Raw genomic sequence first — 72,089 nt, forward strand, 5'->3', positions numbered from 1 at the left:
TTCTTCTGTCCTGTTTGGCCATTCCCTGTTCCCTCCATGCCCGAGTGAGTTCTGTCCATGTACTCCAGCTTCTACTCATGGTCCAAAGACATCCATGGCAGGTTAGCTGGTGATTCTAAACTGGCCATATGTGTGAATGGTTATCTGTACCTCTGTGTTAGCCCTTTGACAGCTAGGATAGGCTCTAGCCCCACTGCAGCTGTGAAATGGAAAAAGAGAGTTTCAAGATAAATCTGAACAAGGCGCAGAACAACCCATTCTCACACTAGAATGGGTTGTTTTGCTACCATTACATTAGGTATTAATCACATTATATATTTCTCTTGATTCTTATTACTCCAGTCTGTGCTCCTTTGTGTAGGCTTCATAAATCAAACTTGTTATGAAAGACCTGAATGATGTGCATTTGTCATGCTTTTGGAGGCATTTCTCATCAGTTTTCAAAGGCAAAAATATGAAATTTACACTGCAGGAGAAGATCCCTGAGAAAAACCTTGTTAGTCTCAGCCTGGAAACAAGAGCTTTGTACTTAGGTAATGCTTACTGTAATTGGCAACATTGCCGCAGAAGGTACGTAAAAGATGCCACGGAGATAATGGAACTCTTTTCAGTGTTGCTCGTAGCAAGGGCAGGTTGGAGGATTCAAGCAGGTGAAATCTGCACTTCTCCTGCTAATTCACATCCTAATGTTAATGTTTGCATCAGTACCCAAAATACATTTTCAAGAATGACTACTGATTTCAGTTCCTTAACTAATCTTGGTTGATACCAGTTTTCTCTGCTGCATGGTAGATCAACACAAGAATAAAGCCAGATTTTATGTACCAGGCTTATTTTATACATATCAGCAAATGTTTAAGATGGAGTCGTCAGATGTGCCTATCTCATCTGCCTTAATCACAGGGTGATGGTGCAAAACTGTCCAGAGAGCTTGAGTTTTGTTGGTGTTGGGAAAGGTAAAAAAAAAAAAAAAACTGAATAAATGCATAAAATGTGCATAAATGTAGAAATACACCTGAGTCAATTATGTAGCAGATTAATTTTTGAAGTCAGCTGATTTGCAAAATAAAGCGCTACGTATTTTATATTATATATCGACACATTGGCCACTTTGTTTGATAGTTGTTGGACCAACTCACTGCATTTAGACATTGAATTGGGAAGAAAATATAACTGAGTGTCTTTCAACATGACATGGCTATTGGTGCCACACAGGCTGGTCGTCAACTGGGATTTTCTCATACAACAACCTAATGACCAAAAAAGAAAAATATATGAGTGAGCTGCAGTTCTTTGCGGGATTTTTTTTTTGTGTTGATGCCAGAGGTCCGAGGAGAATGGTCACAGATGAAATGATGAGTGTTGATTTGTACTGCAATATTTGGATTGTATGCTGAGAATCTGGTTTTAGTCATTTGGTTCAGTTATTCTTCCCACATTTATTTGTATGAACTTTGTGTTTCTTTTTTCACTTGTGTTTATTTAAATGATCTGTGTTTTCAAAGATTCCAAAGTGGGTGAATATTCAATATGCTTCATTACATTTTCTGCCCACTGTTGAGTGCTTTAATTATATAAGATATTTCAGCTGACATCAGAAAAACGTAACCCTGTAAATTCGAAGTGTTTAATATCGAGCATTTTGCTCATGTGTTCTCCAGTTTGTGGTCTTTTACCACATGTTTGGGTAGGCAGGCTATAATCTGAAAACAAACAACTCTTCTTATAATGATGTATAGAATTGCTTTGGAAGTTCAAAGTTAAATAGAAAATGTTTAAAAATGACATATTTATCTGAATGTCATGAATGTCTTTCTAGTGGTTTATTATTGAAAAACTGTCATTATTGGCAACTTCTTGAGAAACTCAAGAAGACAGAATGTATTGTGTTTAGTTTCATATGTAAAGCTTAGTTGAGTATGTTCCACAGTAAGAATTGTGTGGGAGGTGTGAAGGTTTAAAAATAAGCTGTGTTTTCTGAATAAACGGCTAAATTGAAACTGTTAGAACCTCTATAAAAATGAGTCGTTCATCTGCTAATATAAAGTTAAACTGGAAGATTGAATTCTATTTTTCAAAATTGTTTAATGTTGTGGGGTTTTCTTGGTTTTCTTTTATTAAACAGGTACTGGTATGCCATCTGGACCATCTGCCTTTCCAGTATTCATTTCCTTCATAGCCACCTTTATTTCCCTCCTTACTAATTAGCTGCACTTCATTATTCACAAGTTTCCTTCCATTCATGCTCCTTTCTCTCATTGTCTTCATTCATCGGCTGCTCAAACTACTCCTTTCATCTTCTCAGCACATTAACTCATTAGTAGATTTTTGTCTCTGTCCCTAATCATTCTAACCTGCTGCACATTCTTTCCATTTTGGTCTCTCTCCCTGGCCAACAAGCTGTTTTCTCCTTCTTTAGTGTCCAGCCTCACACACAACTCAATATGAGCCTCTTCCTTTGCTACTTCCATCTATGGTCTATGCCTCCCAGTATTCCTGTAGACTTTCTTCATCTCCTTGACCATCCCACTTTTTTATTTATTATCATATTCCTGTCCTATATTCCTATTCCACCAAACACCTTCTTGGCAGTTTCCCTCACTTGAGTTGTTTTCACCTACCACCCAGAGTTTTGCATTTTCTTCTTAACACCATACCTATCAAACACCTTGTCACCTACACGTCTACTGAAATTCACTCCAATCACCAGTCTATCTTCCTGGGGACAATCTCTACCACTTCACCCAACTTACACCAGAATTCCTCCTTTTCTTCTGGCATCCAGCCTTTATTATCTCCCTTCAACAATCAGCATCAAACCTTCGGTTACCAGCTACAAACTCATTACCCTGTGTAACCTTCACCTCAACAACACAATTAACATACTCTTTCTTTAAGGTTACTCCTACTGCATTTTGCTTTTTCTGCTTCCTACCATTGTAGAACAATTTGAATCCGATTCCAGTGCTCCTGGCTTGGCTTGCCTTCCACCTGGTCAACTGCACACACAATATACCTCTACCTTTCTTCTCTCCATCATATTAGCCAGCTCTCTTGTTTTACCAGGCATAGTGACTACATTTAAAGTTCCCACTCTCACAGCTACACTCCTGCGTTTTCTTCTCTCATGCTGCCTCCAAATAGCCCTTTGACTGCTAATGATGGAATTACAATGATATTGGTACAGTCAATTTCTTATATTGTAACATTATTAACTGAATGATAACAAAGTTTGTTTGTTTGTTTGTTTGTTTTTTTGGCGGGGGGTAATTAAGATTTACTGGAAAAAAAAACATTTTAAAGGAGAAAAATACTCCACTCTTTGATTTATTTTTTCATTTAGTTTTTATTTCATTTTCAGTTCTGGACATGACAGCATGACCGCATGTACAATACAACACTGAACGAAGAGGTTTCTAGAGCAATTTCAACACATAAACACACTTTGCAAACTTTCCAAGCTATTAATTCCCATTCCCAGTCCCTCCTCTCCTGCTTCCCGTTGAACATGTTTCTGTTGAGGGGACCTATTACTCTAATTACCAATCTTTTTTTTGTTATCCTCATGCAAAGATATAGCTTTGCATTGTCCAAGCTAGATTGTGGGGCATTTTTTCTCATGTTTTTTTATGCTCCCTTCTTTCCCAGTTTCCTCTGATTGGCCAGATTTCAGAAGCCTGCAAAGGGGCATCCAGTGCCTTGTAAACATCCTTCTTGTTCCTTTTGGGGGTCAGCTGCCAATTTTTTAATATAAATTATTCATTTTCTCTTCAGTTTACAGCTTGAGCATTCTGCTTTCAGTGATTAATTTTATGTATGTTTGCCTAAGTATTTGATCCTTTGCTATACATGAACAACAACCATTAATACATTACACATATGACATAAAGTAAGGCAAAGAATAACAGGTCCCCTTTCATTCTTAGCAGGTAGGTAAACTTCTGCATTGAACAACTATCTCCAACCATCTCATACCTTTGTTTCCCTGAAGGATCAGCTTTACATTATAGCATTCTTGCTAGCTATTAGCAAGGTTTTCACCAAACATTTGTGCTTTCTCTCTGTTTCACCTTCTCAACAGCTGGTTATATATTACACATGTAACGCTTTAGTTTAGTTAAACATGAGAATGGTTGACCTCTAAGGTGCCGCAAAGCCTCTAAAACTGCTGCTGAGTCGCTACAGTAGTTGCTTTTGATTTGGTGAGTTTAAGAAGAAACTAGCTAGATATTCCCAACTAAACTGTTGCACTTTGTGCTGCAGAGATTTCAGGCAGATTCACATTTTCTGATATGCACTTACCACCAGCCCTCAAACAAGCAGAATAAGTGGATGAACAGTCCTCACCTCTTTCATTAAAGCTCTCACATTTGTAAGTATATGAAGAGATATGGATTTTTGGGCCATTTATTGTACACTTTGAGGTTTTTAATTACATAGAAAGATTTGTGTTCCTTTCTCCTTTCTGTAGTATAAGAAAGTGTAGTGGGGGGAAACATTTACCCAGTTTACCCAAAACAGCACAATAATTAATTAACCTCCTAGGACCTGGCGTCCACATATGTGGACATCACATTTTTTGTTGTCTAGACCAAAATATAAAATTTTGCTCTACAAGGGCCTGATATCCACTTACGAGTACGTTAGACTGCCACTGTTCTATCGGAATTTAAAGGGAACGTCCTCGTATGTGGATCTCATTTTTCTCAGAAACAAAAATCAGGCAAAGAAAAAAATCATGTAATTCTTTGTTTTTACATTCATCAGGTCCCAATGAGCCCAAATAGCAAAGAGAAAATATAAATTCATGCCATGAAAAAGTTCGGGTCTTAGGAGGTTAATGATCAATTATGTCATCCAAAAAACAATATTATACTTCATTTCCATTAAAACTTTTACTTGTGGCCAAATATGGTGGTACTCATTCAAAAGCCATAATATCAAGTGGGAAAAATATAAATAAATAGGCTAGTGATAAATTAGAATTAATATTAATGATAAGATCAATGATTAATGAATATAAAAATAAAATAATAGTAATAATAACACTGGCACCAGAAAGAGATGCCCTGAATGACTGAAGATGAACAAAAATGGAACCGAAATCCTTCCATTCGCTGTAGGTTAGCGGGTCTTCATTATTTAGCAGTCTCCATCAAAACGTTAACCTTAAGTAAACTTAAAGACAGAATAATATGTACACAGAATTTATATTTTCAACATAGTTTTCCCAATAAAATGTCCGTCCCAGCTAGCGAACAAACAAAGCCACACAAAGAGCACAGGCACTTGATGTTCTTTTCAGGATGCAACAAAGCAGATGCTGCCAGTTAAACTGGAGGATGTCACCAAAAAAGAAACAGTATTTTCTCCACTTCACATTCTGCAACCATGCACGAAGAATTTAAAGAAGACCTTTGAAAAAGACCTCTAAGCAAGGGCATGGATATTACTCAGCACATGACTCACACCACAATAAGATGAAGAGTGACAAACAGAAGATTAAAAATAAAAAAAAAACAGGGAAAAAATAAAACAGATGGCACATACACTGTAACCACAGCCACTGATTCGACCACCCGGCCCTCCTCGAGGCTTAGCAGGTGCCGGTGGTGCTTACAGTGGTGTAGCTGAACTTGGACATTGAGGTCGCCATCGATGCGCCCATGGAGGTGGCGTTGATGCCGTCTTCCCCACCTTCCCTCCCGCTGCACCAACAGCATTTGCGGCACAGACGGTTGCGACCGCAGCAGGCAAAAGTGGACAGCAGAGCCTTGCGAAAACGTGTGTTCATGAAGCAGTAAATGATGGGGTTGACACAGGCCGACGTGTAGGACAGGAGGTGGATGAAAGAGATGGGTGCTCCCGAGAGGGCTTTGGTGACAGACTTCATGTCAAAGGCTTTCCAGGTATTAACTGTGAACAAGGGCATCCAGCAGATGAAGAAGAGTGCTACGATCACCATCAGCATGCGGATGACGCGCCTCTTAGCCTGCAGCTTAGCCTCGGAGGTGTTGCTGCGGGCGCGCTCAGTCTTGACCTGCACGGTGCTAGATGAGGCAGAGAGGGTGGGAAGCTCCACAGAAGAGGAGGGCTTTTTGGATACCTGGATGTAGCAGCCATCATCATCGTCATTCGGCCCTGTCAAAGGTCTGTCTACACCATTTTTCTGGCCTGTAGAAGTACAGGGGGAAAGCGTAAGTTTGAGTCACCTGAAATCACGTGTCATTAACAGAAACAGGTGACACATGATTACAATACATCTTGGCTTCCTCCAGCTGACACAGCTGCAGACAGTTAGAAACACCCCACCTTCCCTCACTAACAACTGAAGTGGATAAATTTTATAACACTGAACAAACCCTTTAGGAGGAATTTCAGGGGTCAATAAATCTCCCGTTTCGACAACATTTAAGTATTAAACAGTTATCATAAATGCTATCCTGGCCAGCACACGGTTAGCTGTTTAGCTATTAGCAATTACCCGGTAGCCACATTAGTTACCTGTTATCATAAACATAGCGGCTAGCAGACTGTAGTTAGATAGAAGATGAATTATTAATGCAGGCTGTATGAGTATGAGGCTGTATGAGTCACGGGTTAGTTATTGAGCCCTGACAAAATGGATTACAAACGAATGGAAAACCAGAGCATTCTCATTCCCAACGTGTCACATACCAACGTAACACATGGTCCAGGCATGTATTCCAGCCCTAACCCAAACTTAGGTTAACCCTAACCTTAACCGTATCAGATAGTGTTTTCCAAAGTGATTCATGATAAGAAGGTAAAATAAATGTACACGTGTGGATTCATTCCAAATGGTTCTCATGTTTTTGAAAGCGTAACATACCGACATTTTGACACATAGCGTCAGTATGTCCACAGTTTGGAGAACTAATTTCACTATTTGTTTATTAGTAGATTCTAAAATATATTCTACCTCATGATCTTTAATGAAATAATCTAATAATTTGTAAAATGAATAAAATTGTGGCTAGGATAGGCTCCACCCCTCTCTGCAACCCTGAATTGAATAAGTGGAAGAAAATGGATGGATGGATGAAATAACATTTCTAAACTTAATCTTAAATACTTATTTTGTTAAATCTTACCCTCAAACACTCTATGTATAACCCATGTGAACAAGAACTAGTCAACGGCGGGGATGAAGAACTCCCTTTTAACAGGAAGAGACGTCAGGCAGACACCAGGCTTTCCTCTGATCGTAATCATGGATTAGCAGGTGTGTTTGGGTTTACTTCACATGCAGTGTTGGGTTTAACGTTTCCAAAGTTAAGCATTAATGACATTAGATTTCTCAGTAGTGTAACAATGTAACAAATTGCTTGGAGCACTTTAACCTTCATTTCTGTTTGTTCACACTTCTACAGTGGAAACAATGTGGCAATGGCTTTGAAAGGTTCATTCACTTTCACCTTTTTAGAACACCTGAATGAAACACATTTAAACAAAATGACTGTGGTGCCAACCAAAATGTAAAACCTGATTTGCAACGCACTGTCTGCTAGTGTCTGAAAATTACATAATTATCCTGTAGCTTAAAATAACCCTAACCCAACTCTACACGATTCAACTCCATGTGGAATTCCATGCAAGGATAGAAGTTTATTTCGCTACGATCTATTTTCTAATTTTATTTCAGTAATAAATTACCATCACTACTGAATTCTGTTTCACATGTTCCCCACCTTGATGAATCACACTCAAGACTTGACTCCATGGAAACTGGTGCTGCTGATACACACAGTTATAGCAGCAGTTATAATTGACCTAAAGTGACCGTATTTCAGCTATAACAGATATATTTTTTTCTGTTTCTGTTTAAATGGAAAATATCAGCTGCAAGACAACAGCCCGAGTGGGTCCAAGGACAGTGGGGTATATTTTTGGATGGAACAGGTGCAGAACCTCCAGGTAGCAACAAAATATGTCATTCTCTGCTTGAGGCAGTTTACACAAATGTCCCTTTGTATGTGTGTAGAAATATTTATTTGCTGCTGTTGCCTGGAAATGACAGTGTGCTATCTAAGTGCATAACAATAAAAGTTAAATAGGCACATGTTTATTTTCACAATAGCATATGTCTTATATTTACTAGCCATTTATAGTCGGGGAACATTTACTGGCCCTTCTGATTGTTTCCTGCCTTCCACCTGTAATTTACGGCAGCCCCATTTGGGTCTGGAGAAAGTGATTTTTCATCTTCACTACAAGTTAAATCAATGCAAACAACAATCCTTTCACAATTGGATTAAATGTATAATGGATCTCACCAGTTGCCTCCTTGCTCTGGCCCAGCTCAAACTGAATGCCCCGGTAGAGCTCTCTGGAGATCAGACCATAGGCTATACTCATCACCACTCCCGGGATAAAGAACAGAATGAGCAGCAGCAGCACGTACCTGAAAACAGTCAGAATGGAATAAGAGGGGTGAAAAATCACAGATTTGCAACTAAATCAGTCCTCAAAGCTGAAGAAATCAAGCTGAAAAATTTGCTTGTGAGCGTAACAGTTTTTCTCTTTGCCTCTGTATTGCCATGCACATCCAGGAGATGGGCTAAAGGCCCTACAGATGCTCCTCCCAACAGTTATCTTTACCCCCTTTGCTTCTTAGCAAAATGTACTGCAGCATCTCAGGTCAGTTCTGCAGCTCCTCTCTGCAGACCATGAGCCCCCTCAGCACCGTGCAGTGTAACCCGCCTTTACACTCTGTTTTTTTTTAGCTGTTTACCTCTGGTGAAACTCTTGATGCTGCAGCATTTGTATATATCACCAGTACTGTTTTGTTTGTTTGTTTTTTGCCGCAGCCTAAATGGAAGACCAGAACAACAGTATGAAGTTTTAACTTACTTACTGTACATGAAGACCAACTGGCATAATAATTACTACAAATTCTTTCCTTAAGCACCTTTTTAAGATGCATGACACGACAGGGCTTTGCACCATGCTTTTTTCCAGTGTCAATATCCCAACATATGTAGATTAGAAGATCATAGTGTTGAAAGTACTGTTTTTGTTTTGTCATCAATCAGTACAAGTTTGAGGATCTTAAGACATGTCTGAAAAACACTGGAAAAATACAATCCTTAGTTTGATAAGTTGGCGCTGAAGAGTTCTGTCCATACAGGACTATGTCACCTGCATAAAAATGTATTTTATATGTTTAGTTTTGCTTTACTTAGAAAAATGTTTGCTTTGCTTACAAAAAGACGATGATCACAGCTCACCCAGCAAAAACTTGTTCAAAAGACAAATTTCTCAGTTTCTCAACATTTTCTACAGGTAAAAGGCAAACATATAAAATATTACAAGTTATAAAACTATCCATCCATTCTTATGGCCATGGGTGGTGTCGAAAACATTGCCAACCACTATACTGTCAGGTATAAAATATAGTACATTTGAGTTAAATCTTTTAAGGTCTTTTTTTGTAGCTCCAGCACTGTGAAAGGATATTTGCTTGCTTCTTTATTTCTTAGTTTTTTGCACATTAGCCACACTAAAATATAAATCATTTCCAAAGCATCTCAATCGGATTTGACTCCGACTTTGACAAGGCCACTCCAAAACCTTCATTTTGTTTTTCAAACCATTCACACCATTGCTGGTGTATTTCAGATCATTGACCCACTGCATAAGTGGGTGCACAAGTGCACTTGAGCTTCAGGGCATCAACTGATGGCTCGGTATTCTCCTTCAGGAGAATCATTTATATCATTGTCTGATAGAGAGCACAAATCATGGTTCCATCGATTATAACTAATTTGTATCAAGTCCTGAAGTAAGAAAGCAGCCCCGGCCCACTAGCACACTGCCACCACCATGTCTGACTGTTGATGTGAGTTTTATGCCAAATGATGCAAACGTCCCAAAAAGCCCATTTTTGGTTCTGCTCAATTTTTGTCTCACCAGTCCAAAGAGTATCCCAGATGTTTTTTTCCCCTCAAAGATGTGATTGAGTTCTTTTCAGTCAGCAGTGTTTTTCTCCTTAGAACCCTCCCATGGACGCCATTTTTGCTCAGATTCTTCTTTATTATTGAATCATGACCCTAACTAAGGCAAGTGAGGCATGTAGTTCTTTGGATGTTGTTCTGAGTTCTTTTTTGACCTCCTGGATAAGTCATCAGTGTGGAGTTGGAGTAATTTTGGTAGGGCGATGACTCCTGGGAAGGTCAACACTGTTTGAATTGTTTTCACTTTTTGGATTAAAGCTCTGACTGTGGTTCACAGGGCTTAGAAATGGCTCAACAAACCCTTAGAGATGTCTTTCCCTTTCCTCACTGATAGATATCAGTGGCATGCTTTTCAGTTGTTTCTTTAGATTATGACATGATGTGTTGCTTTTTGACATTTTTAGCCTATTTCACTTTGTCAGACAGGTCCTGTTTAAATAGAAATCGGACCTGGGTGAGGCTAGTGAAACTGAATTCAGGTTTCAAAAAAATAGTGGTTAATAGCAGTTAATTTATGACTTAAATAGGAAGTTAATTACTTTACCACCTAGGATCAGTTTGGTTTGGATAGGTTTTTTTTCCTTAATAAATGAAATCATAATTTAAAAACTGAATTTTGTATTTACTCAGGCTATGTTTGTCTAGAATAAAAATTTCTTTGATGATCTGAAACATTTAAATGTGACAAAAGGCTGCAACTACTTTTTCACACTGTTTCAACTGCTATATTTAAACAACAACAAATACATAAATCGGGGTTAAATTGAGCACAGTGCCACAGTGGTTTGCCTCACAGCAACAAGAGTTCAATTCCACTCTCAGGCCGGGGCTTCCTCCCACAGTCCAAAAACATGCAGTTAGTGGGGATAAGTTTATTGGAAACTCCAAATTGCCCATAGGTGTGAATGTGAGTGCGAATGGTTGTCTGTGTGTTAGCCCTGGATAACACCCTGGATAACACCCTGGATAACACCGCTCATCCATTCTCTGCCCTGGCGGCAGAGAATGGATGAGCCTGTTCTGAGAGGTAAAGATGAGATCCAACCTGTAGATACTATAAGGATAAAAGGTAGAATTTGCTGAGTAAATCTAATCAGCACCAAACTGCCTAGTACAGTATGTACAAAGCACAACACAAAGCACAGCACAAAATGAGTTTAGGCCTACTTCAATTTGTTCTGCAAGACATTTCACAAAAACATAATTCAGCAGCACAGCATGCATAGATTCAATATCTGACTTAAAAACTTTAAAACGAATTAGAACAATGGATTTGGTGAGCAGTCCTAACTTTTGAAAATAACCTCTCATCTTCCTTTCCTGTGCGCAACACTAAGAGTGGGAAACTCAACATTCGCTAGCAGGCACGCTGTGCAACAAACTGCACCGACACAGTTTGTGTGTTTGGTCATGTTTGTCAAGCTGTTTGAAAAGTTCCAGTGGAAAGGACTTGGCACCTAAAAAAAAAATGCATTTATGCTTGCTTCTCTTCAGTAGCTCTTATCTGGATGCTGAGTATCATACCATGACTGAAACGTTTTTTCTTACATCTGCACCATAAACGCATCACTGGGAAGAGAAGGCCAAATGAATGCATTGAAGATGTAAGCAGCCTGTGGGCTAACAATATTTTCTTATTACTGTGCAAGTGTTTCCATACCGCCGCGGGAAGCAACAAGAGTCTGCAGCACAAGTAAGAATGGGTTCATTTGACAGTCATTCGCATTATTAACCTGTCTACAAGTTTCTATTCCTCACTAATCGAAGGGGCAGAGTGCCATTCTGGATCATTTCAGCCCAGTTTAACACTTTTTTATAATTGCAATGGGATTAAAAAGTCCCAAACATACTTATGTCTCAATCGTGTCTAATACTCAGTACCCCAGAACTGCTAAACACAAACTAGCTGGAAAGCTGTCTTAAGTGAAGGGTAAAGTGACCTTAAACAGCTTGAATCAGACCGTTGATGAGTCGAATGACAATTAGATAAATAAGCTACTAATGCTGTCCAGGTAGAAGCGTGTAGTTGTAAATGAGCATTTAGTACACATCAGCTGTTTGCTGCAGTTAGATAACTTGGTCATTTGAGGTTAATAGCAAGAATCTCCACTCAAACCACTGAATAACGCCAATGATTTTAATTGTGTTCCACTTTAAACCAATGTGTGAGAGTTAATTATTAGAACTTTCTGTGTGGCTCTTATGCTGCTGATAAAAAGGCTGTAAACTATTAAACCCAGAGTGTCCGGTTTGTACGTAAATGTGCACGTAACATTTACAAATACAGTTAAAAGATTATCTAATTATTGGGGATGTTTTCAACTGATTTAGACTGGGTATACGAATGTTTTCTAATCACAGACAAAGAATACCAATCCCAGCTTTCTGCAGTGCTTAGATTGGTGGCACATCAAAGAAAATGTTATGAACTGAGTGTAGAGCAAAAAAAGGAAAAAGCAGAGCAAAATGTTGACAGAGGAATTTCTGAGTAGTGCAAAAAGATTCAAAGGGCTTAGAGCCTCTGTCAGCTCTGTCACAGTATCTGACTGCGGAAACACCTCCACACATATTCTGTGGAAGTCCTTCGACGCTCTGGAGCTTTGTTTGAAAGCTGCTGAGTTTTCCCACCTGGGACTGGAAAACCAGAGACTGTATTAGTGAATCGAATGAACGGATGTGTGTATTAGAGAGAGAGGAGAAGGTGGCGTGTACAAGTAAAGCAAAACAAGAGCACGCACAAGCAAGGTAATAAAACTGGACCGACGCTGCGTAGATGCAGCCAGATATCCCGTTTGATTGGTAGTAATGAGAGTATGCTCTTCTTAACTGCCGGTGTCTGCGGTGCACATCAGTCAGCACATAAAAGCGACAGCACACAGGAAGAGGCCATGTTTCATTCATTGTCTGATATTCTAATGTCTGCTTGGGCAACTCTCTGAACTCAGCACTTCTCATTAAAAATAAATAAATAAATAAAGGCGTCTATCAGCTTGCAGTTTAATACTGTGGAAAATCTGTTAGACAAAAGCCGTATGGAAGTGACCACGCGGGAGTGTGGAAACAGCATTTAAAAACAGCAGAAGTGGATCTGCGCTTGTTTTGCCTCAAAGGGAAAACCCAGATGGGTAGAGCTGAAGCAGAGGGAAAAAAACATGTTGAATATTCATAGCTACCTCTTTTCCCACATCACCTGAAAGCAACATGATTATCAAGCAGGAAAGATGTGTTTGGCTCGCATTAATCATCAAAGAAAATGATGGTGCATATGTCATACATTTCTTTTGCACTTTTAATTTCCAGTCCTGTTCAGTCAGAGCTGGAAAGCACTAACTCAGCTAATAGTGCACCTGCTGGAGGGTCGCCACAAAGCAGGAGGCTCTTTTTTTAATGTAAAAGGCTTTATTATTCAGACCAGAAAGTAAATGAGCAAAGCATAGCAGTGTTCAGAAAATAAAACACTGATTGGATTAAGTCAGACTACAGGTGTCACTCGCCTCTGTCAGGGCGCCCCAGAGCAGCTGTGGCTACAATGTAGCTTGCCATCACCAGTGTGTGAATGTGTGTGTGAATGTGTGTGTGAATGTGTGTGTGATTGGGTGAATGACTGAATGTAGTGTAAAGCGCTTTGGGGTCCTTAGGGACTAAGTAAAGTGCTATACAAATGCAGGCCATTTACTGTTTACAGGTGTTCACGGCGCCAAAAACTTGAAGGTTATCAGAAACTAACACGTGTGACAGCAGCATGCAGTCAAGTCAAAAGTTCTCCAACTAAACTAAACAACCGACTCTATAAAGGCAGATTCTAACCTACATGTTTCAGGGTTCAACTCGCTTGCTTTTCATTTGCTCTGCGTGGCGTTTTTCTGTCACCATTTTGGTGTTTTGAAACCAAAACCTCTGATGTTATAATGACAATAACCGAGGCAATTCAATATTAATAGAAACCAGTTTCCTAAAATGTAACTGCAGGTCACCCTGGTGACCCGTGTGCCCCATCTCTTGCCTAATGACAGCTGGGAAAGGTTTCAAGCAGTTGAGGAATTGGTTGGATGGTTTGATGGATGGAGGTCATAATAACAGCTTGCATTAATGACTCGTTCAGTTGGATTCCAGGGAAGGCAATTAGAGGCAATTTTTTAAAAAACAAAACAGATAAATTGTTATTTGGGCCAATCCTAGACCCTGGCAGTAAATCCTAAAACAGATTTACAATGAAACAAAGAGCCCTTTTGAAATGTTTAAATGTTGAATTTACAATGCAGCACGCAGTCATTGATGATCAAAGATTTTCAAGCTAATTGAATATTTGTGAATGATACCAAATATAGTTTAAAAGCAATTATTTTCCCTCAAACGCATTCTCGCCCATGTAGGCCAACGTGATCAGAGCTGACGCTTTAGCCTGACCTTACCCCAGAATGCTGAAGTCCTGAAGTCCCAGATTTTTACTCATAACATGGCGTATGGATTTTCTTCACCATCAGTTACAGTGAAATATGCTGTGTTAGGCAAAAGACACCTGCTGCAGACAGATTATCTACAGGCACAGCACCGATGATGAGGCTGATGATGATTACTATTTTGAGTGCATGAATCCTTTCAAGTAAGCACACAATATTTAGTCATATAGCACTTCACAGACAAGAGTCAAAGAGTGCTTTACAGTTTGCTGTGTTTTAAAGGTTGGAGTCACTAAAAATGTCTGGTATCATTATCATCTTGAGGGTTGTTTTTGGCAGTTTTCCCTTTGGGAATATTCTTCAAAAATACTTAACATATCTCATGGCTCTTTATTTTTGCCCATTTATATACTATAATCGAACCCACAGAGGCTGATGCTCCAGAATACTTAACAAGCCAAATTTATTGCTTTTTAATTAGCACAACAGTTTTCAGTTGTGCAATCATGATTAATTTGGTCTTTCACATGATCAAATAGCATTAGGGAACCCCATGTGTCACTGAAAAAAAGGAGTGATGGGTGTTTCTAGGCCTACACAGATTAAACCATTCAGTCATTAAACCATTAATGATTTTATAATGATTGATTACATCTGTCTGTTTTCTTAGCCACTCACTCAATCCAGGGTTGTTGGGGGTGGCTGGAGCGTGTCCCAGCTGTCTCTGGGCAAGACCCAGGGTCTGTCCCAGTCAGGTTGCTAGTCCATCACAGGGCCAACACATACACAAAGAAACCATTACAGCTAATGTAGCAGTTACATGGATGTCTTTGGATTGTGGGAGGAAGCACGTGGAGAAAACCCATGCAAGCGTAGGGAGAGCATAGACGCTCCACACAGAAAGGCCCGGCCAGCTGGCAGATTCAAACCCTTGCTGTGAGGCAACAGTGCGAACAACTGTTCCACTGTGTCATAATCATTATTTTCCATTCACAACATTTTTGGTCAATTCAATTTTAAATTAGAGAAAAAAATATGCTTTTCTTTCAAAAATGAGGACATCTGAGAATGATCCCAAGCTTTCCAGCAGTAGTTTATGTTAACACAGATCAAAAGGGGGCTCTTCAAAACTCTTCAAATGGCTACAAAGGATATTTGTTCAGCTTTATTTATATCTCAGATTTTAGTGGGACAATAAGGTCGAGAACTTAATACATCTTCAAATTGTCTCTAAGGTTGTGGATTTTAGCTGTGTGGTTATGGATCTGAAAACTACTAAAACAATAAAAAGCAGAATTAACAAATTAAATTGCAAGAGTCAACTTTAAATAAAATTGTAAAATCCAGCTATGCTTTGCTTTATTAAGTCTGAGATAGACGCAGAGATTGTACATAAAAAGAAATCCACCATAGTTTCACTGAGTAGGAAGTGAAGTCCTGTGGCGAAGCCTCCAGCAGAATTTATGGTACCACATTAGTCTATGTAGTGTTTGGCTCCCAGAGTGATGCCTGTGTGCAGAGCTTAACCTGCCATTGATAATGCTTTGCGTTGGTAGAATGCTAACTGGTTGAAGAAGTGCTTGAACAGGAAAAGGAATGACAGCGCACATCTTCGTGAGGAAGAAGTGCAAAATGATAATAAAGATCAACATATTACACTGGCTATAGTGAAGAGCTGTCATTAATATTAACACAGTTTCACGATAGAGAAAATCTGTTCTTTCGTGACTTTTATTCTGGCTGTGGCAAGAGCTAAATTGAAAGGCCAACAACAGAACAACAACAGTTTTTGAACAGTTGCATTGAATGTTAGATAAAGCACTTAGGCATAGAAAAGAGTGCCTTTATGAAAAACATGCTTTGAGTGCTCTAGTAGAGTAGAAAAGTAATGTAATGTGAGAACCAGTCCATTTACCAATCACCTAAGTCACCTACAGATAGCTATTAAAAGGAATGCAGATGTGCAACACTAACATAGGCTTCTGTTTTACACCCAAATCTTGCACTCGTTTATCTACTGAAAATCAGAGCTCTGATTTGAATAGTTGATCAGCTGTAATTTAGATACGATTTAGATGTATTTTAGGCCTAAATGAAGGTCCGACGCTGATAATGAAAAATCAATAGAGTCAAAGACACTCCATTCATAATGTTAGACCCATACAGTTTCCTTTTTAATGCAAAATGTTATCTGCTCAGATCAAAACGTGGAGTGAATAATGAATAAGATTAGTCACCGTTTCAGAGTACTTTTTGCAACTTTGTCAGTGAACATGATGTGTAAGTGCAAATATATACTTTGCTTGACTTTGACTTTTAACCACTTTATGGCTCTTTTTGCTTTGCTGCCGTTCGCTAATGATTTCTGATCTCAGCCTAAAAATGGCTGCTTCGGTGATTAGGTGTCCATTTCATCTAGCGAAAGGTAGATTGTGTCATCTCTTAGCAAGCTTTAACCCCTGTCAATGAATTAAAACTTGAAATGCGCTTGTACTCTGTGACATGGAAACTTTTGACATCTGAGTCTTGATTGTCTTCTCCTTCCTCCTCCACCTCCTCACTGAGCAGACTAATTAACTGCTCTCCCACTGCCTCGTCTTTCTCAATGAAGCTTAAGAGCTTGATAGACAGTCAGAGAAAAGAGAATTCGTCAGTGTTCCACCACAAAAGGCTGTCAAAAAGAGAGAAAAAGAGATGTACAAGTTTTGGCCATGTTCATCTTCTTCTTCGCTTTAATTGCACCATCCTACAGAACCCAAAGTTTTCACAGACAGATCTATAAAAATCCCTGAGTAGTATATCCCAAGAGGATTTAACGTGTCTTATATGAGGTGGTATCCATCTATTTGGGGGAGCTTTTGAACAAGAAAGCTGATTTTACTGGCCTTTAGAGAGCTATAGATGAATAGATGAATTTCCTAACGTGGAGCAATCCAGACTGTAGCGGCAATAATCGGTTCTCTCTTGACCTTCTCATAAGATTTGCTCTTCCCTCTTTCTCAGCAAAGAGTAGGGAAAGAAGAAATTATTGCATTAATTTAAAAAGACAGTGAAATGATCACACTGAGGGTAGACACATTATCTGCAGAATATTTGTGTATTAATGTAGTCTTTTCCTTTTTTTCCTAGTGCCTCCATTTATTGGTATAACCCTTGCTAAGCTACAAAAGTGATCCCTCTCATATTGGCTCTCAACAGGAACTGCCTGCTCACTATTTTTGTCTCATAAAACTTTCACCTACTGATTTCATTCATTTTTCAAACACCCACTCCATAGCCACCTAAGCAACTTCAGCCCGGGGCTCATTTCTAAAATGACAAGAATTTAAGAGCCTTCTCTCCATTGTTAATTTTTCATCCCTCTCACATTTCTTTCTGGCCAAAGAGAAAATCCACCAAACGCTTGGACACAGCAGCATTTATAACTGTGAAACTGATCAACAAATTATTTTCATTTTAAGCACCCTCACATTCTGTGAATCTGTTCACAGGGTTAAAGTAGATTTGTACAAAGTTATTCAATTCAATTCAATTCAATTTTATTTATATAGCGCCAAATCACAACAAAAGTCGCCTCAAGGCGCTTCATAGATACAGAGAAAAACCCAACAATCATATGACCCCCTATGAGCAAGCACTTTGGCGACAGTGGGAAGGAAAAACTCCCTTTTAACAGGAAGAAACCTCCGGCAGAACCAGGCTCAGGGAGAGGCGGGGCCATCTGCTGCGACCGGTTGGGGTGAGAGAAGGAAGACAGGATAAAAGACATTATTGTGTCCAGTTTGACTTCATGTTTAAAATTTTATTTTTTGTTTTTATCTTTAATCAATAATGCTAAAGTACTGTCAGATTTGCAAACAAGCTAAAAAAACAACAACAATCCAGTTAGCAACCTTGAGGGACTCAATTGTAAAAAAGTTCAAAAAATGTAACACTGTACTTTATTGGCACCATCGAAATTTACTGTGCACAACTCTGGCTTTGCTCATAGGAGAAGAATTGTTTGAAGATAGAAAACAGGAGTTTATAATAGAAATGAGTCTTGAGTGTTAAAAAGAATTGTTATAATAGCAAACAAGCTAACAAAGCAGCTTGTTCTATTCACACTATATGAAAGATGAATTTTTCTTCCTGGTCTGAAAAGCGAAGCCAGTACAGAAATACAAAACTCCAGTCTCAAAGCTTCAGAACAGAATTTCACAAACCAGTGGGTGATGACATGTTTAATGTCTGTTAGCTGCCTTGCTAATAGACAGTTAACAAGCTAGCTTGAAAGCATGGCCATGATTTTCTCTGTTTCTTTTTTTTTTGTAATGTCATTGTTATGAATTCCACAGTAGTTATAACTTTAGATGTAAGTAACACACCGATGGTAAAAGCTATTTATATGAAAATATAAACACATACTACAAAGTAGTTTAGATGCTAGCTTACAAACAAAATGCAAGCAGGGAATACAAGAGTCGTTACATTTTATGGAAGTCGTTCTGAAGTAATAAATGAGAGTGAGGTCCAGTGCAATGTCTGCTAAGCACAACTAGCATATCAGAAAATATAATACGGTTCTGCCCAAATAGCAAAATCACATTAAATGAATGTTATTTTTTCATCCAAATCATCATTATGGTCAAGATTGAAATCTCAATGCTAAATATCAAATCTAAGTTAAAATATTGATGAAACCTGACAGTGTAATAGTAATGCCATAGGAAAAATATTGATTCAAAGTTGTCCTGTTATAATTAGCTACTGAAAAGACTTTGATCTATAGTTGACCAGATTATACTGACAGGAGGTGGATTTGTAGTTGACAGAAAAATTGTATTGAAATGTCATCAATTTATAGTCGAAAACTTGTTTATTTAAGTTTATATCTTGATGTAAGGAAATCCCAAAAAGTTGATTCTGTTTATCTGAACACAGGGTTTTCAGTAAAAGAAACTTTTAGTTACTTCTTCTTGGTCACAAATTACATAATTCCACTTAATGTAAGTCAGAATCCAAGAATTTCCACACTTTTGGAAGCAAAGCCGTGGAAACTGTATTCCATTTCCATTGCATTCACATTTTACTCACTTATCCTTGTCAAGGTTGTGAAGACATCACACCAAATAATTGTAATGCATGTGAAGTCTTGCTTTTCACAGACGCTGGCAAGAGTTTATGTATTGAGAATGGTAGATATTATTGCTTTAAAATAGCTGGCAGTCATCATTTCCAAACTAGTCATCCAGCCCACACAGATATTTTTTTCTTTACATAAAGATATGTCTGATAAATGGATTACAGACCATGATTTTTTTCACCTATCTTTTATATGTCTTTCTCTGGCAGCAAATAGTTTAACATAACATGTTAATAAGCACTTACCAGGCCTGCTCAGATTGTGGATTGGGCCAGTCCAAGCGGCACATGCGGCCCACAGTACCATTATGCCTTGGGAAAGACTTGAGAGTACTAAACACCGGATAGGGCACCATGATTAACAATGACACCACCCAGGTAGCAGCGATGACGCGATAGGCGTGAGATCGGGTCTGCCATGCACGGGATTTCAGTGGGTTACAGATGGCACTGTATCTTTCGATAGCAATGGCCACCAGGCTGAAGGTGGAGATGCTGACGGAGACTCCTGGAAGAGAAAATAAATGAGACTAAGAAAACATTTGCAAAGCCAGTCGACTCACTTCTTGTACACAAAGAGACACATTGTTGCAAAATTTACATTCTACATTCGTACTCCTCAATAGATAAATCATTTGGTTATCCTTCAGTTTGGACTCTCCACAAGGTTCTCCGGGTGCCACCCTGAGATACTGAAAAATATCTGAACTGAACTAAAAACATAAAGTGAACAAGAAGGCAGACATATTTGTTCATTCATTTGACTGAAAACATGCTTTGCTCCTGACTTGTAAGTGGCACACCTGGCAAAATCGCTCTACATCATGTTAAAATTGCATTTAACATTTTGTATTGTTATGCTTAATTGGATCCCCTGTGTCCACAAGAGGAAAACATGAGAAAGAGAATATTACCTGAATTATTTTTATGACATAACCCATCCCCTTGGAATATCTCACAAAATGTGCCATCACTATTCCCAGTATAACAAATATCAACCTGTTGACAAGAAACATGTCCACGTACTAATGGCACATTTTGGAAATAGAGCAGTACTAAGCACATACATTTAAGTCTAATATTTGCTCATCTTTTGTTAACACTAATAAACAAATTATTTGTTTAAACATGTCAAAAGCAGCCGTGAGTATTTACAGAGGAGAAAAGTATGTGAAAGAACACACCCTTGCAATACAAGAGCCTCCCAGTTCAAAGTCAAATAAATGTCAGGCTGCTCCATCAACAGTAGCAATGTGGCTCAGTTTTCTATGGACCAAAACTGACTGATGGCAACAGTTCAGCCACAGATCCAACAGGATACTTTTCAATGCTGTAACTAAGTGGCAAACATCGCCCAGATTAGGTTTAAATGTCTCTGCTATCTGGATAACAGTCATACTAGAAAGCCAATTTAACTTGTGGGCTTTAAGCACACTTTTAGAAATGTGAATGCACTACGCACTTTAGACGTGAAGCATACAGAGCATAATTTATGTGATAACAGTGTTAACAGTGATGCCATCTTCACTGCCTGGAGAGGCAATGACATCGCTACCCAGACTGCATTCCAATGTAAGCAAGAATTGTAGCTTAGGAATGAAAGGACCTTTACAAGTCTAACAGGTTTTTGGTATGAGTTTTAAATAGCTGGTGTTAAAATCCAAGTTACGGTCACATTTTGTTTTAGACACATGGGAAACAGCAAAAAAGGCTAAAGGATGTTACATTTCAATTAAGTCTCGTAAGTTCCAATTAAGTTCCTTTTGTCTCCACTTTGTTTAATTATGGCTTGCACCATTTGGTTGCTCTACTTCTCTTTTAGATTTCTTCAGGTTTTTTGTCTTTCCAAGAGTGAGAATCAGCTAAACTCAAACTTTACCACGAAGCCTAACCCAGGTCACCAGAGACCTGGTGGATATTTAGAGTTTACAATTCATTTCAACTTTATTTATACAATGCCAAATCACAACAACAGTTGCCTCAAGGCGCTTTATATTGTAAGGTAGACCCTATGACACAACAAAGAAAGGGAGGCGACCCCCACGTGGGGGTGGGAGGGAGGCCTCCCATACTCATCAGGTGCTGGGAGCTGATGAGTTTGTTGTTGTGTGTATGTGTGGCTGGCGGCTGAAAAGCTGCAACTGGGAAAAAAAGTGTGTCAAAAGTGTGAACTATGTGGTCGGGTCCATCCTTACTCCCACAGACACAAACCAAGGCCAAGTTGAATTTGCATGTATTTATATCCATAATCAGCTGAGGGGGAATGAAGTAACTTGTTGAGTGTCTGTGCTCGAAGTGTGAGTCCAGATGAGACAAAAAGCACACGCACATACCTGTGTGTCACAAGCAGGAATAAATTCCCTGCGCTGAACCTCTGTTGCTACGAGAGGCAGCAACCTCAATCCTCCATTTCTCTGTCACGCAGCATATTAATCCCCATTCATTGTTCCTCCAGGACGGAAGAACATATCCTGCCTAAACCAGGGCTTTACGTTATCACTCATGGGAGGAAGTCATTCTGCATTCTCCTGTGAGCACGGTGCAACTCAATTTACAGGAACAATACTAAGCTTTTGAGTGGTGGTCAGAAACGGTTTCCCTTCATCCTTTGGTGCAGGCTTTTCCTGCAAACCTGTGATTAAAAAAACAAAACTGTGTTCCTTTCTATTGTGATAAGCTTTTCTATCTTATCAAAGGTAAAAGATTAAGGATTTAAGTATATATTGAGTGAAAAACGCAAGGATTGAAACACCCAGAGAAAAAAAAGGGGGGAACAGCAAGGATAGTTGGTGTTGGATTTGATGTGGATCTGATGGGAGCAGGGAGGAGCTGTATCTTATTCCTGCGCCACCAGAACAAAGGAGCTGACTGGCAAAGATATTCAACAACAAAGAGAACATCAGCTGCACAAAAAGACGTCTGAATGCCTTTTCTATTCCATGAGCTGTAGAAAAAACAGTATTTCAGCTCTTTGCAAGACGGGTAACTTTTTGATTGCTGCTTCACTTGCATGAAACCTGAAGGGATAACAAAGCTGCCCCTTGATAAATCAGGCAATCATTAGTCCAACCAAATCAGTAAACCCAGTGCAGTAAAAAAGTATTTTCCCCTTCCTGATTTCCTAGTTTCTTGGTATATTTGTCAGATCATCAAACAAATTTAACTCTAGACAAAGATATTCTGAAAATGCATTTTTTAAATATTATGAAGGGTAGGGTCTTTACCTAACAGTATAAAGCACCTTGAGTTGACTGTTGCTGTGTGAAAAAGTACTTGCCTCCTAAACCTAATAGCTAGTTTTGCCACCCTTCACCGCAATAACTGCAACATGAGTCCTTCACATCGTTGTGGAGGAATTTTGGCCCACTCTTCTTTGCAGAAGTCAAGCATTAAAGGCCCGTTGAAGACCATGGAGAAGCATAAGTCCGGTCTTTGACTTGGCCTTGGACAGAAACCTTCCAAACCATCCAGCTTTTGTCTCGTCAATCCACAGAACAATTTCCCGAAAGTTGTAGGGATCATTAAGGTTTTGTCTTTTTTCTTGTGTTCTTTTAAGTCAGCAGTGGTTTTCTCCTTAGAACCCTCCCATGGATGCCCAGTCTGCCCAGTTTCCTTCTTATTGTTGAATCATGAACACTGAGCTTAATTACAGTCAGAATCAAAATACTTCATTAATCCATGAGGAATCAATTATTAAGAAATCAGGATGGGGTAAATACCTTTAACAGAATTGGATATACTGACTCGGTTGGAGCGAGGTGCCAGAAGGAGCACCTCACCGCGGGACAGAAGAGCTGAACTACTTCAGGGCCAAAGGTATAAGATAAAGCGGATATTTGAAAGAATACTCATCATGCAAAGCTCCTCTAGCAAAATGTAATCTTCCTTTTAATACTTGAACTTGATTTTTTATGACCCTCGAAAACTATATGAATAGTGAAATTATTATCATAAATATGCAATGATTATTTGAATACTTTGGCTTAGCACGAGTGGGGGCATTCAGACTATAAGGTACTCCTCTCCCGTGGGGTGTGCGAAAATACTGCAATGTAAGAAATGTGCGTTGCTTTGTAAAAACTTCAGTGCAGCTTGTTGATTTGGCCCATCGCTAATACTGTCAGACTCACATTATAACTGTAGAACATCTTCCTGCATCCTTAATTTTGTGTATGTCATGGTTTTTGTAACAAACTACACTTTTAGTTAGAAGTCCTGTTTTTTCTCATTTTGTTTCTTTGATGGTTTTTCCCCTACTCTTTTATCTGTTTTATCTGTTGACTTTACTTGGTTCACCCTTTTAGTCTTGTTAGTTCTTGGTTAGTTCTTCTTGTGTTTTTTTTTTTACGTTTGCCTTCCTCTTTTGTTCTTTTTCCCACCCTCATCAGTGTTTGAGTGAGTTCACCTGTTTTTATTGCCTCTTTCTGTCTATGGTGTGTATTTGGTGTGTCTCAGTTTCCTCAGTCTTGGTCTGTTTCCCATTCCTTTTGTCTCCACTTTGTGTAATTCTGGCTTGCACCTTTTGGTTGCTCTACTTCTCTTTTAGATTTCTTCAGGTTTTTTGTCTTTCCAAGCACGTCTGTGTAAGACCTTCTGTTTAAATACACAATCTTTGAAATTACTGGCAGCCTGTTGCCCTTTTGTCTGCTTTTGGGTGAGTCAGTGAGCTCATTCAACAGGGCCAGGAGCATTACAAAAAGAGTTGCTAACAGGCAATTTGATCCCAATTGTAATGGTGCCAGTTTACCAAAATATGTAGAAACTGCATATGCTGCACAATGTGCAAACATAATGTATGTTTACAGGGTACCCTGTCTTGTGTCCATGGATTTTTCTTCTATTAATCAAGAAGAGCAGTTACCAGAGTGCTAAATATGCCATTACACTTTTTGTCAAAGAGACTCTAACTGTGCCAGCCTGTTTCCATGAAACAATCCTGACTGCCATCATTGTTGTCCACTGTCCACTGCATGTCTACGCAGAAGGAGGTGGGTGGCACAGTCAGCACATGCAAATCTTAACACAGAGCACAGACACTGTAAGTCTCTCACGCCCACATGTCTCTTTCAAGTGCTAAGCACAGACATGGAGAGAGATCAAATCGGACACAGGGGTTTTCTTTTGTTATTGCTTGAAGTCGGCGATGCTCAGCCACGGCACCGGCTTACACTGATTGCAGAGAAAGGAAACATGGAAAGGGATATTATTATTATTATGTTATATTCATTCTTTCACTGCAAGGCAAAGAAGAGGTATAATCAAATAAACAATGAAATGATGGAGAAAAGCAAGTGTTATTTACATAGCACATTCAATGGTGCATTAGAAAGCAAACAAACAGCAGGATTAAAAGAAAGGGCAGTAAAAATCATTTGAAGTCAAATGTATTAAGTTTGTATTATGTTGTGTGTGTTTGTGGATGTAAGTTATAAATGAACACATGGTTGGAGACCAAGCCAACAAACATGGAAGATGCAGGTTTTAGGAATGAATGACTGCAGCAGTGACACTTTCATATATAGCCTGTAAACTGCATGAGGACTTCTGAGGACATATTAATAAAGATAAGTAGGTTTATAGTCATTACTGAGGCCTGTAGAGTCACACGTTCACATGAGTGATGTTTTTAAACCCTACACTTATAGTAACTGATGGCCGTGAGGCTCTGTAGATCCATACTGACAGGAAATGCACTTTCAGGTGATGTACAGCACTGATCCTTCAGTGATTTAAACTCATGACACTGTTACACAGACAGCACAAGGAAATTCAGACCAGACTAATGAGCTCTTAGTCGGAAAGTTTGGCCCTAATTCTTCAACCCTTTCAATAATTCAGAGAAAAAAATATCAGACCATCTGTTTTATTACAGCCACTAGAAGTCAACACTGAGATGAGATCAGCACCATCGATGGACCGATTTATGAAACCTCTAAAGAAAATTAAACTCCAACCAATACTGAAGGGGTTCCCCCACACAGGCTGCCCAGGTATAATACTGGCCTCTGAGGTGTATTTTTCACTTAGCATTTTTCAGGTTTTTGACAGGACAAAGCTACCTACAGTGGCCCCCTCTTTCTTATTTTTAAAGTTCAGTCCCTCCTAACCAGGTAGCACTGCTTATATTGGTTTCGTAATAGCTGGCTTGTTAGCTAGGTTTTAGCTGTGCTCGATATCATTCAGCCAGAGACCCTACTCCAGAGAGGATCTGTGCTATGAGTTGTAGAACCTGCAGCAAATAGCAAAATGGGTAAGCCAAGCTCACGAAGGCTGACAAGTAAAGAAGGACTACCAGCTGCAGCCCAAAATAATGGAGTTACTTGGTGTTGATTATTAAATTCACTTCTGGGACCTTATGAAGTGGAGTCAACTTTGGATACCATGGAAACCATTAAGCAGGACCAAAACAAATGTCCCTCACATACCAAGGGTAAGAAAAAAACTGGTGGTCAGTGGTAGTTATTGTAAATCAAAGGACATTTACAGTGTTTTTTACTTTTTATTGTGTTATATCTTTAATACTAGGCACAAACACAAGATGAAATGTCTGTAAATTTGAAGTATCTAATTTGATTTGCCCTAATTTCCTTCGGGATTAATAAAGTATTCTGATTCTGATTCTGATTGATTATCTTTCTTATTGCTACTTTAAAGTATTTCATCATATTTTCAAGCTAAATTTTAAAGGTACATATGTGGTTATTCATTTATGTGCTTGGATGAGAAGTCTTAACATCAGTGTTGTTTTTAAGGCAGTATTTGGATCATTTTTCTCTAAACTTATTATCTTTATGTTTGTCAGAGCTGATTCACTGATGGAGGAATTTGTGGAGCCGAGTAACACCAGCAGCCAAACACTGACAGCGGCAGAGGTAAGGCACTTTAACGTGACACATTAGATAAGGAGGAGACATGGGCTGTGTCCCAATTCAGGGTCTGCACGCTTGAAGTGAGCATTTTAAGTGCAATTACGTCACCGCCACGCGACGACGGCTGTCCCAATTTGAAGTGTACTTCAAATGCATTCTCCAAATGCACCGTCAATTTCCCCAAATATCAAGCGTGGTCCGGTGCATGCTTCGTGGTCCCATATATCCCACAATTCATAGCGCGGCGGTGGGTGTGGATAATTTTGCCGCAAAATACGGCAGACGGCAGAAGGGAGCGGCCAAAGAGTAAACTGTCAAAAGTAAGTACTGAATATCATGTCACTTATTTATGTGCAAATGTTTACTAACGAAGAACATTAAAACATTCCTGTTGGCCACATGTCGGCAAAGTTATGTGACATTAGTGACATTTGTACTAACTTGGTTTTAAAGCCTTTACTTTAAAATATACGCCGTTCAATAGCTGAGCTTAATCAGAGAATGATCAAAGCTCATGTAGAAACAAACACACAAATGAACAAAAGATTTTCTCCTTCATTTCTGTCAAACAAAGCTGTATGAAACGTTTCCAGGTGTTAGTATCATGGTTGCTAGGCAACCTGGGCAGCACAACGGAGGCTAGACCGTCCCATTTCACAAGCCTCGCACTTCCGGCCTTAGCGGTCTTTATGTACGCGGCCCTTGTGGACCGTTGAGACTGCGTACTTTAAGGCTGCAGACCCTGAATTGGGATATAGCCATGGCATTCCAAGTGTAACCCACCTAAAATTGCCTCATGAAAATTAACTGCTGATCCCGAGGAATGCCAGTAGGTGGTGCTATGAGATTATGTAGTGCTTGTGAACTTGAGTAGCGAAGTAGCGAAGGAAAACAACGTTAAGGCTATGTATGCTCGTCGGAGCAAATCACTGGGAGTTTTTCCTTAGTCCTTGTTTAAAAAAAAAAAAAGTTATGTGTGAAGACACTAAGTTGGATTTTACTCTTCCGCCTGTTGGGAAATGTGGCATTGTTGATGCCGATGTACCTCTGTTTTTATGATTCCTGTTCATTTCCGGTGAGTTGACTAACTTCGCTAGCATAGCAAGCTAATCATTAGCTAAATGTAATGTAAATTTTATATGTTCCTTTTAAGTGCTGTATTATCCTTTTTTTTCACTTGTGAATAATCTAAACCAATTGATGGTTTTTTTCTTAAAGATAGGAAGTACGTTTTATTTCCTGTAAGGAGATGATAAATATGAGCAGTCTTTGGATAAATAGTACTGCGACCACATTTTGCACTTCCCTCATGCATTGATAAGGTGCATTCTCACAGTTCAGTAAGAGCTGGATTAATGCGACTGCTGTTCACAAAATATGAGATTTGGTCACAAATGCGACCTAATTTCTCAATGGTACCACTAAAAAAAAAATCCTAGGACCAGCTGTTTGAGTAAAAACAAAAAAAGTCTCCGCAACTCTGAAAGGCTACGTTCACACTGCAGGCGAAAGCGCATCAAATCTGACTTTTTTGACCCTATGCGACCCATATTCGATAATGGTATGATAGTGTGAACAGCACAAATCCGATATTTTCAAATCCGACCTGGGTCACTTTCGTATGTGGTACTGAATCCGATACATATCTGATGTTTTAGCAACTGCTGTTTGAACGGTCACGTCGCATTAAATCCGTCTTTTACGTCACTGACACAAAACAGACACCAATTATCAGCGCCGGACAAGACATCGTGAACGCTTCCTGGCCATCCAGTGAAAATGTTGGGAAGACAACATTGGAGAAACGTGAACATTTTATTTGTACTGTATAATCTGCAGATTCTGACAGAAATCTGCAACTATCCTTTGAAGCACGCTCCTCTCTAAAACAGCAATAAGGATCATTATTAGGCCATATGCAAATAACAAAATAACTTTATAACTTAAAGCAAAATTGGGAAACGTAAAGTCCGAAACAAGTCTTTATATTAAGGCCATCAGTCAAACAATACTGGTTGGTCTGGATCTAAACTGAACATTAAGACCTGCAGTGTGAACGTAGCCTAAGTATCTGTGTAGCCAACACCAGACAACATTATGCCCACATCGTGGCCTAAACCAATCATGAAGGTGCTGCTTAGAGATCGACAGACCACGTGAGTTTCGCACGTTGCATTGTAGGTACGAGTGGCAGCAAAACCAAAACACTGCATCAAGCACAAAGTACGAGGAAAAAATCAAAGGAGTGAAAGGGTTAGACCCATATGAACATACAGAATGGAGTAAAGACGTTAGCGTGCTGCCCAACTTTCAACACGCACATATTTATTATATGGTCCTAAGTGTGAATGCATACACTCAAAAAATGTTAAGTAACTTCAGACCCCTGCAACAAGCCCAGGTCCAGTTTACTTTGGTGATTTGGACTATTCCATTTCACAGCTGTTGTTAATTTTTTTTTCTTTACCTCCTGTACAGGCCAACGCAATCTATTTTATATATTATATTATATTTGGTCTTTGAATGGCTGCAATCCAGGCCATCCGTTGGCTCTTTGTTACTTCGGAAACATGACTTGAACAATTTCTCTTCCACAATGTAATCCGATAACAACCGATCTCTTTACCCGTCGGCTTCCCGTCACTGTCATGCAACCGGCTATTGCAGTTAATAATACAACAGCTTTTGGCGATTCTTTTTTTCTTTTTATTGCTGTGTAACTGCTTTCTTGTGAAAGCCTGCGTGCGCTACTACCACTTGCCACTCGTACCTACAATCCTTTGCGGTTTTGATGTCACATTTTCAATCTCTATATGAACACGCTGCTGAAGTGCCGCAGCACCGACTCCGTGCTGCTGCACTTTCATCCATTTGTGTGTCACGCGCGTGTCTCTGCACAGACGCACAGAAAGGGGAAATAACATAGGGAATTACCACAATATCCAGTAGCGCACGGCGACACCCGCACATTCTGCCAATGTGCTGCCAAAAGAATCCTAGGTCGCACCGGTGCTACCAGCCGGCTCGAGTAAAAAAAAAAGTCTCCGCAACTCTGTGTGATCAACAACAGACATATTATGCCCATATCGTGGTCTAAACCAATCAAAGATAGTCAAAGGCTGAACCTCTCAGATGCCCATGCCCAAGGTAAGATGTTCAGATATTGAGATGTTATTGAGATGTTGAGAGGTTCGAATCCTTTGAGGCATTATAAAATTTTGACTTTTTTAATTTTGACTTTTGACCGTATTTTTCTTTAAGGGGTGCTTAAAATCCTTTAATTTCCTCAAAAGTGTGCCTTATGCATGAGTTCTGGTTGTGCTAACTGACCACGAACTGATTTTATGTGGTACACGGCACTCAAAAATCTGTCAAAATGTTTTAGTACGACTTTGGTAAGCTACGAAGCCGCAATGCTGACAGCCCTAAATTTTGGGGGGAAATTAGTTTCGCCATGTATTGATTTCCTCTGTGAAAATTTTTACATATCGCCCAACCCAAGTGTGATACACAGTAATAAACTTGACTGAAATTTGCCAAACTCTCTCTTTATTGCTAACAGCTTTTACTCATTATGTTTACCTATCCCCCTTATGTGCAATATCACTAAGTGCAATTTTTCTGATGCAGCAAAGTATTTTATTCTATTTTATCTTGTTCTACTCTCAAATTTCCTACGTGTGGGACTAATAAAGGTTTATCTTATCTTATCTTATGTGAAGGTGAAAGGTCAACAGTGACATAAAAATGTTGCCAAAAGGGCCAGGGGAACAGTTAATTTAGCATTTCTGGGATTACAGGTACAGCCAGGATATATTTTTATTTACCTTTCACTAAAATTGCATAATTGACTCCAATTATGAGAAGGCAGTAGATTCAGTTGAAGAACAGCTGGATCTGCGCACGAAAGTTGACACCAAACAATATCTCTGTGAGCAGTGTGGGAAAATGTTCAAAACATTAAGTTTGAAGGTCCCTCAGCGTCTGCACACTGGATAAAAACCCTACTCTTGCGATAAGTGTGGCCAGAGCTTTGCTCAATTAGTTTGTTTTCAGGTACATCAGTTTGGGCACAGTGGGGAAAAAAACATTCCTATGTGAAGCGTGTGGACTTACCTTTACTCACTTAAGTCCTTTGAAAAGACATCAACACACCCACACAGGAGAAAAACCATTCCCCTGTGATGAGTGCGTAAAAAGGTTCACTCACTCAGGTAACTTGAAAAGACCAGTGTACTACCACGGGAGAAAAACCATACTGCTGTGATAACTGTGGAAAAAGCTTCATCTAATCAATTCATTTACAGAGACACAAGTGCATGCCACAGGTGTAGGAGGCGTCCTGCCCTACATCGGCATTTCCACAAATGTTTATCAAACTATTTCATAAAACCATTAACATAATTTGCAAGTGTTGTCATGGTCCGGGTGTGTGCCAGTGTCTCCCCCTCTGAGCCGGCATCTCCACCCCTGGGAGGGGCCTCTGTGTTCTGCTGATTGCTCGCACCGGTGGGTGATTAAGCCGGGGACTAAGGCCAGTGCACTCAACTTCTCTTCGCCAGATTCTCACCAAGTTGCCGGATGCAAATCCCCGCCGAAGAGCTCCCATCCGGACGCTGGACCTCCTGACAGTCCCACAGGTTGTTCACCCAGTTCACCTGCCTGCCTCCCTGCCTCAACGCCAGGAATTTCGGACCAGTCACCCAGACCACTCACCCCTCCACGCCACTACAGACCACCCGCGGCAAGTAAGCAGTACTTAGGAAGATTCAGAACAAACAGCTTGCCCGTATTCCTCCCGAACCATACCTGAACGTCTATACGCTATTTTCAGTGACTCTGACCCTTTCCCTGGACCCAGGTTGACTCTCCCTCCAGCCCAATCCTCGGAACAGCTGTTTTCCACTGACGAATGACCAGATTGCTCACTTATCCCAGGCTGAATAAACCCCTTAGGTTTAGTTGTTTTATTTAGCATTTGTTAAACTCACATTCCAGTTGTGAACACTTGTTGTGAAAATAAACGTTGTCACTGAAACTACTTACGTACTGTTCGGCGCCCAGCATTTGAGTCTTTTCTCTTTTGAGGCGGCCTCGGGTGTATTAAAATGTTGTCATTCTAATTTTATTTTCAAACGAAAGCCAATGACAGGGAGATATTTTCTTTCTTTTCTAAGTGCATGTCTCATGTGTCTTAGTTATTGCAAGTTTTCAGATGCACTGATCAAAGCTTCACTCTCTGCAACTTGGCAGAATTGTGAGGATTTTGTTTGACGAGAGGATTTTCTGCTGCAATTCTGGATGAGGTGTTGACAAATTAATTACTAGACAACTAACCGAACCAAATGTTTATATTTTCTCCCTGCACTGTCTCTGCTCTGCTCCAAATGAAGATGCTCTAATCCTTTTTTTTAATTATTATTAAACCTGACTCGAGTCAACACTCACAGCCTGATAACTGGCTTTTGAAGCTCTGAAGTTTGTTGTTGCAGATCTCTCAGCACACCTCAGCCTGGGAGAAAAGATTTGCATTCCTCAGGTGAAACCATGCCTGTTTATTCTAGTAACACCTAATTTTCTGCTGAAGGATGGCCTCAAGAAGTGCAAAGGTCTTAAAACTGTACCAGTGGAATTAGTGTGTTACAGGTGCCAGATATCCTAACAGCTGTTTCTGTTCAGAAGTTTACTGTAAGCCACGAACGTCCCAAACTCTAATGCATTAATGCAAAGTGCACCTCAGAGGAATTGCATCACACAGCCAGCAGCAAAAGCACAAACATGGATGCCTAAATATGATTGAAGATTGTGCTCGTACATGAAAGCATACTCTCTGAATATTACAACATCAATCTCATAACTGCCATGGAAACAGCACAGGGGCTATTATTCATATGATTACCGAGCTGGGGCAGATCGGTGGATGCTTAGATGAATGGGCAAGTAGAAGGATGAATGGTGTATTATATGTCTAGTGTGTGGCTGTGTCCCAATTAAGAGACTGCACGCTTGAAGTACGCATTTTGAGTGCGATTACGTCACCGCCACGCGACGACGGCTGTCCCAATTTGAAGTGTACTTCAAATGCACCGTCGATTTCCCCAAATATCGTGGTCCGGTGCACGCGTCGTGGTCCCATATATCCCACAATCCATAGCGTGGCGGTGGGTGTGGATAATTTTGCCGCAAAATACAGCAGATGGCAGAAGGGAGCGGCCAAAGAGTGAACTGTCAAAAGTAAGTAAAACATTACAGTTGGCCACATGTCGGCAAAGTTGTGTGACATTAGTAATGTTTGTACTTTCAGCGTTAATTTGTTTTTTATTGCCTCTTACTTCAATATATAGATAGTCGACCTTAATCCTACAGAGAATGTGATGATTTGATAGATAATTAAAGTCAGTCATATATCCACAAACACAACAAGCTGAAAGTCAGTGATGCTGCTCTGTTTGCAGTCCTGAATATCATGGCACAAGCAGGATTCACTGGACTGTTAATGTTAGCTATGTTATATTGCTGCCTCTGTTCGGTGGTGTCGAGCCAAACGGACTTTAACGTGTGTTTGAACGAGCTGACGGGTCACTCGTTAAGCTGAAAGAAAGATGCTTTAATCACAGCAGTCACACATGTGTCCACTGTACCATCTGGGAACTCTTCTTGTTTAGCACTCGTAATAACACAAACACTAAATCCTCCTTCTCTTGTGCTGTTTTGTAGCAGTGTATACACCTGAGACTGTCACCTGTCTGTCTGTCACCCAGCTGTATATAAACTCCGTCATGCTAGCTAGCACGCAGTACGAGTTATTGTAACTGACTATAAAAAGTCAGCACAATGAAAATAAACTCCACCTAAACTTGGTTTATATCTGACCCAGATAGACTGCAGGTCATAACTTCTTACCTGAAGTTCAGTTCACCTCACGCCTCGGGCCTCTCCTCCTCCTGCCTCCCCTTTCCCTCATCCACCTGCTGGCCTCTGTGGAAGCTCCACCATGGTCACCACCAGTTAACAGGTCAACACCAAAGAGTTATTTTTACACATCGGCCAGCATCTTGCCAATACACCACCTTTCATTGTTTATACAGTTACAGAAAAAACAAAACATTGGCTCATAAAAAGAAAAATCACCACCGGCCCGGAGCTGTGGCACGCGTGCCCAGGGTTGCCCACCCCTGGGCTAGATAGAAAATGTTGCTCATTGAAGTAATGGATCAGATGCTCGTGGGGAGTTTGACAGGAGATGTTAATGTTTGTATATGAACATTGTGAGGAGGACGTGAGATCATTTGGGAGAAGTTCAGGGTAGAGCTGCTAATCTTCCACATGGGAAAGGAGCCAGCTGAGGCGGCTGACTAGGATGCCTCCTGGAGACCACTCAGGTGAGGTTTTTCAAGGATGTCCAGCAGGGAGGAGACCCCAGGGTACACACAGGACATTCTGGAGATATATCTCTCGATTGCCCTGAAAACAGCTTGTTTATCCTAAATGATGGGTGATTGAGGAGAAGAAGGCATGGGCAGCTCTGCTTAAATGGTAATGGTAAATGGACTGGTTCTTATATAGCGCTTTTCTACTCTGTCCGAGCACTCAAAGCGCTTTATACAGCTAATTCATTCACCCAATCACACAAGCACTTCTAAACTTAAGTGCTAAGTAGCTAACATTCATACACATTCACACTCCGATGGATGCATCGGAGAGCAACATGGGGTTAGTATCTTGCCCAAGGATATTTGGCATGCAGACTGGAGCAGCCTGGGATTGAACCACCGACCTTCTGGTTAGTGGCTGATCCGCTCTGCCACCTGAGCTACAGCCACCCCATTGCTTAGATTGCTGCCACTGGGCCTCAGAGATGAATAGAAAATGAATGGATTCTAACCCTCAGTAAATTGAAAACCTTCTTCCCTAAATACAGGGACAGGGTCAGAGCACTTGCCATCTTCTTAGACATTGCAGGGTTCAGAATCTTGGTTTAAGAAATTATTCAATACAACCATAGGTCAAACACATGAACCAAAAAGGGCAGAAAAATCAAAGGTTTAAAACAAAAAACAAAACTAAACTAAAGCTCTCAATATGACAAGCAACTATAATAGGGGGATAGAGGAAATGCCAAAAAGAAAGTTGACTGTTAGTAGTTAGTAGTAATAGGACTCTTTAAGACATGAAATCATGAATAACACTTTGTTTTTCAAGACTGAGCTCAGGTCCTTCCTCTCCCTTTCTCTCAATATCTGTCCCCATTTTCTAACTTTCACTAGTTTCTGATCTCACTGCCTGATGAGACCAGGGCTATGACTGCTGGGATTTCAATTGTACTGCATAAAATATGAACTGGCCTGACAGAAGTTTGGTTTCTTGTCAGTCCAGTCATGTGTCTGTGGCAATAATCCAATCAGACCACAATTTAAATGGAGAGATTAGATGCTGAGTTGGGGTGTCGTAAAAGTTCCTTGAAAAATGAAAAATCATCCCTTCAAATACAATCATCTGATAAATTAATGTTATCTTTTATTAAATTCATATTATCCAATAAAAGACTTCCTTGAGTTTCCAAACATAAAACGAGAGGCAGAGCTTTCAGCTATCACACTCTTCTCCCGTGGAACCAGCTCTCAGTTCTAATTTTAAGATCAGTCTTTTGATAAAGATTAATTAGTTTAGATAGTTGGACTTGAAGCCGGTGGCCTTAAACTACTCTGTAGTTATGCTGCTACACTATGAATATTAAATCACCCATCCAAATCATTGAATCAGGTGTCCCCCTCATTTCCATGGCCACAGGTGTATAAAATAAAGTATCTAGGAATGCAAGCTGCTCCTACAAACAGTTGTGAAAGATTGCTCTCAGGAGCTCAGTGAATACTGTCATGAAACTGTCATGAGTCATAAAATTTCCTTGCCGTTAACTATTTCACAGTCCACTGTTAGTGGAATTATAACAAACTGGAAGAAATTGGGAAAGACTGCAACTCAGCCACAAAGTGCTAGGCCATGTAAATTCACAGAGCGGGGTCAGCAGAGGTCACCAACTTTCTACAGAGTCAATCACTACAGACCTTCAAACGTCATGTAGAGTTCAGATTAGCTCAAGAACAGTGGGTAGAGCGCTTCATGGAACGAGTTTCCATGGCTGACCAACTGGTACAAAGCATGCTGCCACTGGACTCTAGACCAGCGGTCCCCAACCTTTTTTGCACCACAGACCGGTTTATGCCCGACAATATTTTCATGGACCGGCCTTTAAGGTGTCACGGATAAATACAACAAAATAAAACTAGTACCGGTACCAAAAAAAAGAAAATTTATTCATAACACACGTGAAAAGACCAAGGAAAACCAAGGAAAACCAAGGAAAACCAAGGAAAACCAAGTAAACGATAACAAAATAACGCTGAAAACCGATAAAAACCCTGAAAACTATACATTTCACACCTGAGCCTCAACTCTCGCGGCCAGGTACCAAACGACTCACGGACCGGTACCGGTCCGAGGCCCGGGGTTTGGGGACTGCTGCTCTAGACTCTTGTCCAACATCAGTGTCTGACCTCATAAATTTGCTTCTAGAAGAATAGCCAGAAATTCCCATAAACATACATTTCCTTGTGGAAAGCCTTCCCAGAAGAGCTGAAGCTGTTATAGCTGCAAAGGGTGATGTGGCATCATGTTAAACTCAATGGATTAAGAATGGGATTTAACTCGAATTCACGTGAGTTTGAAGGCAGACAATACTTTTGGCGTGTATGAATAAGAGATGGTCTCTTGGTGTGCCAGCAGTTACTTTACTGCTGGAGGTCTCTTCCTGTTAAAAGGGAGGTTTTTTCCCCCACTGTCTCTAGTTTTGGATTGTTGCAGTTATGCTCTTATATTTTATGGTCTTCAACCTTTCAATAAAAAAAGCTTGTGCTGTACTGATCAGCAGCAGAAAGCTGAATTTGTATCAGGATGATCACTGTTTTTCAGTTCACCTGGTTCTAATGTTGTGTCTGATCGGTGCATTAGAATGAGCAGTATTATGAAGGATGGGTGTACAAACGTGTACACAATACATATTTTTTGACTAGGTATAGTGACATGTTAGCAACCATGTCCAATCCAGATCTAGAAAGACTAGTGGTAACTCTGTAGATCATTTGAGGTTATCTCACCAAGAGTGATTCCTTCATATTTTGCAAACACCGGCAGACAAAATGTATTACCCTGCTAGAAGAGTTCCCTCATCATCCTTTAAGACATCTTAATCATTTCATAGGGAGAAAATGAAATTATTTGACAGGTTTTTTTTTGCATAGATGCAGCAAAGAATGATCAACATCTGCAGAAGAAGACACCATGCTAATTCCTTTGGTCCAGTGCTTCATCATTTCACTCATTCATTATGAAACTACTTTGTAGCTTAACTAAAGCAAGCATAAAATTATAAAAAAAAAAGTGATCAAAAAACCCAAAAGTTTGTATTTTAAGTCCAACGCAGCTGCCCCTCCTGCTCTCTTCCTCCTTATCACAGCTGAGAGAGCCCAGTAATTGAAAAGGAGATTCGGCAAGCCTGTCCTCACAGATGGAGCGTTGCTTTTCTGAAACAATAATAGGATTGCGATCCTGACCGTTCAATATCGTTTCTCGACCATTCAAAAGCTCAAAGTGGAGCAAAGAGACAAAGTACTGCAGTCTATCTCAGTTTCGTGGCACTCTCTTTTGCTTTCAGTCTGACTCAGGCCTCACGTGGCACCTCAACTCTGGCCTGATGAGAGCCAGCTCATCGCTAAGTCACACTCCTGAAGATGTGTGACTGTTCGAGCACTTTCAGAGTGATGGTTAAAAGAAGCCCAGAGAAAAGCCTCTTTGCGAGACAGACCCTTGTTAAATATCAAGCAATTTTAGGCAGGAGGATCACAGTGTCTGATCAGCTGTGAGTCACAAAAGAAGGCCAGATTTCTCTTTTAGAAGAATAAAACACATAAAGCCCAATGACCAAATGGATCTCATATATTTAATTTAAAAAAAGAACATGATAATAATCACATTAATGTAAACTCTCCCTTATTCTGGTTGTGCTAGTTGTGTAAGATTTCTGAAATAATGAGCCCAATCCGTATGTAACCAGGTCATAAATTACATGTTGTTATAATTGCACAAAATGTGTTCTAGACCCCAAACCGTTCCTTTTATACCTGATTTTTAGGACCTCCAAGCCTGTAGTTATGTTCATTATCAGGGCCCCTCCTCATTCTTCTTCTTCGGTGCAACCTTATAAATACAGGGTACCCCTTTGGCCTCTCCCCTTTTCTACAATTCCCCTGTGGGAGAGGTTGGTGTCTTTTCTTTACCAGCACTGTAAAACACACATATAATTTATATTTAGCCACCCTGATGTTTCTGATTGTGTTTTTAGTTCAATTATTGTCATCACTGTGACTGTCTTTGCTAGATGCTGTAAATGTGTAGTACATGTCTGCCACATACGTGTTATAGGCACAGTCTATGCTAGCATGAATAGATCATTCTTGCTGGCTTGGAAGTTGTGGTGGGTTAAGCTAACCCTCTTCCCTAGTATTTGTATTTGGTTGTAGGACCTGGAGCGGGCAAGTTAATGACTTGGAGGTCTGTGTTTCTTTTACCATTCATTGTCAGATACAGAGCAGGAACACAACAGTTACTCGTACAAAAGTGGCCTTTTTACGTTTCTTATTCCATGCAAAAATAAATAAATCAATAACTTTTCATTTGCATAAAGTAGTTGAATTCATGAATTGTTTATACCACAGCTTTTCATGCTGTGTTATTAACCTAACTTTCTGTCACCATTTGAAACTTGATCAAAATTCTGTTGTGTGAACCAACAACCTGAAGTTCTCCTCTAAAAGAAGAAACAGACATAGAAATATGTATGCAGTATCCTCTCTTGTCCTCTCTTTCATACATCTTTCTTTCCTGGAAAATAAATCAAACCCTGCTTGAGCTACTTGATCACAATTTTATTGGTCTATATGAATGCATGGCAGGGATGAGAAGGAGAAAAAAAGAATATGTAGAGTATGCAGGTGAGACTGTGGGGTGACATTACTTTCTAATTTGTTAGACGAGTAAGTGCATGGGATTGCCCGGAAGGAATTCCAATATTATACAACACACTGGCTGATTTAATAACTCTTAATAAGGGTGTCAGATGCCGTTCATCCCCTGATTACCAGCTGTCACATTAACATCAGGCTCCTTTTCTGTAGTGCACGTGAATTGTAAATGAACTGGTGCTTTTATTTATTTATATATATATATATGTATAGCTTGAAGGTTTATCCTTCAAGGTTTATCCTTCAAGCTCGGGTCCTCTACCAGAGGCCTGGGAGCGTGAGGGTCCTGCGCAGTATCTTAGCTGTTCCCAGGACTGCGCTCTTCTGGACAGAGATCTCCGATGTTATTCCCGGAATCTTCTGGAGCCACTCGCCTAGCTTGGGAGTCACCGCACCTAGTGCTCCGATTACCACGGGGACCACCGTTACCTTCACCCTCCACATCCTCTCGAGCTCTTCTCTGAGCCCTTGGTATTTCTCCAGCTTCTTGTGTTCCTTCTTCCTGATATTGCTGTCATTCGGAACCGCTACATCGATCACTACGGCCGTCTTCTTCTGTTTGTCTACCACCACTATGTCCGGTTGGTTAGCCACCACCATTTTGTCCGTTTGTATCTGGAAGTCCCACAGGATCTTAGCTCGGTCATTCTCCACCACCCTTGGGGGCATTTCCCATTTTGACCTCGGGACTTCCAGGTTATACTCAGCACAGATGTTCCTGTACACTATGCCGGCCACTTGGTTATGGCGTTCCATGTATGCCTTGCCTGCTAGCATCTTGCACCCTGCTGTTATGTGCTGGATTGTCTCTGGGGCATCTTTACACAGCCTGCACCTGGGGTCTTGCCTGGTGTGATAGACCCCAGCCTCTATGGATCTTGTACTCAGAGCTTGTTCTTGTGCTGCCATGATTAGTGCCTCTGTGCTGTCTTTCAGTCCAGCTTTGTCCAGCCACTGGTAGGATTTCTGGATATCAGCCACCTCCTCTATCTGCCGGTGGTACATACCGTGCAGGGGCCTGTCCTTCCATGATGGTTCCTCGTCTCCCTCCTCTTTCTTGGGTTTCTGCTGCCTGAGGTATTCACTGAGCACGCTGTCAGTTGGGGCCATCTTCGTGATGTATTCTTGGATGTTCGTTGTCTCATCCTGGACTGTGGTGCTGACACTCACCAGTCCCCGGCCCCCTTCCTTCTGCTTAGCGTACAGCCTCAGGGTGCTGGACTTGGGGTGAAACCCTCCATGCATGGTAAGGAGCTTTCTTGTCTTTATGTCAGTGGCTTCTATCTCCTCCTTTGGCCAGCCTATTACCCCAGCAGGGTACCTGATCACGGGCAAGGCGTACGTGTTGATGGCCCGGATCTTGTTCTTACCGTTCAACTGACTCCTCAGGACTTGTCTGACCCTCTGCAGGTACTTGGTGGTTGCAGCTTTCCTAGCGGCCTCTTCATGGTTCCCATTCGCCTGCGGGATCCCCAGGTACTTGTAACTGTCCTCTATGTCTGCAATGTTGCCTTCTGGTAGTTCAATCCCCTCAGTTCTGACTATCTTCCTTCTCTTTGTTACCATCCGACTACACTTCTCCAGCCCGAACGACATTCCAATGTCATTGATGTATAGCCTGGTAGTGTGGATCAGTGAATCGATGTCTCGTTCACTCTTGGCATACAGCTTGATGTCATCCATGTACAGGAGGTGGCTAACAACTGCTCCGTTCCGTAGTCGGTATCCGTAGCCAGTCTTGTTAATGATCTCACTGAGGGGGTTCAGGCCTATGCAGAACAGCAGTGGGGACAGAGCATCTCCTTGGTAGATCCCGCACTTGATGGTGACTTGTGCTATGGGCTTGGAGTTGGCCTCTAGTGTTGTACGCCACATCCCCATTGAGCTCTTAGGGTCCCATTGATCTTGTACAATTCTAGGCATTCCAGTATCCAGCTGTGGGGCATTGAGTCATAGGCCTTCTTGTAATCAATCCAGGCAGTGCACAGGTTGGTCAGTCTGGTCTTGCAGTCTCGGCTGACTGTTCTGTCTACCAGTAGCTGGTGTTTTGCGCCTCTGGTATTCTTGCCAATTCCTTTCTGTGTCCCGCTCATGTATTGACCCATGTGCCTGTTCATCTTAGCCGATATGATGCCTGACAGGAGCTTCCATGTGGTACTGAGGCAGGTTATTGGTCGGTAGTTGGAGGGGACTGGTCCCTTCTTGGGGTCCTTGGGGATCAGGACCGTCCGACCTTCAGTTAGCCAATCCGGGTGTCCCTCGTTAACTAGCAGCTGGTTCATTTGTGCTGCCAGATGCTCGTGGAGTACAGTCAGCTTCTTTAGCCAGTAGGCGTGAAACATGTCGGGCCCTGGTGCTGTCCAACTCTTCATACTGGAGACCCTTTCTTGGATATCTGCCACTGTGATGGTTACTGGACCCTGTTCAGGGACGTCGCTATGGTCTGCCCTCAGATCCACTAGCCACTGAGCATTGCCATTATGGGTTGTGTCCTTCTCCCATATGCTCTTCCAGTATTGCTCCGTCTCCAGCCTTGGTGGTGCGGTTCTCTTATTATTGTTCCCTTGCCACTGAGAGTACACCTTTGCTGGTTTTGTGGAGAACAGCTGGTTTATTCTCCTGCCTTCTATCTCTCTGGTGTACCTCCTGAAGCGGCTGGCCAAGGCTGTGAGTCTTTGCTTGGCAGTTTCCAAGGCCTCAGGTATGGACAGCTTGCTGTATTTCTTATGCACCTTCTTTGTCGCACCTTTCTGCAACTCCGTTAGTTGGCTAACCTCCCTCCGTGTTACTTTGATCTTGCCCTCTAGCCTCCTTCTCCATGGAGGGTACTGCCCCTTGTGGCTGTTCAACTTGTAGCCAAGCATCTCACTGATCACTGCTGCCGTACTGTAGATCAGCTTGTTAGTGTCGGTAATCATGGTTGTAGGTATTGTCCGTAGTGCTGCATTAACATCATCTACCTTCTGAGGGTACTTCACGTAATCTTGATAACCGGCTTCGGGGGATCCAGGTTTCAAGCTTGGCCATGATCCTATATTTCAGGTCAGTTCCTCTCGCACTCAACGATCCTTCTCCTGTCGCACTTGGGCCTATGTACCCAATCTCGGGTGGGGGTGATATCTCCCCCCTGACCTGGCGTCCTGACTCCTCCTTGCCGTAGCATTTATGTTGTACCTCGTCAATCTCTAGCTGTGAGAGCAGTCCCTTCTTTTGAATGTTGGAACACTGAGCTACTAGTTGTTTCGCCGTCATTGTGGATGTTGGGTATCGAAGAATCCATAGGTCCCTCATCCTATTCATGTAGTCCCTTCCGCCGGGGTTACTTGCGTAGTAGCATTCCAACAACGCCCTGTTTTCGTCTCTTGGCCACCGATGCCTTCTTGTTCCAGTAGCCCACTTCTCGTCAGGGTGCCCTGGTTCCTCAACACCTGACGCGGACCTTGTTGATCCGGGCGACATCCGAGCCGGCATGCCTTCATATTTATTTGTCTCGCTCATGTCTGCGGTAGGCTCGCTTAGCATAGGGATAGGGGGTCTAGCCTTAGGACCCTTACTGGATACAGACGCCCCAGGCAGGAATCGAAATTGCGATCCTATATATACATATATATATATATATATATATATATATATATATATATATACATATACATATATATATATATATATATATATATATATATATATATATATATAAAACCATCACGGTGGGGAATAAACCACTGACCTTCCAAGTAGCACACAATGGCTGAAGCATCCAAAAAAATTGGCAGCAACTCTGGAGCACGAGCAATGAGTATAGAGCCAAGGCCCACCTGTATTCATATTTGCATAAAACAACTTCTTTGGTTCTTTTCCTCTGCTTTTGATTACACTCTGCTAGCATATGGCTTGCTTCCATCTTGTAAAACTCTTTTTCAAGTTACTCTCAGAGGGTTTGTTTGGTTTACAAGCTCCACTCTGCCGATAGATGATCATCACAGGCAAATAAATGTCACATCTCCCATTCAGCTAAATCCATTAAACAGGTAGCATTTATTGTAGTGACTACAGTGGGTTTTGTTTTTACTAATTTCTTTAGAGTGTGAGACTTCTGCACTGGAGTTTAGCTGCTGTTGTTTGCTGCACACAAGACAGTGATCCATTTTCCCTTCCTACAGCAATCCGCCTCAATGTCAATCATGGCTTTTGATGTGTTGTGCTCTTATGAGGCAGCTTTGCAGTTCAGTTATGCACCAGTTTATAAAAATAGTTGCTCAGAGCATGTTATACTGTAAGATAAAGACCCTAAAATAGTCCCTACAAACACACAGGTCAGATGATCCCTTCTTTGAAAAACAGCACAGGAAGTGGATCTCTTTAAATGCCTCATATACTAAAAGTGTACAGTTCAGCTCAGGTTTGGTATCAAAAGTCTCATGCTCACCCATTAAGTAGGTGACAATCTTGCACATGGTGGCTCCAAAGATGAAGTCCTCTAGCATGTTGGGGATGAGTGTAAAGGGCATACAGAAAATGGCCATCATCAGGTCGCTGACCGCCAGCGACAGCAGGAAGGAGTTGGTGACCGTCCGCATGCGCTTGTTCAGCATCAGGACCACGATGATCAGGAGGTTGCCGAAGACGCTGAGCAGGAAGATGAGCGAGTAGAGCAAAATACGCAAGGAGTCCATCTCTGATAGACACAAAGAGACACAGGGCATTTTCAGTTATAGGGAGGAATATTGTAAGCTTCTCTTAACAAAAGCTCAGTTTCCAGGAGGAGCTATTTTGTGCTACTTTAGTCCTGGGAGAGAAGAAATTGTACTTGTAACAGTAATAAACAAAAAATAAAAGCAAATAAAAGCAGCATAAGATGAACACAAACGTCTTTCATCAGGATCTATACACCCAAATTAATTCAAAAGCAGTTTTATTCATTTGCATGCAGATGCAAGTAATACTTTAATTATTCATGCAACCCTTGTATTAAATTAGATATGAATTAATAAAAATAAAACATCAAGATAAGAAAATTTAAAAGGAGATAGTTGCATCAATACATGAAGACAACAGCCTGGATCAGGTTGTTCCCCTGGGAAATAAGACTGAGCACATAAACAACACCAGACTCTATTACAAGGCAGAATAACTTGGCTTAATCAACATCTTAAATCGTGCTAATGTCAATATTCCTCTCCTCACCCTGTGAATGAAAGCATTAGTCGTAATCTTCAAGAAAAAGATGAAGACAATATCACAAGCACGGAGCCGACCGTGTCAGGTGGCTCACTTGGGAATGCAACCCAAACTGGAAAAACAAGATCAAAATTAAACAGTTCTCTTTTCATCAACAATAATATCCTTTCAGTTTGTAGGGGCAGGAGGAGGAGCAAGATTTGAGCAACAGCCAGATGTAATTCCAGGCCACAGTCATCAAAACGACTACAGTGAGACGCAAAAGCAACTAAAAAGAGATACAAATGACAAAAAAATCATAAAGAGACATAAATGACTACAAACTGATGCATAATGACTGAAAATAGACACAAAGTCACTGATTAGAAGGTAAATGACAACTGAACAATGCTAACAAAGTTACAAAAAAGGAAAAAAAAATATCAGTTGAGATTGTCATGACTACAAAAACAAAGATAATGACTACATGCTTATGAAAACAATGACACAAAGACCCAAAATGCATAGTGACTACAAAGGCTCAGATACAGATACAGGGTTAAGCAAAAACATAGACTGGTTTAATTATACAAATTGATCATACAGACATGTGGTGGCATGCACTGAGATCTTAAAAAAAAGAATATAATGAAACAGTCATCTACAGTGTGTTTCATAAGATTTCCTTCTTTCAGCGCTGCCATACAGCTAAGCATCAGTGGGTGCTGGATGGCCCAGCCAGAGGGTTTTTGGGATGCTCCCTTCACTAACACCAGCCTGCCACAGCGAGTCTGTTTGAGAATGAGAGTATCTGACAGGACAAGGTCGGGGCTGGCCATGTGCTGACTGAGTCCTCTGATTAAACAGAGACATGCGAGAAGTCCAGAGGTTTACAGCAGAGCCTGCGCACAGAATGTAGCACATCACCTTTAAGGCAAGCATTGCTCATCGGGAGTAGAAGCAGGACACAAACAGCGGGCTTAAAACGCATCTTTGTGCCACAGTGAACACTGAGACAGCCCTTACTGAATCCTGTTAAAAAGAGAGTTTTTCCTTCCCACTGTCGCCGTCTGATTGTGGGGGTTTCTTTCTAATATTTTAGGGTCTTTATCTTGCAATTTAAAACACTTTGAAGTGACTGTTGTTGTCCTCCCACACAGATGCATATCTTGAATTTCAATGTTTGCAAAACTTAAAGACCCACATAAATGACCCAGATTTTAGAATTTGACTCAGTGCTTTTAATAATAAGGTGTGTTTGGTAGTATTTAATTTAACTACACACTTGAAAGCCTATTGCCCAAGCTGTTGAACCGCAGCTGCTACTGTTATGTGACTTCAGTGTGCACATTAAAATGCTGTATTTTTGATCTTTTGTCATTATTGTTTTGCTATCTTATTACCAACTTGCCCCATGTCCTCTGCTGTTTGCCTAATAGCTGTGCTTGTCTCTGTGTGGGTGTATTTACAAGTATTTTATGAAACACTGTGGGATAAATTGTGCCTTATGAGTGTGTGCAGCATGACATTACTTTTTAGTGTGAGAAAAAAAGCTCTTTGTATCGCTGCTTTTATCCTGCTTCTGTGACTTAACTCTAAGCTTAATTGGCTGGAGAGCATCTTGCCAAAGGAGTGAAGATGAAAGTTGATTCAAGCTGGCATATTCATAGTAATGTCCTCCCTATAAATAGACAAATTAAATAACATTTTTAAAGCAAACTATGAAAAAAGTTTGTCTGCAGTAACAAGTACAGAGTGATTAGACGGTCCGGTTTTGAACCCAAGACATTGCAGGTTAATGCTGATCACCTCTGCCACGTGAGAGATTCTGTCCCCCTTAACTGCAAGTATGAATTATTCCTTTGATGGAGAAGAGTCCTCTGCTTTTTGAAGCTGTTTCATTAGCCAAAGATTGCCCATTTCAGAGATGTGACAGCATTTTGCCATGCTCACATGGGCTACTTTTACATTAATGTTCCTCATAATAACAACTTTTTAACTACAGGAGGGTAAACATACCTTTAAACATTCTATTCCATCCAAACCTGGTTCGCCCAGAGTTTTCTTCCAGTTCAAAAGGGACTTTTTCCCTCCTTCCAACAAGTCCTTCCTCATAGCTCTCATCCGATTGTTAAGGTTTGTCTCTAACATTTTAGGGGTTTTGCCTTACAATATAAAGCACCTTGGAGCAACTGTTGTTGTGATTTGCTGCTATATAAATAAAACTGAGCAGAGTTGAGTTGAGTTAAATTCCATTCTCTTCATCATTTGAGCAATGTGTGGATGTCGGATGCTGCAGATGTTGCTATGCCCCTCTCACACAGGGTCAAAGGGAAGAAGCCTTCTTCTGGATCACAGAGGATTGTTTTAATTTTATTGCATTTTTTTTTTTACTTGATTTGACAGGTGAGGCATGGATAGTTGTGATTGCTGTCATGACCTTTAAAGCAGGGGTGTCCAACTCCAGGCCTCAAGGGCTGGTGTCCTGCCAGTTTTAGATGTGTCCTTGATCCAGCACAGCTGATTTAAATGGCTAAATTACCTCCTCAACTTGTCTTGAAGTTCTCCAGAGACCTGGTAATGAACTAGTCGTTTGATTCAGGTGTGTTGACCCAGGGTGATCTCTAAAACTTGCAGGACAGCGGCCCTCGAGGCCTGGAGTTGGACACCCCTGCTTTAAAGTGTTCAGTCAGACACAAAGCTAACGCATTCAGATCCCATCACATCAGGGGAACATATACTCAGGGGAAAAAATTATTTGAACCCCTGCTGATTTGGTAAGTTTACCTGCTAACAAAGAAATGATCAGTCTATAATTTCAGTGGTAGGTTTATTTGAACAGTGAGAGACAAAACAATAGCCAAAAAATCCAGAAAAATGCATTTCAAAAAACTTTGAAATTTTGAAATTTGACCCCTTTGCAAAACGTGCTTCAGCACTTGGTGACCAAACCTTTGTTGGCAATCACAGAGGTCAGATGTGTCTTGTAGTTGGCCACAAGTTTTGCACACATCTCAGGGGAGATTTTGTCCCACTCCTCTTTGGAGATCCTCTCCAAGTCATTAATGTTTCATGGCTGATGTTTGGCAACTGGAATCTTCAGCTTCCTCCACGGATTTTCTATGGGATTAAGGTCTGGAGGCCACTCCGAAACCTTATTATGCTTCTTCTTGAGCTTCTTCTTCAGCCTTGGCCGTGTCATGTCATGCTGGAATACCCACCCACAATGCATTTTCAATGCCCTGGCTGAGGGAAGGAGGTTCTCACCCAAGATTTGACGGTACATGGACCCATCCATCCTCCCTTTGATGCAGTGTAGTCCTGTCCCCTTAGCAGAAAAACACCCCAAAGCATACTGTTCCCACCTCCATGTTTGACGGTGGGGACAGGGTTCTTGGAGTCATAGGCAGCATTCTTCCTCCTCCAAAGTTGAGTTGATGCCAAATAGCTCAATGTTGGTCTCATCTGACCACAACACTTTCACTCAGTCTCCCTCTGAATCATTGAGATGTTCAGTGCCAAACTCCAAACGGGCCTGTGCTTTCTTGAGCAGGGGGACCTTGCAGGCACTACAGGATTTCAGTCCTTCACGGCGTAGTGTGTTACCAAATGTTTTCTTGGTGAATATGGTACCAGCTGCCTTGAGATCATTGACAAGTTCCTCCTGAATAGTTCTGGGCTGGTTCCACACTGCTCTTATTATCTCATTATCATGAGATCTTAGATGGAGCTCAAGACCGATGGAGATTAACAGTTATTTTATGGTTCTTCCACTGGCGAATAATGGCACCAACTGTTGTCACCTTCTCACCCAGCTGCTTGGCGATGGTCTTGTAGCCCATTCCAGCCTTGTGTAGGTCCACATTCTTGTCACTGACATCCTTGGAAAGTGCTTTGGGCTTGTACATGGTGCAGAGTTTAGAATCTGAATAGATACCTGCGTAAAATAAACCTGTGAGCCAGAAATCTTGCTGATTGATATTGAGGATCAACTACCTATTTCCTTCATGAAAATGCGAAGAAGTTTGTAACTTTTTTGAAATGCATTTCTCTGGATTTTTTGTCATTGTTCTGTGTCTCACTGTTCAGATAAACCTATCATTGAAATTATAGACTGATCATTTTGTTGTTAGTTAGGGCAGACTTAACAAATCAGCAGGGTTTAAAATAAATCTGGCAGGGGGCTAAAGACATCCACTTTCAGTAACTAATAAGATGTAACTGCAACATGCGTTTGATTTTCACATTCAGAATCAGCACTACATTGTGAGGCTTTCATCATTAATTCCAAGCAGTAAGCTGTCAGTGGCTCAGCAGCCTCTATCGTGTTAGATTTTACGTGATCCAACCAAATGAAAATGGAATTATGTCTTCATTGAGCACCAGCGGTATACTGGCTCCCTTGAGCCTTATATCTGCAGGACAATTCACTTTGCTTCCTTTGACTCCCTCAAGCGTGACAACTGTCCACAAATCAAAAGGCATCTAAAAACATGTGAATGAAAGGACAGGGTTGTCCTTTCATTCACATGTTCTCAAATGTTCAAGCCTTGACCCAGGGCTGGGTCTGTTTCTTTAACCTTTATATTGCTCTATTTGCATCCTATTGGCTGCTGCGATGCAAACTGTAATTATGTTTTCCCACAAGGTTCATTAAAGTTTCATCACATCACTTCACGTTGTCTTATCTTTTACGAGAGGATGAGCACAACTTCATAGGCACAGCAGCCATTTAAAAGTGTTGTCATTTATTGGCTGTGGATTGTGCAGTGAGAGGAGTATATTTTTTTCTCCTTTCACTTGAGTGATGGGGCCGGGTCTCACCACGATACATGAATAAATCGCCACAAAGTTCATGAATAATGGATGCTAATAATCTGCAGGTCTGCGGTTTTGAACTATCCTTTTAATCACAACCTCACCGTAAGGCTGCAATTCATGTAGAAAGTCCCAGTGAGATGGTGAAATAGTCCAAATTGTTAGAAATTGCTGTCATCTCTATCGAAATATGATATTTCTCCTAATTACAAAGGGGTAGAAAACCCTTTGGAAGTGAACCTGAGAACCACAGACATGAATAAGGAACTTGCGGCAATCAGCAACAACAGGATTTGCAACAATTTGCAACACTCAAAAAAAGCAACAAATTTTGTTATTTCAGTTGATTACTTGATTACTTGAATTTGATGAGTGGATTTTCACAAATCAATAAAAAACAATAATTTTCCATCAACCAAGAGGACATCTTCAAACGACTTGTGTTACACACTAGTCCAATTCCTCACCCAGTCAGTTTGCATTAGGGCTAAACAGCAAACATCCAGTAAATGGACCCTGAGTTAAGATTGTTTTTTCTTTTCCAAAGCCTGTTTCATGGTCACGAATGAGCTTTTAGTAATGGTTTGCCAGATCTGCTTGATGAATGACTTACCGCATTCACTGAGCATTAAATTAGTTAATTAACGTCTACTGCTCATCAATTACTGGGCTAATCTTTCCTGCACTAACATAAGCTCCTCTACTTACTGTGTGCAACCCGTAGTTCCTAGTTCCCATTTTTCTGTTTAGCCACATATATGAAAAACCAGCAGCCCTCATGTAAAGGTCTTCAATAAATGGGTCTCTGTTATGTTTGTATCATTCACTAAAATATCACAATTCACATCCTGCCATGTTCACGTAGCTTTATTGAGGAGTGCTTGCACTGCACGCAAACAACACTCCATCTCTGCTTGTGATTGCAATGCTCTGAAAACCTGAAGGCATCATGGGAAGCACACCAACAACATCTGTTTTGATGGACTATAAAAAAAATCAATATGGAGCGCACAGCTACACATATAATAGAATATCTATATCAACTGAAAAAAAGTGTCCTGTTTTCTGACAAATACCCACAAAATGCAAAACAGACTCTATGAACACACCTGTAGAATTACACAATTACACAATTATTTTTTATATTTTGGTTTAATTTCTGTGTTATAAACATGTAACATCACAGTTACCTTCAATACCTATCATAGCTAGAACAACAGAATGACGGACAGAACATGTTTCTACCAGTTTTCTCAAATTTTCAGAGCATTTCAGTGCATTTTGTGGAAGAACTACCTTATTGAACTCCAGTGCATATTCCATGGGAACAGTCACTGACTGCACTAATTAATTAAGTCATTAAGTAATGTGTCATTAGGTTGTAGGGAAAAATAAAAGCTAGCAAGCAAACCTAAGGGTTCAAAATTAGTTTTGGTGAGCAGACACTAATAAAAACCCAATAATACTTCTTTAACATTCCTACGAAGGATCTGATCACAGTGTATCTGGTATCTGACTGAGGACATACATGCACAGGTTGCCAGTTGACATCTTGGTCCCTCTCTCTTCTCTCCTCACTGCCATCAACTTTTTCTTTCTGTAGCTTTTGCAGTTTTGTTTGTTAATTATGAGTTGAGTTGGGAGATACTGCCAGTCCTGTTTTCAGTTTTGGTTCTATTAGTTTAGCTCACTAATATTGATTCAGGGAAAAGACAGAATCTGATGGCCTTTTGTTTGGTTTGTTAATTGTCTTCTTCCTCTTTTCTTTGGTGTAGCGAGGGCTCTTATCTCATTATTTTGCTGTGTTCTTTATAAGTAACTCTACTTTCATTATACAAAGTTTGTTGAACTGCAGCAGCATGGTGGCGTCTCAAATGTTGGGTTCCCTTTGAGCCAACATTATGAAATGATAAGGGTGCGCTCTGTGCTCACCGTAACATCAGAGAAACTGAAGAGGATTCTTGGCCCTGTCATTTTGCATTTGGTTCCTTTACATTCATGCGGTACAAAGAAAATCTGCTCGACCCATCCGATTTGATCATTTTGGCAGGAAGTCAGATACAACCAAATCAATCCATGTAACCTTAGCCTCGAATGAATAGCCTTTCTGCATTCTTTGCTGTTATTTCCCATTTATAGTGTTCCTACACTAAAGACTGCATGAAAAACCAACTGACTGAATTCATGTAAGAAAAGGCTGTTTTGAAATTGATCCATGTTGGTCTGATAGGCTTTCCAGGCACAAGACCCTATTGGTTATCACATATAAACTTCCTTTTCCTTATAACCAAAAATGGCCGCGTTTTGGTGTCATTTCGCTGTTAACTAGTAAACACTCCACACTGTGAATAAACTACTACAAGCACACTTGGCGTTTATGCTTTAGAGTGCTTCCTTCTAATGCCTCGTTTATTGTGTCCACGCAGCCAGTAGGTCAGCATCTTACATCACTGACTTCCTGTCTCTTTAATCTGCCACCTTGAAATTGCAAAGGTTGCTTCAAAGAGTTGACAGCCTGTCTCGTATCCAAAAAGATTCACTAAAGAGATAAGGATCAGGACAGGGTGCTTGTCACACTCCACGCTTCTCTTTACCGACAGAAGAAAATCACTGCATCCCCAGGACTGATTTCACCCAATCACAAGTATGTAATTCTCTTTTCGACTTGTCTGAATTGATAAAAATGGATCCCTGCATTTTGGTGCACATTATCTGGTGGATGGGTTTTAGCTTTACACAAGCCTGACTGATTTCATATTTAACCTCTGCACTACACATTACCACACTGCGATGCTTAGCTTTAAAAAAGTGGCAGGAGATGAATCCTTTCACAGTAATTTAGCTCAATGTGCAGAAATCAGTCGACGTGTTGCATTTTACCACTGTAATGAGGTGAGTTACTGTAACTGTCAGCACAATTCAACTCAATTAGTCTTTACACTATAGCTCCCCATGAGAGAGGAATATTGATCCTACATTACTTAGATTTTTTTTTCAGAAGTTGGAAGGAGCTTGTTTGTAGTGCAAGAACAAACTCAGCATGTATTCAATTACCCACAATGCTCTCTGTCTCTGATATTTTCATTTGATGCCACTGATTCCTTTTTTCATCACTAACATGTTTTATTGCCATTAATTGAATGTTTTTGTTTAGAATCATCCAAGCAAACCAACCCACAGATGAAATATTCATTACAGCGGAATATGTAAAGTGTGAGAAAAACTTAATGGAATCAGCACATCCATAGTAGCAGTATGTGTGTATTTAAAGAAAAGCCGCTAACAGGCAGACAAATGTTGAGTACTACACAGCAGCCAATGATGAATGAACTCTTTATTAAATTACTTTTTTTTTTAATGAGACTTTGGAGGTTTGACATTTTCAGCTAATGTCCAGTGGCTAGCTAGCTTATTAGAAAGGTGCATCTCTAAGTCGCTGTGGTACTGGATGGGTTGCTTGTTCTGGCTAGTGAAAAGCAGCCAAACTCCTTGTTAGTTTGCTCATCTAACTGCTCAAAAAATGAGAATAAGTTTATTTCCTCATACTTTACATTTGAGACCTACTTTCTTCATATAGCTTTCTTTGATTGATTAACATTTCTTGAGTTAAAACCCAAATTCTAAGTGTTTCCATATAGGCTAGTTTTAATCTTTTCTTTTTGTCTCTTCTTGTAAATAGGCTCTTAAAAACTGATTTGTTTGGTGCTATATAAATACGTGTTTCTTTGTGCTCTGGGTGAATCTAAAGCCCTGTCCACAGAACCGCTCATCAGGCATCACTGTATATAGCACATGGCTGGTAGTAAATAGATGTGGCACTCAGGATACAGACGCTGCAGTCATACTTACAGCCTGAACTCACTACAGATGAACAGTGACCAGAGATGTTTGTCCTTCAGCAGCCACCATAGCTGGGATTATGAACTTGAATTGGGAGGGGTACAAAACCAGAATTAAATTAACTGCAATTTGTAATCTACTGATGTCTAATAGTGAGATTTTACCCAACGTTTAACTCAGAGTCTGCTCAGGATCATCCCTAATAGATATGTTGCCTGTCATCACTAAAAGTGACTGAAATTTACTGCCATTCCAAGGTTTGTGTTTGCTACAGGACTGCTAGTCTCTTTCTGTTTGAAGACCCATTAAGAAAACTTGCTGATCACTATGGAGTAAAATTCCTGTCAATGAAGTGTTAACCAGTAGGGGTAAAAGTAGGGGAATTCCCTGTTTGACCCCCAATTTACTGAAACTAATTCAGTGGTATTCTCATTTGCTTCTGTGTTCGCTAATTGGAGCCAGCAACTCATAGCTATTACAAGAGCTTCACCTTTAGGGATTTCTGTGTTGAATTAAACATTCAGTCAAGGTGTTTGCCAATGAAATTCTATAAATCACGCTGTAAACTGAGCCAGCAGCGAGGCACCAGGAGACACGACGCAGCCCAACTACTAATTGGAACCTAAAGTTCACCAAGTAAGAATCAATCAAATATTAAAGCTCATATTTTAGATTCAATAAACTTCTTTTTTCATGTGCCACAGCTGTAAACGGTCTTTCTTTTGTCTCTAAGACCACTCTGGTGAATCGCATGACAAAGGATTAACTGAGAATGACATTAACCACCCATTATATGCACTGAGCCTAACCGATATTGGGTAACCTTATATGACTGTGGCTTGGGCTTCATTCCATTCTTCCGCTGTCGTGAGTTAATAAAGCCAGAGTGCAGACAGAGAACATTACAGATCAATACAGCTATTCCAAGGATTTGAAACCGTTCTCCTGTTTGATGTGATCTTCATTAGTGCGCTCATACTCTCCTGGTGTCACTATACACCCTGTAGATCTGTGATATACAGATGAGGACAAAATTATTAGCCCCCCTTAAAAATGTCATATTTTTTTTAAGCATTTCCAAAATTCTTTTAAATAGAGCAGGGAATTTTTGGATCCTTACATTATTATATTTTGTGCAAAAAAACAAAATTGTTTCACAAAAACCAAAAAGCTCATGATTAGCCCCCTTGATGCTAACAGTATATCCTTTACTAGATAACAGTCTGCAGACACTTGTTGTTGTTTTCAACAAGTCTCACACATGTCTCCTGAATAATCCCAGTCCAGTCTTCTAGGGTGAGTCTCTCAGACTCCTCCAGACTTGATGGTCTTCCTGCATGGACCTTAGTTTCCAGTTCATCCCAAAGATTTTCAAAGGGATTAAAGCCAGAGCATTTTGCAGGCCATACAATAACATTCTATTTGGTCTTTTGGAGGTAGTTCTCCAGAAGCAATGTATGTTTTGGGTTGTTGTCATGTTGGAAGACAAAGCAGTGACTCAGAATCAGCTTTGCTACAGACTGCTGGAGGTTTCCTTTAAAAAAAAAAAATCACTTATCCTTCTTTTCTCATGATTCCTTCCACCTTGACAAGATTCCTAGTTCCAGAAACACTGAAGCATCCTCACAGCATAGTGCTCACACCGCTGTGTTTCACTGCAGGGACGGTTCTTCACGTTGCATGCCCCTTCTTTCTCCAAACATAAGCAGCATTTCTACGGCCAAAGAGCTCTAGTTTCATCTCATGTGACCAAAGGACACACTTTCAGTACACATAATTTGACTCCAGGTTGTTCTTAGCGGTTTGAAGATGTCTCTTCTGCAGAAGTGGAGATTGTCTTGATCTGTAGCCTTGCAATTCAATCCTGTGCAGGATTCTAGTGATTGCCTTCTTTGGCTAAGTCACTCACTAGTGTCTTGGCAGTGTTTCTGGGGTCTTTATACCCATCTCTCACTAGTTTCTTTTTGCCAGGCTTGTTCTAAACTTTGTGACCCTCTTTGAATTTCTTCATACTTCTCACTCCAGGTCTTGACACTCAGAAATGCTCTGATAACTTTGTATATCTGTCTCCTGCTTTCTTCTCAAGTCTAAACTGATTTCTTTTGTTTCTGGCATTATGCTTTCCAGAGAGACAACTAAAATCCTTGCTGAGTTTTTATACTATGTGTAAATGAGAAGAAAAACCTCTGTTTTAACTTGATTTTACAAGCTTTGAGCGTTACAAAGGTAAAGCACATCATTGCACAGCGGTGGTTTTTGTTATGGCTCAATAAAAGGGGGAGAATGATTTTTGCTTTTTCTAAAATAATGCTGTTCTTGTGTGCAAACAAAAAATTCTAATGGAAGCTAGTATGTTTAAAAATGCTATATTAAAAATCCCTCACTCTGCAGAAAAAGCACTTGAGAAATTTTTTGACAGAAGCTTTAATTCATATGTGGCCTGATAACTTTGTTCTCATCTGTATGTGCTGTTTTAATGGAGTAACCTGATGAGAGGGCAAAGGCAGGAACTGTTTACTAAGAGACCAGGATTTTATCAAGATGCAGCTTCTCATTATCAGGATGATTCAAATCTTTATACTCACAGTGCATGCATGCAATTTGTTTCACCTCAACAGGTTGCTTCAAAATGTTTCAATTATTAGCTCGGATTACTGTGATCGCGTTATGACAGACAACACCACTATGTAAACACCCCAAGGGGACAAGATTCTAATTTCTTCCACAAGACACAACATTGTAGAATTGGGTACAATGTTAGAAACTCCCAGCTCTTTTACTGTGTATACTGTGCACAGCTTACTCTGCAGCAGCACGTCTCTTGTCTCGCTCTCCGTTTTTTCCACTTTTGCTCAGTGCCCAAGGCGACTTGTTGGATTCCTTCTAAAAACAAGTGTTCATTTAATGCTCATGAGATCCACTTCAAGATAACTCATCGCAAGACAGGGTGAGCTCAGCAGAGTGCCACTTTGAATCATCTGGAGAGCGGAGAGTGTCTAAGCATAGCCAAGGTGCAGCTACAGATATTCCACATAAGCAGCACCGTGTCTGAACTGAACTGCTCTCAGGAGTCCAGAAGGATTATTTTGAAATGTTGCATGTCAGATGTTGTTTTAGTTCTGTGCAGTCGGTGTTTTACAGCTGCTCTATCTGTTAAGCAACTCTTCCGACAAGCGGTAAAAACATGTCAGTCATCTGCAGAATGTAAATTTAAAAGAAAACCATACAAAGAAATCAAAATCAGAAAGAAAAAGGTGCAAGTGAATGAAAGCAATGTATTCTTCCCACTGACCTCAGTGTGGACATCCTGAGTTTCTTGATACAATAGTCATAATTAAGATAGCAGACCAAAAGCTTAGGCAGACGCATCCATGAAACACATGTGAAAATTAACAAGATCAGAACCATAATCTTAGAGACTTAGTAAATGGCAGCTTTGCTTTGCAGTGTAACCACAGATGTACAAACAACTACATTTGGATTACGTTGATACTAAAGCTTTAAAATCAGGTATCAGTCCTTCACATCCTGCCGGTTACTTAAATAGGGTCGGCTGGTTAAGATATATTAACCTACCCACAGTTTCTGTTCAGCTGTCGCTTTGCAACCCATCTCGACCTGAGGGCCTCCTTCTTTGCTGCCTTTGACACAATCACTGTCACATCTCTTGTCACTAACGCCTGCTCTGTTCTGTGTCCCAGCTTTTCTGCTGCACTCGCTGACTTATGCACATCCACATGCATGTCTAATCCAGGACAGAGGCACATAAATGACTGCAGATAACAACAGAAGTCTTCTTTTGAGCTGCCCTGACTGAAATCTGTTGTTTCTTCTGTAGTTAAAAAAGAACAAAACATTGAATACACCTTCTAAGTGCATTTCAAGATGTTTAGTTTAATAATGAGATCCCTGCATAGCTTACGCCATATAATTTCTAAAAATACATTCATCGTATATTCATGTTCAGACCTGCCTGAGTGAGTGTGGAATCTACTGGAATCTACAGCATGCTCCCATTCCTTTCACGTTGTACAGTAGTTTGTGTCACGTCTCTCTCTTTGCTCATGCTTTTAACTTCCATTCCAGCCCAGAGAGGTAAACCTCACGACTTGAAGACTTCTATAGTAACTAAGAGAAAAGGAAATGCTTAACAATGCAGGCTGCAGTTGTGATATAAAGCTGAATACAGCACCCTGTAATTGTTAGAAATACAGCTATAAACCACCCGGCCATCACTTCTGACTGTTCATTAGACAAAAGAATTTATTTAAAGATCCCATTCTGGGCTACAGAAAGCTGTGACTGGGATCTGTCACTATACAATGATGTCTTATAGGAGAAACAAGTGGGAGAGGAAATGATCTGCTCATTATTCTGTAGTGGAAACATAGATTTCAGGAGTTCAGGAGGGATGCAAGGGACAAAAAACATAACCGTCAGCACAGTGACTGCAGATTTCTGTGTTTTCTTTTACATAAATAACATTAATAACAAAGTAAAAGTAAACAAAAGATAAATGAAGCATTCAAATGAGTCAAAACTCTCCATAAAGTTTCCAGGGTGAGCATCCCTCTGGTCCTCGCTTAATGCCCAACCTCCAAATGTGCAAACAAAACCTCCACCCATGGCTGAAGACAGTTACTAATTAATATGAATCTACAGCAACACTGTATAAACTAATGTGGCTTTATTTGAAATGTTCTCCCATTTTTGAGTTGATGAAACTGATTGTTGCTAAACAACTGAAGCTACTTTTAGAGTAAATGAAACCCACTTCAGTGTGTGACTTCAGAGAATATATTTGCACTGTGTTCATCTACTGTAATAACTTTTTAAATGAATTTCACCTAAACTACTTTTGATGTGGAATTTAACCTTAAATTTAACACTTTATGTTGAAAGCTATCATCAAGGTCCATTTATAACATTAAATTGATTCCTTTGTTTCTCCCCAACATCAAAACAAACCATTTCTGTTCCTTTTGCATCAGGAATTCAAGTGGCGGGGTGGGGAAGATGAATAAAAAGAAGTAGTGGACGTAGCAATGTGACCACAATTCTCACAGTGTTAGATTGCTCTCTGGGTAGATCACCCCACTGATGTTGATGCCTGCCTCACATATAAGGTCAATAAAAGTAATGCAGCACACAAGCAGGAATGGCTGTGAATTATTTAGAGGGGAAAGATTTGAAATTTTCTCGATACTGCAGCAGAGGGGGGGGGGGGGGGGGGGGGGGGGTTAAAAAGAGCCTCTCACCCTCATTTTCCAAATCAGCCTGTGTGCTCAACTGGTGTCCTGATAGACTTATTGTGAGAGCCTTATCTTCTCTGGTGTTGGGCTTAATCTCCTGCCCACTTTGAGAGCGAGAAGAACAAACACTCAGAATTAGAGCTGCTTTTCACTGTGCACAAGGCTGCCGCTGCTGCTGCTGCTCATTCTGATTGGGGCGTTATTGATGCAGAGAGAAGCAGCAGTAAATTGGAAAGCTGGGTGATTGGTTACATACAATGAGGATGAGGAGAGCTGATTTTAAAAAAAAAGAAGAAGAAGAAGAAGAAGATGATGAAGAAGAAGAAGACAGAAAACAACTCCTGATTGCAAATGGCTTTCTTTTAAAAATACAGATCTGACACAGTGTGGGGGGAAATGATCTGTAGGTAAAACATCATTTGGTGTTCTACATATCTGAGTAAGGAGAGGAAATTACATGAGGTGTATTGATTGCATTTTTGTAACCAAGGAATTAGTCATTAGTCTGTTTGTAACTTAGAGGGAATCAACACTGTTAACAAGAAATGAAAGCTGTTTTTTTTATCACTCACATTTAGTTTGTATGAAAATATGAATATTGAGGAAGAACAAGGTTGGCAATTTAAGCCAAATCAGACTAATAATAATAATAATAATAATAATAATAATAATAATAATAACAACAACAACAACAACAACAACATTAAACACAATAGGGTTTAACACCTTATCTGTTTATACCAGGTCTGGGGCCAGGTGTTGGTGCCATCTGTAGCAGTTTAACACCTCAGCCTGGATGATTCAGATGTGGAAAACTGTGTGCTCTTACCTCTGGCTCTGGCCGGTTTGCTGAAGACGGAGCGGTTCGTGTTGCTCACGTTGTAGTCGCTAACTTCCACGCTGAGGTTCCCCCACTCCGTCACAGTCCCGTTCCCCGGCCGCAGAGCCATCCTCTCTTCGCTTCTGGTTTCACACCTGCGCTGAGTGACTGAGCCGATCAGCCCGCCACCTTTTCCTTCATAACAGCCGGAGAAGGGGCGTTTAGGAAACTTGGAGGCGGCCCAGAGTTCTGTTTGCTTTTCTTTTCCTTCTTCTTCTTCTCTTTTTAAAATCTCGAGCACGGTGGAATAAATGGAGACCAGGTGGAGTGTGACAGGGTTAACTGATGGGGAGCCGTGAGGGAAGCCCTGTGAAGCGCGCAGTACAGCGGACTGAAGCCCGACTGTGGAGGAATGAGGCTGCGCTGCTAAGGCAACTGAGGAGCTCTCTTCCTCTCTCCCTCTCTGTTCACACCACCGTCACTGCAACAGTTTAGAGAAATCTAACAAACTGGCTGCTGCTCTAGGTGGACTGACTTCAAGCTCGATCAGCTCCAGAGCTTCCTTTTCTAAGGGACCCCGCAGCAGTGGTGGAGAAACCGTTTATATGGGGGTGTCCATGCAGGGCTACGTGCTTGGGGTGACGTTGGATCGCCACCCATTTTAACAAGATTTATTAAGAATTTGTGATAAATCCACCTGACCAAACCAATCATTTACTTTATCACTCACTAGTTCTGTGCCATACTTATTCACTTGGTATTGATCTGATGCCAAGTAAATATGAGTATCTATCGCCAATACAGATATCGATATTTTCATCTTTATAGGCAGATTATGTAGTGGAGAGTAGTATGTCATGATTTGTGGGATGAATCATCAATAATTTGAAAAGGTTCCGACATTTTTCACAGTGTGTGTTTGAGGGTTTTTCTTTTCTTTTCCAGAAAAAGAATTTGTTGAACACAGATCAGTGGGCTGCATGCTGAACTTAGAGGACAGAAACAAAGTAATCAGATATCAATACTGATTACTGATATTTGGAATGATCCACCCACATCTGTCTCTCACATTTGTCATTTGATTTGGCCAAAAAGCAAAAGGACTGATGTAGAGGAGGTGCTGCTACGCTTGCATCCAGTCCTATATTTTCAATTCTGGACTCTATAGATTAACTTTGCATGATTCACAGCCCATTTTCTTAGATGTGGGCCTTGGTGCAGCAATGTCAGCTCATCCTCTGTCTGAAACCAGCTGTTTTAGCACCTTCTCTTTAAGCAAGTTTTTATTTTTTTTCCTGATCTACTGTCCCTCATAGGTAGAAGGTTTAAACATCAGTGTGAACCAGCATGGCAGCGTTTGGCTCAGCTGCATCACTTGTACATGCACTTGTCTCACTCTTTCAAACTATGGCCTTGTTTGATATGAGCTCCCATAAGTACATCTGTGTAATAAAAAATGGGGAAACACCATGCGTCTGCTTAATTATTATAATTTAAAAAGAGTGTTTTCATTGTTAAAATGTTTGTGGAGGAGACTGAGAGCGGTGTACCCCAGGAGAGGCCCAGGTGTTGTCCACATCCCTGGGGCTGGGGCTGTGGTCAAAGCACGGGCAGACCAACAGGCAGGCCTCCACCATCATCATCATCCCCAAAAGGTCTGAAATAGACAGACTACAGACCTATATCCCTCACGTCTGTAGTCATGAGGTGTTTCAATATTTTCTCACCACATCAGAGACTGCTTACCTTTCTCTCGGAGTAAATCGGTCCATGCAGGATTCCATCACCATCACCCATCACATAGCACCGAGCCATCTGGAGAACTGGAAGAGCTACATGATGCACTTCATGCACTACAATTCAGAGTTCAACACCATAATCCCAGACATCCTCACCACCAAACTGGACCACCCTCAGGTCCCCTCTGCCACATTCTCCTGGATCAAAGATTTCCTGACCAACCGGGGTCAATCAGTACTGCCACGAGCAGTAGAAGTAAAGGACACCTTTTCTTAAATGAACTGGTTGCCAAAGAACAGATACCTCAGTAGGTAGAGTGGTGGCCCCATGATCGGAAGGTCAGGGGTTCAAATCCAATGAACGGCTACCCTGAGGTACCCCTGAGCAAGGTACTGTCCCTACAAACTGCTCCCTGGGCGCCCAATGGCTGCCCACTGCTTCACTGAGTGAATGGGTTAAATGTAGAGAGGAATTTCCCCACGGGGATCAATAAAGTATACATTACATGTTGCACATCCTGTGTTCGTGATGAGAACATATTACTGTAAATGTTACTGTCTTGGTTACATATTAGCTGTTATAAATGATTGTTTAAAGCGAAAGAGTGTCTCGGTATTTTCTCGTAGCCTGTGGAACAACTTTAAATGTTCCATTTAGCTGTTTGGCTAACCTGCAGGAGAAAGGTGAGACACTCTGAGACCCCTGATGGGCAGCGTGATGGCTTTGTTTATGAGGAACAATCTATAAGCACCTCTGGGTTTCGTTTAGTTCATGTGCTGCTGCTTGAGAAATGATGCTTTGAAAAGTGTCTGGAGGTAGCGGGGGAGGAGGGGGGCTTAGTTTGCACTGTGGGGGAGGAAGACTACACTATTTGTGTTTGTGATTTGTTATGTGGTTGCTGTTAGTCCTTGGCATGGTTTTACAAGTACTCTTATTGCTTTTGTGCTGCTCCTATGTGTGGGCGGTGTGTGTGTGCTCCAGCTTGGCTAACATGTGTTGGTGGTTTTCCACATTTTGTAGGATAACGGCTTATTACAGTAATGCCAAAAGTCTCTCCCTTCCTCTTCCTCTGGAGCCTTCAGTGTTGAGAGTTTGGCAGCTGCTCTGCATTGATTTTCACTAGATAAAGGTCTTCATGCAGGTCATGATCAGCCTGTCTGATGAGATGGGGAATTTGCCTTTTGATACATGGGAGTGTCAGAACCTCCTCTTCCTTTTAGTAAAACTGGTGGTGAAAATTCACTGAAAGAAAATGCAGTTCAGCTAAAGCACTCAAGCTCCTGAGAAATGCAAACAGGCCTCTGTCATTCCACCTATTGTAAGATTTCATAAGTAGCTGAAAACACCGTAGTGAATATTAACGAGCATAAACCAATCTTCCCTAAAGCTAAAAAAAAAAAAAAAAGGTGAAACAAACTTTGCATGACGCATGATTATGATGTCATAATACAATCCCAATTTGAAAAAGTTGGTATGCTGTCTGTTACGCCCCTCTGCAGCCCCTAACCTCTTTGCAGTGTTCAGCTGTTGCTAATTGACCACACCTGGTGAGGTGTGGATAAAGGCATACCTGAGGCAGGCTTTCAGGAAGGCGCACCAGTCTTTGTCTTAGTGGTACCAGCTGTTTTAGCTAACTTATTATGTAATTTAAAATAAAACCTCTTCTTTGTGGTATTCTGGTGTTTATTTATATTGCAGCTTTTGAGCCAGGTCATAACATGTCTAAAATGTAAATATTGCAAATCTCGTGAACTCATATTTTATCAAAAATAGAACATAGAAAATATATTAAATGTTTAAACTGACAAAGTGTACCATTTTAAGAAAAAAAAAAAAGGTCACTCTGAATTTGATGGCGGCAAAAAGTCTCATAAAAAGTTGGGACAAAGGCAACAAAAGGTAAGCAAGTGGTACTAAAAAGAAACAAATGGAGGGACATTTTGCAGCTAACTAGGTTAATGGAAACGGATCAGTAACATGCCTGGGTGTAACAATTTTTTTTTTAGAGAGGTAGAGTTTCTGGTAAGTAAAGATGGGGAGAAAGACACCAATTTAAAAAGAAATCCATTTACAAATTGTGCAATCTGGAGAAATATTTGTACGCAAGGAACAAGGCTGAAAATCAGTGTTGAATGTCTGTGATCTTCAGGCCCTAAAGTGGCACTGCATTAAAAACAGACATGATCCTGTCACATACATCATCACATAGGCTTAAGAACACCTCCAGAAGTCTGTGAAGTTCAATGTGCCACCTACAAATGCCGGCTAAAGTTCTATCATGTGAAGAAGAAACCATAAGTGAACATGATCTACACATGCTGCCTTCTTTTCTAAACCAACCTCCTCATTAAAAGTGGACTGAGGCAAAACTGTTCTGTGGTCAGAAAAATCGAAACCTGGCATTGGCAGTTTGCACAACTGGAAAGGTACTATCAATGCTGAACGGTATATATAGGTTTTAGAGCAATACATGCTCCAGATGGGTTCTTTGTCAAACCAAATACTACAGCTATTACAACAGCATGGCTGCAAAAGCAAGAATTGAGCCACATTCCTCTCCCAGAAGTCCAGCAGCTGGTCTCTTCAATTCACAGATGTTTACAGACATCTTCAAAGAAGGGGGGATGCCACAGGGTGGTAAACATGGCCCTCTGCCACCTTTCAGAGACATGTTGCTGCCATCAAATTGTAAATGAGCCAGTATTTTTGCTGTGTGAGATCAGTGTGATGTATTAAAATGGAACCCTGTATAGCTTATAAAGCTTATATTACCATTATTGTAGCGCCTGAAATTTAAATCTGATATTGAAACACTGAGGAGGTCTTAGTTTTAAAATCCCTTCAATCATTGGCTGTTATTGTTTATGTCACAATTCAGTCTGAGGTATCCAAAATGACTTGAGCAGTTTCGGTCCAAACCATTTCCATAAAATGATCCATAAGCATCAATTACTTTACAAGCCCAAGCATGAAAACATACCAGACATTACTGTAAGTGTACGTCAAAATGAAGATGATGACAGTGATGAGGAGGAATGAGTGGGGTTAAACTGGTGCAACTGCTCATTTATACCAACAAAAACAGAGAGTTTGTTGTAAAGAGCTATTTAAAAGTTACCCATGTAACTGCTATTTGATGATCTAATCTAATCTACTAACAGTAATTTCAGAGATCATCGTCCACCTTCATTATGTGGTTCTTTTCTGTTTTATTTGTCCAAGTATTTTCATGTTTAGCCACGTTACTGGCTCATTCACATCTGCTGCCCACTGTACAGCTGCATCCAGGATTTGAGTAGCTGGGTTTTACCAGTCTTATTGGTCTTATTTGGAGAGTATTTACAGATTGTTAAACTCACTGAACCACAGCTTGTCTGGTTTCTCTATAATGAGTTCTTGACCACGGGTTCCCTTTCAGAGCAAATTGTTTACTGAATAGCAGGAGAACATGTAGTATTTCCAGCCTTTTGTATTTCTTAAATCAGTTTTCACCTGCTTTGCATCTAAGTGTGTTTGGATTCTTTGTAGAAAAGGTTATAGTCAAAACATTTGGTTTTAGTTGCCAATTAAAACCAGCAGCATTTGTGAGCGCTCTTTTTTCTTTACTTCTTTCCAGTTACAGATCTACTCACAGCAGTTTATAAAACCATGTAACTAATCTTCAAAACCTCCTGTACAGTACATAACAGTAGTCATATAAACATGTCATAATCTTGTTTTTAAATGAGTTAAACATATTTATTTAATTACTCAGTAAATAAATGTTAATGGTACCTTTTAGATCCAAGAGTGAGCTGGTGTTCCACAGGGATCAATCCTAGAACCATTTCTCTTCCTGCTCACCATTTTACAGTTGATTGTTGGCTATTTCTGCTGGTAGATCCGTTATGTTTGCAAGTTCAAAATATATGTTTCATAGAATGCATGCACGAAGATATTTTAGAGAAATATCAGCATAGACCAATATAGCCTTTGTTGATAGCAGCATATCAGCAAATATAGTGGTATTTACCAGGATCAGTGACCGAAATGTGTTATGTTACACAAATTTTGTGCTGGCAAAATCTTTAAAAGCTAAAAGAGTTTAAAACATTCTAATTATTTTTGTTACACTAAAGACTTCTTTGTATCCCTCGGATAAAACAAAAATAAGAAAAACGAAAAAAGTATCGACTATTGGACAGATTGTTGTAAATACTGGTATCAGCACAGGAATTCACAATCACTATTATGATACTGAAAACATCCTGTCAACTCAATAAAAACCAAAAGTTCATTTAGCTCTAAGCCCTTTCAGGTTTTGGTGGACAATGTTTGGAATCTGTTTAAACACCTAACACCAAATCAAAAATGACAACGAGTTTTTTTCTACTTATTATCTATTTATAGCTGTCTGGCAAGTGATCAGTTAGGAAACCCTGTCATAGATGATGTGAAATGTATTCTCTGCACTCTGCTTCTCACATTCACAGGTCTGAGAAGGTGTCTTAGCTGCCAAAGCTAGCTACGACACCAGCTGAAACTAAAATCTCTTACACTTCCAGGATCCTTAAAGGGTTTCAGATTCTCTCCTCAGATTGAATTTAATCAAAATTCTTTAATATGGCCTCCATAGTGATATAATTACTGATTTCATTATTGCCAGTATTATTCCTTCCATCGATGTAGCTGACAAATAACGACTGACTTAATCCCTCTCGTGTAACAGAGCATCTATCTAACAGGTGTACAGGTGTGCATTGCCTTAGGTGTGTGTATTTAAAGGTTATTAACACAAAAAGCGTTTTACATGTTCTTTACTACACTTTCTTTTTCACCCAAAGGTATTCTTCTTATCATAATTACCTTAACTTAAAACAGACAGAGACTGGCTTCTATCTAGAAACACAGACCAAAACCTTTAAACTTCATCAGGTAGACGGAGCACTGCAAATACCCCTTTGAACATTCACAAATATAGCAAATACAAAGGAGTACTGAAAGATATACAGTACATTTGCTGCTGCCTGTGCACAATAGTTACCATTTCTGTTTTAATAAATGTTCTGTCCAGTGTCACAGATGCCTGCTCTGTTCAGGGAAGGGATAACTGCAGATGGAAAAACAATCTTATTTCAACTAAAGTGGTCCTGACAGCAATTTACTAAGTTTATGTACAGACTATGTTACCTTTTTATAAACTCTCACTAGCTGTTTGTCTTTGCTTTTCAGTCTTTGCCAAGCAAATAAAACCATTTTGTTTTTCTGGGAGATTCCCTTCTTTGTTTTCTCTCAAAGTAAATAACCACCTCCCCTAACAGGAAAAAAATACAAATGGGGGCCCATTGCTAAAGTAATGAAGCCTCGAGTGTTTCACAGAATTAGAGACAAACACATACTTGCACAAATGCGAGTGCAGCTCGAGCAGGCACTTGACTTCCTCAAGCTATCTGACCTATAAGAACCCTACGGCATCCAGGAATGTGCATCAAAAACTTGCCCGTCTTCTCAGCTTTTGCAGGCTGCCCAGATGCTGACACAGCTTTTCTTCCCCACATGCACGCTCCAAATTAATCCCCCCACATAAAGCAAAGAGTCCAAGGCTGAGATAAACTGTTGGAGTGACCAGAAAATGTTTGACAGAAAACTGTCAGGCAGTGCAAACTTTGGCTGAATGTGCCTCCTGAAACGAGTCCCAAATACCCTGAGTGTTTTATCCAACTTAATGCAGCTCTAATCCTCAGGATTAATACATACTGATTAATCTTTTTTTCTCAGCTCTGCACGAGCCAAACTTTGACATATCACTGGACTTGAGGTATCGTGTGTTTGCACACACACAGTGTTTTTAAAATGCTGAGGCTTGTGTCTGAGTCCAACTGAACTGCCTGCCTCGCTCATCCAAGAGTAGTGCTTTCATCTATCACAATGATGAAAGAGAGCATGATTACGGATGGGTACCGGTATCCGGTGCCATTATAAGCGGTCAAAAGTCTGGCTGTACTCCACAGCAAAAGAAGCAAACTCAGCAGCCTGCAACAAGTGCTTTAAGGTGATACTGTGAGTTAACACCTCGAATCTGATGAAACACCTGGCGACGCATAGCGGGGTTTTTTTTAAATGCCGAGAAATGCACCATATTTGATAGCTTGCTGCAAGACCTCACATCGAGCACATCTACTGCTGGTGTGGTGCCTGTTATCGGACCCGGAGTTAGCAACATCCCCCAAGAACCCGAAGAGTAGAGTCCTGGCCCCTAGCCCTGCCAGTGTAGCAGAAATGATGACGGATGAGGATGGCAGCAGTAGCCATTCTTCTCTGGGTTAGTAGGTTAATGTTGTTCGTGTGTAATTTACGTTGAGTACGCTAACCACGTTATTACATTAATGCATGTAAGGTGAACTAGCAAACACCGTCGTAGTTACATGCAGCTGTCTTCTTGTTTGATGGCAGATACTCCCTTCACCCTGGCCAAAAAGGCTAAAATGACCAAAGAAAAAGTGGGAAACAGTTAAACATGAGAGGTTATTGGATAAAGTTGGTGTTTTTTTCCATTGATTAAGCACTGCTTCCAGCCAAGAGTGATGCCATATATCCCCTATAGCTGCAGAAAAGGCTAACATTGTTATCTTTTTACAAAAAAACAGCTAAACATGAGAGGTTTTTGGACAAAGTGTGTGTTCTCCATTCTTTAAGCACCGGTTCGAGCACCGTTTAAGCACCAGCACCATTTCAAAAGTACCGGTTTGGTACTGGTATCGGATAAAACCTTAACGATACCCATCCCTAAGCATGATGTGAGATTTGATTCTCTATCTGGGACACACACACATACTGAGTTTGAGGCCAGAGCTCAGACAGGTCTTGTCTCTACATCTTATGAGCAGTAGCTCCCAAATAGACACAATGCACTTGTCAGCAAAGGCACGGGAACAAAGGCTGGGGTTGCTGGGGTGTAGTTAACATGCAAACATTTTGCTGTCAGTGTATAACCACACAGCAGACAGACCGAGACAGAGAGCTCAGAATAAAGAAAATACAGCATTCCTACTCTAATTAGTCTCAGCGGGCTTAAAATTGAATTAAAAAACACATTGGTGAGCATTATGCAACTTTAGTTCTATATGACAATATAACAATTATAAACACTCAGGAGACCCTGTTTGAGAGACCTTTAACTTTTGAACTTCAGATGGTGTGCGCATCATTCTGTACTGGGTGCACAGGTGCTGTTGTTTGAAAGCACTTCTGCCTCATCACATATAAGCTTGTCATAGAAACTGTGTTCTATAATAAGCATCTTAGCGACCTCTGCTGGTCAGAATCTGCATGTATGATAAGTGTTTTGTGTAAAAAAACAGACCATAATTTCAAAATGTGTCTTATTTTAGTCAGAAAAACTGTTCATTTAGAGTATTTTATCATTAGGTGAACAGAATTGAATGTACATAGCCTAAGCCTTTGGCTAAGTTGTTATCGTTAAATAGAAAATTCTGTTCTCATGCAAAAAATGCCAAACAGCTAATATGTCATCTGCAACATTTGACATAAAGTAAAGATTGCTTGAAAAAAATGTAAATATCTATTCAATTACTCAATTATTAACTCTGAAACAAAGTTAAATTTAGTCATTTTTTGTTTTGTTTTCATTTTGTTTTTTAGATTTGTAAGATTTAAGATTTAGATTTACTGTAAAGTATAAATTATCAACTGCACTATTATTATTTATGATTCTTAGGTTTATTTTATTTTTAATATTTATGCGATTAAATATACTACTGCTACCCCCCCCCAAAAACCCATCTCCATAGAGACTGTGTCAGCTTCCAAAAAGACAAAAAACAAACTAAAAACCAGCAATAAACAACTTAAACATTTACAAAGAAAGAACAATACAGTATCCACATCTGAACCAAAGAGTAAAACAGTGAAATGTGGATTATTAAATATTAGGTCTCTCTCCTCCAAGTCTCTGTTAGTACATGACTTAATAATTGATCAACAAATTGATTTACTCTGCCTTACAGAAACCTGGTTGCAGCAGGATGATTATGTTAGTTTAAATGAATCAACACCCCCGAGTCATTCCAATTCAATTCAATTCAATTCAATTCAATTCAATTCAATTTTATTTATATAGCGCCAAATCACAACAAATGTCGCCTCAAGGCGCTTCATAGATACAGAGAAAAGCCCAACAATCATATGACCCCCTATGAGCAAGCACTTTGGCGACAGTGGGAAGGAAAAACTCCCTTTTAACAGGAAGAAACCTCCGGCAGAACCAGGCTCAGGGAGGGGCGGCCATCTGCTGCGACCGGTTGGGGTGAGAGAAGGAAGACAGGATAAAGACATGCTGTGGAAGAGAGACAGATTAATAACAGATACGATTCAATACAGAGAGGTCTGTTAATACATAGTGAGTGAGAAAGGTGACTGGAAAGGAAAAACTCAATGCATCATGGGAATCCCCCGGCAGCCTACATCTATTGCAGCATAACTAAGGGAGGATTCAGGGTCACCTGGTCCAGCCCTAACTATATGCTTTAGCAAAAAGGAAGGTTTTAAGCCTAATCTTAAAAGTAGAGATAGTGTCTGTCTCCTGAATCCAAACTGGAAGCTGGTTCCACAGAAGAGGGGCCTGAAAACTGAAGGCTCTCCCTCCCATTCTACTTTTAAATACTCTAGGAACAACAAGTAGGCCTGCAGAGCGAGAGCGAAGTGCTCTAATAGGGTGATATGGTACTACAAGGTCATTAAGATAAGATGGGGCCTGATTATTTAAGACCTTCTAACTACCAGAAGTCTCGAAGCACAGGTCGAGGGGGCGGTGTGGCAGCAATTTTTCACACCAGTCTATTAATTAATGAAAGACCAAGACAGACTTTTAATTCATTTGAAAGCCTGATGCTTAGCCTCGTCCACCCCAGCTGTGAAACTCAGAAACCAGTCTTACTTGTTATCATCTATCGTCCACCTGGGCCTTACACAGAGTTTCTGTCTGATTTCTCAGACTTTTTATCTAATTTAGTTCTGAGCTCAGATAAAATAATTATTGTGGGTGATTTTAACATCCATGTTGATGCTAAAAATGACAGCCTCAACATGGCATTTAATCTGTTGTTAGACTCAATTGGTTTCTCTCAAAATGTAAAAGAACCCACCCACCACTTTAATCACACTCTAGATCTTGTTTTAACATATGGCATAGAAACTGAACATTTAACAGTGTTTCCTGAAAACCCTCTCCTGTCTGATCATTTCTTGATAACATTTACATTTACAATAATTGATTACGCAGCAGTGGAGAGTGGACTTTATCAAAATAGATGTCTTTCTGAAAGCGCTGTAACTAAGTTTAAGAATATAATCCAGCCACTGTTATCATCGTCAATGCCCTGTACCAACACAGAGCAGAGCAGCTATCTGAACGCTACCCCAACAGAGGTCGATTATCTTGTTAATAATTTCACCTCCTCACTACGTACGACTCTGGATACTGTAGCTCCTGTGAAAACTAAGGTCTCTAATCAGAAGTACCTGACCCCGTGGTATAATTCTCAAACACGTACCCTAAAGCAGATGACTCGTAATCTGGAGAGGAAATGGCGTGTCACAAATTTAGAGGATCATCACTTAGCCTGGAGAAATAGTTTGTTGCTTTATAAGAAAGCCCTCCGCAAAGCCAGAACAGCTTACTACTCATCACTGATTGAAGAAAATAAGAACAACCCCAGGTTTCTCTTCAGCACTGTAGCCAGGCTGACAAAAAGTCAGAGCTCTTTTGAGCCAACCATCCCTTTAACGTTAACTAGTGATGACTTCATGAACTTCTTCACAAATAAAATTTTTATCATTAGAGAAAAAATTACCAATAATCATCCCACAGATGTAATATTATCTACAGCTACTCTTAGTACCATTGATGTTAAGTTAGACTCTTTTTCTCCAATCGATCTTTCTGAGTTAACTTCAATAATTACTTCCTCCAAACCATCAACGTGTCTTTTAGACCCCATTCCTACAAAACTGCTCAAAGAAGTCCTGCCATTGATCAATTCTTCGATCTTATATATGATCAACCTATCTCTAATAATCGGCTATGTACCACAGGCCTTCAAGGTGGCTGCAGTTAAACCTTTACTCAAAAAGCCATCTCTAGACCCAGCAGTCTTAGCTAATTATAGGCCAATCTCCAACCTTCCTTTCATATCAAAAATCCTTGAAAGAGTAGTTGTCAAACAGCTAACAGATCATCTGCAGAGGAATGGTTTATTTGAAGAGTTTCAGTCAGGTTTCAGAGCTCATCACAGCACAGAAACAGCTTTAGTGAAGGTTACAAATGATCTTCTTATGGCCTCTGACAGTGGACTCATCTCTGTGCTTGTCCTTCTTGACCATAGTGCAGCATTCGATACTGTTGACCATAATATCCTATTAGAGCGATTAGAACATGCTGTAGGTATTACAGGTACTGCACTGCAGTGGTTTGTATCATATCTATCTAATAGACTCCAATTTGTGCATGTAAATGGAGAGTCCTCTTCACACACTGAGGTTAATTATGGAGTTCCACAGGGTTCAGTGCTAGGACCAATTCTGTTTACATTATACATGCTTCCCCTAGGCAGCATCATTAGAAGACATAGCATACATTTTCACTGCTATGCAGATGACACCCAGCTCTATCTGTCCATGAAGCCAGATAACACACACCAATTAGTTAAACTGCAGGAATGTCTTAAAGACATAAAGACCTGGATGGCCACTAACTTTCTGCTTCTTAACTCAGATAAAACTGAGGTCATTGTACTCGGTGCTGAAAAGCTTAGAAATATGGTATCTAAGCAGATTCTTACTCTGGATGGCATTACCTTGGCCTCCAGTAACACCGTGAGGAACCTTGGAGTCATTTTTGACCAGGATATGTCCTTCAACGCACATATTAAACAAATATGTAAGACTGTGTTCTTCCATTTGCGCAACATCTCTAAAATTAGAAATATCCTGTCTCAGAGTGACGCTGAAAAACTAGTTCATGCATTTATTACTTCCAGGCTGGACTACTGCAATTCATTATTATCAGGATGTCCAAAAAACTCACTGAAAAGCCTTCAGTTAATCCAAAATGCTGCAGCAAGAGTCCTGACAGGGACTAGAAAGAGAGAGCATATTTCTCCTGTTTTGGCTTCCCTTCATTGGCTTCCTGTTAAATCCAGAATTGAATTCAAAATCCTGCTCCTCACATACAAGGTCTTAAATAATCAGGCCCCATCTTATCTTAATGACCTTGTAGTACCATATCACCCTATTAGAGCACTTCGCTCTCGCTTTGCAGGCCTACTTGTTGTTCCTAGAGTATTTAAAAGTAGAATGGGAGGGAGAGCCTTCAGTTTTCAGGCCCCTCTTCTGTGGAACCAGCTTCCAGTTTGGATTCGGGAGACAGACACTATCTCTACTTTTAAGATTAGGCTTAAAACTTTCCTTTTTGCTAAAGCATATAGTTAGGGCTGGACCAGGTGACCCTGAATCCTCCCTTAGTTATGCTGCAATAGATGTAGGCTGCCGGGGGATTCCCATGATGCATTGAGTTTTTCCTTTCCAGTCACCTTTCTCGCTCTCTATGTATTAACAGACCTCTCTGTGTTGAATCATATCTGTTATTAACCTCTGTCTCTCTTCCACAGCATGTCTTTTATCCTGTCTTCCTTCTCTCACCCCAACTGGTCGCAGCAGATGGCCGCCCCTCCCTGAGCCTGGTTCTGCCGGAGGTTTCTTCCTGTTAAAAGGGAGTTTTTCCTTCCCACTGTCGCCAAAGTGCTTGCTCATAGGGGGTCATATGATTGTTGGGTTTTTCTCTGTATCTATGAAGCGCCTTGAGGCGACTTTTGTTGTGATTTGGCGCTATATAAATAAAATTGAATTGAATTGAATTGAATTGATTGAGCTAGACCCACACGAAGCTCAGGTGATTGTTTACATTTGCTTGATTGAACACAGTGCTCTTTGGTTCGGCACCCGTTCTCAGTTAGGCCA

The 72,089-nt window shown here is 40.5% G+C and overlaps 1 protein-coding gene across 1 annotated transcript; it reads right to left on the bottom strand.

Annotated features, from left to right (window-relative positions):
- Positions 1-1,764: 1,764 nt before the first annotated feature.
- On the bottom strand, positions 1,765-59,306 carry cckbra (cholecystokinin B receptor a). The gene is made up of 5 exons (XM_085151169.1): positions 58,344-59,306; positions 42,874-43,122; positions 19,748-20,009; positions 8,298-8,425; positions 1,765-6,174 (listed from the first exon to the last, which is right to left on the bottom strand). Exons 1-5 carry the CDS (start codon positions 58,462-58,464, stop codon positions 5,597-5,599), a joined length of 1,338 nt encoding a protein of 445 aa, XP_085007295.1. The 5' UTR covers positions 58,465-59,306; the 3' UTR covers positions 1,765-5,596.
- Positions 59,307-72,089: the final 12,783 nt, after the last annotated feature.

The sequence above is a fragment of the Neolamprologus multifasciatus genome, chromosome 23, assembly GCF_963576455.1.
Source record: "Neolamprologus multifasciatus chromosome 23, fNeoMul1.2, whole genome shotgun sequence".
Classification (NCBI taxonomy): Eukaryota; Metazoa; Chordata; class Actinopteri; order Cichliformes; family Cichlidae; genus Neolamprologus; species Neolamprologus multifasciatus.

Coding starts and splice junctions, on each gene's coding strand:
- cckbra (XM_085151169.1), bottom strand. CDS start 58,464: ATGGCTCTGCGGCCGGGGAACGGGACTGTGACGGAGTGGGGGAACCTC. Junction 43,123..58,343: donor CAAACCGGCCAGAGCCAGAG/GTAAGAGCACAC, acceptor TGTGTCTATCAG/AGATGGACTCCTTGCGTATT. Junction 6,175..8,297: donor CCAGAGCAAGGAGGCAACTG/GTGAGATCCATT, acceptor GTACTTCTACAG/GCCAGAAAAATGGTGTAGAC.